General features: G+C 38.8%; 2 protein-coding genes and 1 long non-coding RNA gene across 6 annotated transcripts in view; all 3 read right to left on the bottom strand.

The window, feature by feature from the left end:
* Positions 1–21,405: 21,405 nt before the first annotated feature.
* Positions 21,406–35,363, bottom strand: LOC130439430 (pancreatic secretory granule membrane major glycoprotein GP2-like). Its single transcript, XM_056772049.1, has 13 exons — positions 35,306–35,363; positions 33,617–33,668; positions 28,396–28,633; positions 27,472–27,508; positions 26,532–26,958; positions 26,399–26,448; positions 25,704–25,808; positions 25,430–25,611; positions 25,128–25,285; positions 24,550–24,795; positions 24,267–24,429; positions 23,951–24,044; positions 21,406–21,509 (listed from the first exon to the last, which is right to left on the bottom strand). The coding sequence occupies exons 1-13, from the start codon at positions 35,361–35,363 to the stop codon at positions 21,406–21,408; spliced, it is 1,914 nt and encodes a 637-aa protein (XP_056628027.1).
* Positions 21,562–23,857, bottom strand: LOC130438602 (uncharacterized). Its single transcript, XR_008909353.1, has 4 exons — positions 23,640–23,857; positions 22,593–22,761; positions 22,234–22,364; positions 21,562–22,052 (listed from the first exon to the last, which is right to left on the bottom strand). It is a non-coding gene; the product is annotated as an uncharacterized LOC130438602 (long non-coding RNA).
* A 19,192-nt stretch (positions 35,364–54,555) lies between the features above and the next one.
* Positions 54,556–60,948, bottom strand: part of LOC130439059 (pancreatic secretory granule membrane major glycoprotein GP2-like) — a 13,352-nt gene continuing 6,959 nt past the window's right edge. The window contains exons 6-15 of one of the 4 annotated variants that reach the window (XM_056771470.1): positions 60,603–60,665; positions 57,780–58,181; positions 57,622–57,687; positions 56,975–57,079; positions 56,701–56,882; positions 56,293–56,450; positions 55,715–55,960; positions 55,432–55,594; positions 55,098–55,191; positions 54,556–55,002 (exon numbers count right to left, since the gene is read on the bottom strand). In XM_056771470.1, the coding sequence (XP_056627448.1) occupies positions 54,899–55,002; positions 55,098–55,191; positions 55,432–55,594; positions 55,715–55,960; positions 56,293–56,450; positions 56,701–56,882; positions 56,975–57,079; positions 57,622–57,687; positions 57,780–58,181; positions 60,603–60,665 (1,583 nt within the window). In that variant the 3' untranslated portion in view covers positions 54,556–54,898. The remainder of the gene's footprint in view (positions 55,003–55,097; positions 55,192–55,431; positions 55,595–55,714; positions 55,961–56,292; positions 56,451–56,700; positions 56,883–56,974; positions 57,080–57,621; positions 57,688–57,779; positions 58,182–60,602; positions 60,666–60,948) is intronic. The other 3 variants (XM_056771472.1, XM_056771471.1, XM_056771469.1) reach the window with 3 other exon arrangements.

Genomic DNA, 60,948 nt, shown 5'->3' with positions numbered 1-60,948 from the left:
TAAAAAATGAACTAGTCCCTGGATTTTTGCCCTATCGGAACCAAACCAACGCTGATGAGTTCTGTGGAGTGTGAATATGAATAATTATTAAAAAAAAGTTGAAATTTTCATCCCCCATCGCTAGAGGGCGCAAAAATGTCCAAAACGGAAGTAACATATTGAACTAAAATGGCCATAACTCCTGAACTGTTTGAGATATCTTCATGGGGCTTGGAACATATGTGTAGACCCTCAATCCGGGGTCAAGGTAAAAAAAATGTTGCGTTTGGCCACTAGGTGGCGCTATAATTTGAATGAGCTAGAAAATGGCCATAACTACGCAACAGTTTGCCCGATTGACTTATTATTTGGTATGGTGTGTCTTTGTCTCATTCTACATGAATATCTAAAAGGACATTGGCGTATCTTAAAAAACATGGCCGCCATTGGCCAATGAAGTTTGAGCACTTATTAGACCGGGTTAACGGAGGCCGAACAAAACGACGCTCGCTGGGCTTATTCGTCTCATGGTCTTTAAGGTCTGTAAGAAATGTGAACTCATTCGGCCACCGGGGGGCGAAATAACGCTTTAGGAGTGCTTAAACAATTGTGTATCACGTGACATTTGACATATACAGAAACTATTGGTATCATATGATAGTACTCTTCATTCTGAGCAACTTTGCCTCTGGAACAACTTCTATCGATCGAACGGTTCGTGAGTTATTGCTGATGATGTCAAAAACCTACTTTCGCGAACTAGTCGTTGGATTTTCGACCGATCGGAACCAAAACAATGCAGATGACTTCTTTGGGAAGTGTTTGTAAATAATTATTGAAAAAAAGGTAAAATTTCCTTTCACGGTCGCTTAGGGGCGCCAAAATAAAAAAATGGGTGGAGCCTATCACATTTAAATGGCCATAAATCCAGAACAGCTAAACATATCATCATATGCCTCGGGAAATATATGTAGACCATCACTCCGAGGTCACATACAAAATAACGTGGCGTTTGGACACTAGGTGGCGCTATAATAGTAAAAATGGCTAAATGTACATGTCTTTTGGTGGCCTAGACAACGGTGTGTCACGTGACATTTGACTAATACACAAACTATTGATATCAAACGATAGATCTCCTCATTCATAACAACTTTGCCTCTTGAACCATTGATGTCTATCAAATGGTTTGTGAGTTATTGGTGATGATGTAAAAAACCTACTTTTGCAAACTTGTTCAAGGATTTTCAAGCAATTTCAAAATTTCCACCACAGTACATTTCTCTGGACTCTCTAGGTCAATAATCATCAAAAACATGTTGAGTTTTTTTTGTTTTGTGACCATAACAGGGTCCTTTATTATATTAGCGTGAAACGAGTACGGTGAAGGTCGCTACTCCTTAATAATTAATCCAACTGACTTGCCATTAAGTACTATTATACATATTATGACACAAAACAAGCATGCAACATGTGATCCTTATCGGAAGAGGCATGCCTTCACAACAGTCAAAAAGGTGAAATATCATACATTTAAAATTACTGTTTTAAACTTGTCTTTAATAAGTACATCATTTGCCAATCAAATTGCTAATCAGCCAGTCACATAGCATAAACTCAATCCATTTTGGCTTCTAGACGTGGTAAACACACTTGCTGAAGTTCAAACCGAGCATCAAAATGGAGAAACAATTGGATATATGGTATGGGATATATTAGATAACACATACCACCTGAGGATTGTTGCCAACCATGTCCATGTTTTGATGGCTACTTCCAGCAGTAAAAAATGGACCATGTCAGAAAGCTCAAATGATCTCAAACTGGTTTCTTAAACATGATAATGAGCTCACTGTACTCCAATGGCCTTCAGAGTCACCAGACTCAACCAAATAAGCATCACTTAAATGGCAAGGTCTTCTGGAATATTGTTGCAGACCATGAATGTGAATCAATTATCTATTTAAATTGGTCGTATTTTTTTTATCAATTCTTCAGAACACAAAATAAGCTATTTTGAAGAATGTGCATTGTATTAAAAAAAAGACCTATATATGTGCAATAGAATGTTTTAGAGACACAGGAGTTGCTTTGTTTTGCTAATGGCTTCATTCTTTATCAATTGACAGCTGCCAAGCCACGCCCTTAGCAACCAAACAGATTATTTTTTGCAATCGTCTAGCCAGACCTACATCTCTGCAGTAGAATATTATAAAGACACGGGGCTTGGTTCGTTTGGCTTGTGGTTTGATGTGTTATTAATTGACAGGTATTAATTGACACCCATGGCAACCGAACAGGTTAGCTTAGCAACCGTTTAGCAAGATCTCTATCTCTGCAACAAATCATCATAGAGACATGAGAAATGGTTTATTGCACTCGTCCCTTAGGTATTATCGGTTTACGCCCGTTTTTGCATACGAGTGTACGCATGCATGGTCTGTATTAAAAGTTACCAACCATTTCTGTCATATTTCTTGGTGTGGAAGAGTGTCATTCATTGTGGATTTGTTACGGTGCCATTCCTGAGCCTAGTTGACAATGGCAAGGCCAATAGAGGCCTTAGACTGCTCGAACCCGCTAAATGCTGCTTGCAGCTTTAATTCTTATTATTATTCTGCCCTAAAACTGATGCTGCAGCCCAAACCGTAAGACCGACAGAGCTGAGACTTGGTCAGATGGTAGTAGTCCTTGTCGCTACTCAGATACACGGAGCCAGCCAAATCGGCCCATAGGTGGCGCTACAACGATGAAAAGCGCGTTTGCGCCTTATACTCCTAAACCATTGGTCGCACACCCAAGTGTCTTATATCAGTGTAATCACTGGCTCAAAACTTAAAAAACGTATATCTCCGATTTCATTTCCGGTATGCAAATTTTTTCGCTAATTTGCATTTTATGAAAAAAAAAAAAAATGAACTAGTCCCTGGATTTTTGCCCTATCGAAACCAAACCAACGTTGATGAATTCTGTGGACTGTGAATGTAAATAGTTATCGAAAAAAAGTTGAATTTTCCATTCACGGCCGCTAGGTGGCGCTAAAACGTCCAAACCGGAAGTGGCATATTTAGCTAAAATGGCCATAACTCGTGAACTGTTTGAGATATCTTCATGGGGCTTGGAACATATGTGTAGACCCTCAGTCCGGAGTCACAATAAAAAAAATGTGGCATTTTGGCCACTAGGTGGCGCTATAATTTGAATGAGCTAGAAAATGGCTATAACTACGCAACCCTTTGCCCGAATGACTTGATAATTGGTATGGTGTCTCTTTGTCTCATGCTTCATGAATATCTAAAAGGACATTGACGTATGTCAAAAAACATGGCCGCCATTGGCCAATGAATTTTGAGCGCTCATTACACCGGGTAAACGGAGGCCGATCAAAACGACACTCGCTGGGCTTATTCATCTCAAGGTCCTTAAGGTCTGTAAGAAATGTGAACTCATTTGGCCACCGGGGGGCGAAATAACGCTTTAGTAGTGCTTAAACATTTGTGTATCATGTGACACTTGACATATAACCAAACTATTTGTATTATATGATAGATCTCCTTATTCTAAACAACTTTGCCTCTAGAACAACTTCTGTCGATCAAATGGTTTGTGAGTTATCGCAGATATTGATAGAAACCTTTCTTCGCAAACTTGTCCCTGAGTTTTTGACCGATCAGACCCAAACCAATGTAGATGACTTGTGTTGAGTGTGAAGGTAAATAATTATCAAAAAAAGTTGAAATTTCCTTTCACGGTCGCTTAGGGGCCCCAAAATAAAAAAATGGGCGGAGCCTATCACATTTAAATGGCCTCAAATCAAGAACGGTTTAACATAACAGCAAGGGGCTCAGGAAATATCTGGAGACCATCACTAGGATTTCACATAAAAAAGAACGTGGCGTTTGGACACTAGGTGGCGCTATAATAATAAAAATGGCATAATGCACATGTCTTTTGGTAGCCTAGACAACTGTTCGTCACGTGACATTTGAGTAATACACAAACTATTGATATCAAACGATAGATCTCCTTATTCATAACAACTTTGCCTCTTGAACCATTGATGTCTATCAAATGGTTTGTGAGATATTGGTGATGATTTAAAAAACTACTTTTTCAAACTTGTTCAAGGACTTTCAAGCAATTTCAAAATTTCCACCTCAGTTCATTTCTTTGGACTCTCTAGGTCAATAATCATCAAAATCATGTTGAGTTTTTTTTGTTTTGTGACCATAACAGGGTCCTTTATTATATTAGCGTGAAACGAGTATGTTATATGTCGATACTCCTTAATAAATAATCCAACTTACTTGCCATTTAGTACTATTATACATATTATGACACTTAACAAGCATGCAAAATGTGATGCTCATAGGAAGAGACATTCATTTCGATGGCTTTCTTATAGAGTCACCAGATCACAATGCATGTAGCTTTGCTAAAGGAACGATAAATATGTGCAGGATAAAGGTGTGTAGTGTGCGTGTGTGTTTATGGATATCATTTCCCTCTGTATCATATGAGTTTGAATGCACTGTATAGTTCTGTATGTCTTGTGTGATCGAGAGTGTGCATGTGTGTGTAATGAAATGTGTCTCACAGGAAGACAGTGTTAGAAATATAATGTATTACACATTAAACGTTGCTCCATATTTACACATCTATAAATATAGCACATGTCTGCTTGCTTTTAAGATGAGTGTTGATATATATATATATAACAAAGCTTTATTAGATAAAACCAGTTTAATTGCATGTAAACCCAAATTGCTACTCAGCCAGTCACATGGCAGCAGCTCAATAAATTTAGGCATTTAGACATGGTAAACATGACTTCCTGAAGTTCAAAGCAAACATCAAAATGGGGTATATTGTATTATGTGAGGTGTTTGTATAAAATTAAGCATAATTTAAATGCCATGGCATTCTAGAATATTATGAATGTGAATCAATGTATCTATTTAAGATGCTCCTGGCCTAAAGCCTTAAAAAAAATGTATACACGTCTATCATAATGTATGGCAGGTGCCATGCCACATCCATAGCAACTAAACAGGTTAACTTAGCAACCATTAAGCTAGACCTATATCTCTGGAACAGAACATCGTAGAGACATGAGAATTGGTTAATTTCACTCGTCCCTTATCTGTTTAAACCTGCATATGAGTGTAAGCATGCGTGGTCTGTATTAACCGTTGCTGACCATTTCTTTCATTTTCTGGATATGGGTAAGTGTCATCCGTTGCGGATGTGTTATGGTGCGATTCCTGACCGTAGTCTGCGAAGGCAGTTGACCTTAGTCCCCTTAGACTGCTCGAACCCGATGATTACTGCTTGCAGTTATATTTAGGGTTCGAGCCCGAAGGGCTAGAAACCTATTGTATTTGTTAGTTTTATTAGGGTTTCGAGCACGAAGTGCTGAAAACCTATTGTTTTTGTAAGGATTTTTATTAGGGTTCGAGCCCGAAGGGCTAGAAACCTATTGTATTTGTTGGTTTTATTATTCTTCTTCTTATTATTATTCTGCCATAAAACTGATACTGCAGCCCAAACCGTAAGGCCGACAGAGCTGAGACTTGGTCAGATGGTAGTAGTCCTTGTCGCTACTCAGATACACGGAGCCAGCCATATCGACCCATAGGTGGCGCTATAGCAATACCAAACGCGTTTGCGCTTGTTACTCCGAAACCGTTTGTCGCACACCCAAGTGTCTTATATCAGTGTAATCACTGGCTCAAAACTTAAAAAACGTATATCTCCGATTTCATTTCCGCCATTATAGATTTTTCGCTAATTAGCATTTTATGAAAAAAAAAAAAAATGAACTAGTCCCTGGATTTTTGCCCTATTGGAACCAAACCAACGCTGATGAGTTCTGTGGAGTGTGAATATGAATAATTATTAAAAAAAAGTTCAATTTTCAATTCACGGTCGCTAGGTGGCGCTAAAACATCCAAACCGGAAGTAACATATTTAGCTAAAATGGCCATAACTCCTGAACTGTTTGAGATATCTTCATGGGGCTTGGAACATATGTGTAGACCCTCAGTCCGGGGTCACAATAAAAAAACAGTGGCGTTTGGCCACTAGATGGCGCTATAATTTGAATGAGCTAGAAAATGTCTATAACTACGCAACAGTTTGCCCGATTGACTTATTATTTGGTATGGTGTGTCTTTGTCTCATTCTACATAAATATCTAAATGGACATTGGCGTATATCAAAAAACATGGCCGCCATTGGTCGATGAAGTTTGAGCACTCATTACGCCGGGTTAACGGAGGCCGATCAAATCGCCACTCACTGGGCTTATTTGTCTCATGGTCCTGACGGTGTGTAAGAAACATGAACTTATTCGGCCACCGGGGGGCGTAATAGCGCTTTTGGAGTGCATGCACAACTGTGTATCACGTGATATTTGACATTTACCCAAACTATGGTTATAATATGATAGTACTCTTCATTCTGAGCAACTTTGCCTCTGGAACAACTTCTATTGATCAAACGGTTCGTGAGTTATCGCTGATGATGTCAAAAACCTACTTTCGCGAACTAGTTCCTGGTTTTTCAACCGATCGGAACCAAACCAATGCAGATGACTTCTGTGGAGTGTGAATGTAAATAATCATTGAAAAAAAGTTGCAATTTTTCTTTCACCGCTGCTTAGGGACGCCAAAACTTAAAATGGTCTGAGCCTATCACATTAAAATGGCCATAAATCCAGAACGGCTTAACATATCATCATGGGGCTCAGATGATATGTGTAGACCATCACTCCAAGGTCACCTACAAAAGAAGGTAGCGTTTGGATACTAGGTGGCGCTAAAACATTAAAAAAGGCAAAATGTACATGTATTTTGGTGGCCTGGACAACTTTGTGTCATGTGACATTTGACTAATACACAAACTATTGATATCAAACGATAGATCTCCTCATTCATAACAACTTTGCCTCTTGAACCATTGATGTCTATCAAATGGTTTGTGAGTTATTGGTGATGATGTATAAAACCTACTTTTGCAAACTTGTTCAAAGATTTTCAAGCAATTACAAAATTTCCACCACAGTACATTTCTCTGGACTCTCTAGGTCAATAATCATCAAAAACATGTTGAGTTTTTTTAGTTTTGTGACCATAACAGTGTCCTTTTTGATATTAGCGTGAATCGAGTACGGTGAAGGTCGCTAGTCCTTAATAAATGATCCAACTGACTTGCCATTTAGTACTATTATACATATTATGATACTTAACAATCATGCAAAATGTGATGCTCATAGGAATAGGCTTTCCTTCATAAGAGTCAAAAAGGTGAAATATCATTCATTTCAATGGCTTTCTTATAGAGTCACCAGATCACAATGCATGTAGCTTTGCTTAAGGAACGATAAATGTGTGCAGGATAAAGGTGTGTAGTGTGCATGTGTGTATGTTTCTGGGTATCATTTCCCTCTTTATCATAAGAGTGTGAATGCACTGTATAGTTCTGTGTGTCTTGTGTGATCGAGACTGTGCATGTGTGTGTAATGAAATATGTCTCACAGGAAGACAGTGTTAGAAATATAATGTATTACAGATTAAAAGTTGCTCCATATTTACACATCTATAAATATAGCACATGTCTGGCTGGTTTTAAGATGCTGTGTTGATATATATATATATACAACACACCTTTATTAGATAAAACCAGATTAATAGCATGTAAACCCAAATTGCTACTCAGCCAGTCACATGGCAGCAACTCAATGCATTTAGGCATTTAGACATGGTAAACATGACTTCCTGAAGTTCAAACCAAACATCAAAATTGAGAAGAAATGGGATATATCATGTGAGGTGTGTCTACCAAAGAAACATAATTTAAATGGCACGTCCTTCTAAAATATTATTGCAGACAAAGTCAATGTCCTACTGACCACAATGTATTCATGAATATGAATCAATGTATCCATTTAAAATTGTCCTAAATTTTAAATTCAATTTTAATTCTTCAAAACACAAAAGAGGCTATGTTGAAAAATATGCATTAAATTAACAAAAAAGACCAATATCTCTGCAATCGAATGTCATAGAGACAAAGAAGTTGCTTCGTTCTACTCATGGAAAAGTGTATTATAATATGACAGGTGACAAGCTATGCCCATAGCAACTAAACAGATTAGCTCTACAATCAGTTACACAGACGTGTATCTCTGCAGTTGAATATTGTAGAGACACAGGGGTTCGGTTAATTTCACTTGTGACTTAATGTAATATCAATTGGCAGGTGCCATACCACACCCATAGCAACTAAACTGTTAACTTAGCAACCATTAAGCTAGACCTCCATCTCTGCAATAGAGCATCGCAGAGTCACTGGAGTTGTTTCGCCACTTGTGGTTTGATGTGTTATTAATTGGCAGGTGCCATTCCACGCCAATAGCAACCAAACGGATTAGCTTAGCAACCTTTTAGCAAGATCTATATCTCTGCAACTGTATTAAATGTTTCTGACATTTTACTTGGTGCGCTAGAGTGTCGTCCGTCCTTGATCTGTTATGGTGCGATTCTTGAAACTGATCGGCGATGGCAGACGTACCTTAGATGCCTTAAATCGCTCGAACCCGCTAAATGCTGCTTGCAGCTTTAATTATTATTATTATTTTTCCGCCATAAAACCGGTCGCCCAGCCCAAACCGTAAGTCGTAGAAACTCGACACTTGGTCATTTGGTTGTATCTGTGCAGGCTACTCAGATACAGTGACCCAGCCAAATCGGCCCATAGGTGGCGCTACAGCGATGAAAAGCGTGTTTGCGCACGTTAACGCTCGTTACTCCTAAACCGTTTGTCGCACACCCAAGTGTTTTATATCATTGTAATCATTGGCTCAAAAGCTAAAAAACGTATATCCCCGATTTCATTTCCGGTATGCAAATTTTCCCGCTAATTTGCATTTTAGAAAAAAAAAAAAATATGAACTAGTCCCTGGATTTTTGCCCGATCGGAACCAAACCAACGCTGATAAATTCTGTGGAGTGTGAATGTAAACATTCATTGAAAAAAAGTCGAAATTTCGATTCAGGGTCGCTAGGGGGCATCAAAACGTCAAACCCGGAAGTAGCCTATTTCATTAAAATGGCTATACCTAGAGAACGGTTTGAGATATCTTCACGGGGCTTAGACCATATGTGTAGACCCTCAGTCCGGGGTCACAATAAAAAAATTGCGGCGTTTGGCCACTAGGTGGCGCTATAATAGCAAAGTACTCGAAAAGGGCTATAACTAAGCAACCGTTTGCCCGATCGACTAATTATTTGTTATGGTGTGTCTTTGTGTCATGAACCTTGACTGTGTAAAAGGACTTTGGCGTTTCTCAAAAATCATGTCTGCCAACGGTCAACGAAGTTTGAGCACTCATTAGACCGGGTTAACTGAGGCCGATCGAAACGACACTTGCTGGACTTGTTCGACTCATGGTCCTGAAGGTCTATAAGAAACGTGAACTTATTCGGCCACCGGGGGGCGAAATAACGCTTTTGGAGTGCATAAACAACTGTGTATCACGTGACATTTGACATATACAGAAACTATTGTATCATATGATAGCTCTTCTCATTCTGAACAACTTTGCTTCTAGACACGCTTCTGTCAATCAAACGGTTTTTGAGTTATCGCTGATGATGTCAAAACCTACTTTCGCGAACTAGTCCTTGGTTCTTCAACCAATCGGAACCAAACCAATGCAGATGACATCTGTGGAGTGTGAATGTAAATAATCATTGAAAAAAAGTTGAAATTTCCTTTCACCATTGCTTAGGGATGCCAAAACTTAAAATGGGCGGATCCTATCACATTAAAATGGCCATAAATCCAGAATGGCTTCACATATCATCATGCGGCTCGGAACATATGTGTAGACCATCACTCCAAGGTCACGTACAAAAGAAGGTAGCGTTTGGACACTAGGTGGCGCTAAAACAGTAAAAATGGCAAAATTGACGTGTATCTCATATCTTAAACAATTGTGTATCACATGACATTTGACACTTACACAAACTAATGATATCATTTAATAGTCCTCCTCTTCATTCTGAACAACTTTGCCTCTTGATCCATTGATGTCACACAAACGGTTCACGAGTTATCGGTGATGGTGTTTAAAACTGACTTTTGCTAACTAGTTCATTGATTTTTTTAAGCAATTTCTAAATTCTCTATTGCAGGTACATTATAATTGATCATAAAGATTATGAAATGACCATGCCAGTAAACATTCATAACATTTAGTTTGATAATTATTCAAGGGAATGTATTCAATTATACAACACATCTCTTAGATGGTGTGTGACTATGTTCCACATTATAAATCTGGTGGCGAAATGGCCAGGCTCTGTTCACGACTCAAGTATCGGAGAGTTATGCACATTATTTGGACGTGGCAAGTCAAATAGACTTTACAAACTAACTGGATTACTAATTTTGGGCCTAACAGAACTGCATTTTTCCATTATATAGGTGACTATGATGGAATCCTGCTAGGGGATAAAGGCTATGCCTGCAGGCAGTATTTTATGATACCATTACCTGACACCAACCAACTTTGAATTAGTTTATTTTGTTGTTTTATTGAGAGAAAACAGCTAGTCATGAGTGTGTAAGCATGCAACGCTTCTTTGAGCTGATACTGATAATTTCTATAATTTTTCTGTGTTGGTGGGAGTTTGATCCGTCGTGGGTTCGTTGGGGTCTGACCCCTTACACTGTTCGTGGATGCACTGCTCCATTGAATGGCATAAATACTCGAAACCCGCTTAAAGGCTGCTTGCAGCTTTAATTAGGGTTCGAGCCCGAAGGGCTAGAAACCTATTGTATTTGTTAAGATTTTTATTCTTCTTATTATTATTCTGCCATAAAACTGATACTGCAGCCCAAACCGTAAGACCGACAGAGCTGAGACTTGGTCAGATGGTAGTAGTCCTTGTCGCTACTCAGATACACGGAGCCAGCCATATCGGCCCATAGGGGGCGCTACAGCGATGAAAACAGCCTTTTTGTTCTTAGCCCCTAAACCGTTTGTCGCACACCCAAGTGTCTTATATCAGTGTAATCACTGGCTCAAAACTTAAAAAACGTATGACTCAGATTTCATTTCCGGTATGCAAATTTTTTCGCAAATTAGCATTTTATGAAAAAAATAAAAAATGAACTAGTCCCTGGATTTTTGCACTATTGGAACCAAACCAACGCTGATGAGTTCTGTGGAGTGTGAATATGAATAATTATTAAAAAAAAGTTGAATTTTCAATTCACGGTCGCTAGGTGGCGCTAAAACATCCAAACCGGAAGTAACATATTTAACTAAAATGGCCATAACTCCTGAACTGTTTGAGATATCTTCATGGGGCTTGGAACATATGTGTAGACCCTCAGTCCGGGGTCATAATAAAAAGACAGTGGCGTTTGGCCACTAGATGGCGCTATAATTTGAATGAGCTAGAAAATGGCTATAACTACGCAACAGTTTGCCTGATTGACTTATTATTTGGTATGGTGTGTCTTTGTCTCATTCTACATGAATATCTAAAAGGACATTGGCGTATCTTAAAAAACATGGCCGCCATTGGTCGATGAAGTTTGAGCACTCATTACACCGGGTTAACGGAGGCCGATCAAAACGCCACTCACTGGGCTTATTTGTCTCATGGTCCTGAAGGTCTGTAAGAAACATGAACTTATTCGGCCACCGGGGGAACAACTGTGTGTCACGTGATATTTGACATATACCCAAACTGTTTATATCATATGATAGGACTACTTTTTCTGAGCCACTTTGCCTCTTGAACCACTTCTGTCGATCGAACGGTTCGTGAGTTATTGCTGATGATGTCAAAAACCTAATTTCGCGAACTAGTCGTTGGTTTTTCAACCGATCGGAACCAAACCAATGCAGATGGCTTCTTCGGAGTGTGACTGTAAATAATCATTGAAAAAAAGTAGAAATTTCCTTTCACCATTGCTTAGGGACGCCAAAACTTAAAATGGGTGGAGCATATCACCTTTAAATGGGCATATATCCAGAACGGTTTAACATATCAGCAAGGGGCTCAGAAAATATGTGAAGACCACCACTACGATGTCACATACAAAATAACGTGGCGTTTGGACACTAGTTGGCGCAATAACAGTAAAAAGGGTTAAATGTACATGTCTTTTGGTGGCCTAGACAACTGTGTGTCATGTGACATTTGACTAATACACAAACTATTGATATCAAACGATAGAACTCCTCATTCATAACAACTTTGCCTCTTTAACCATTGACGTCTATCAAAAGGTTTGTGAGTTATTGGTGATGATAAATAAAACCTACTTTTGCAAACTAGTTTTAGGACTTTCAAGCAATTAAACAAATTCCACCACAGTACATTTCTTTGGACTCTCTAGGTCAATAATCATCAAAAACATGTTGAGTTTTTTTAGTTTTGTGACCATAACAGGGTCCTTTATTATATTAGCGTAAACCGAGTACGGTGAAGGTCGGTACTCCTTAATAAATAATCCAACTGAATTGCCATTAAGTACTATTACACATATTATGACACTGAACAAGCATGCAACATGTGATTCTTATCGGAAAAGGCATGCCTTCACAACAGTCAAAAAGGTGAAATATCATACATTTAAATTACTATTTTAAACTTGTCTTTAATAAATCCATCATTTGCTAATCAAATTGCTAATCAGCCAGTCACATAGCATAAACTCAATCCATTTTGGCATCTAGACGTGGTAAACACACTTGCTGAAGTTCAAACCGAGCATCAAAATTGAGAAACAATTGGATATATGGTATGGGATATATTAGATAACACATACCACCTGAGGATTGTTGCCAACCATGTCCATGTTTTGATGGCTACTTCCAGCAGTAAAAAATAGACCATGTCAGAAAGCTCAAATGATCTCAAACTGGTTTCTTGAACATGACAATGAGCTCACTGTACTCCAACGGCCTTCAGAGTCACCAGACTCAACCAAATAAGCATCAGTTAAATGGCAAGGTCTTCTGGAATATTGTTGCAGACCATGAATGTGAATCAATTATCTATTTAAATTGGTCTTATTTTTTTTATCAATTTTTCAGAACACAAAATGAGCTATTTTGAAGAATGTGCATTGTATTAACAAAAAAGACCTATATATGTGCAATAGAATGTTTTAGAGACACAGGAGTTGCTTTGTTTTGCTAATGGCTTCGTTCTTTATCAATTGACAGCTGTCAAGCCACACCCTTAGCAACCAAACAGATTATTTTTTGCAACCGTCTAGCCAGACCTACGTCTCTGCAGTAGAATATTATAGAGACACGGGGCTTGGTTCGTTTGACTTGTGGTTTGATGTGTTATTAATTGACAGGTGCTATTCCACACCCATGGCAACCGAACAGGTTAGCTTAGCAACCGTTTAGCAAGATCTATATCTCTGCAACAAATCATCGTAGAGACATGAGAATTGGTTCATTGCACTCGTCCCTTAGGTATTATTGGTTTACGCCCGTTTTTGCATACAAGTGTAAGCATGCATGGTCTGTATTAAAAGTTACCGACCGTTTCTGTCATATTTCTTGGTGTGGAAGAGTGTCATTCGTTGTGGATTTGTTACGGTGCCATTCCTGAGCCTAGTCGACATTGGCAAGGCCAATAGAGGCCTTAGACTGCTCGAACCCGCTAAATGCTGCTTGCAGCTTTAATTCTTATTATTATTCTGCCCTAAAACTGATGCTGCAGCCCAAACCGTAAGACCGACAGAGCTGAGACTTGGTCAGATGGTAGTAGTCCTTGTCGCTACTCAGATACACGGAGCCAGCCAAATCGGCCCATAGGTGGCGCTACAACGATGAAAAGCGCGTTTGCGCCTTATACTCCTAAACCATTGGTCGCACACCCAAGTGTCTTATATCAGTGTAATCACTGGTTCAAAACTTAAAAAACGTATATCTCCGATTTCATTTCCGGTATGCAAATTTTTTCGCTAATTTGCATTTTATGAAAAAAAAAAAAATGAACTAGTCCCTGGATTTTTGCCCTATCGAAACCAAACCAACGTTGATGAATTCTGTGGAGTGTGAATGTAAATAGTTATCGAAAAAAAGTTGAATTTTCCATTCACGGCCGCTAGGTGGCGCTAAAACGTCCAAACCGGAAGTGGCATATTTAGCTAAAATGGCCATAACTCGTGAACTGTTTGAGATATCTTCATGGGGCTTGGAACATATGTGTAGACCCTCAGTCCGGAGTCACAATAAAAAAAATGTGGCGTTTGGCCACTAGGTGGCGCTATAATTTGAATGAGCTAGAAAATGGCTATAACTACGCAACCCTTTGCCCGAATGAGTTGATAATTGGTATGGTGTCTCTTTGTCTCATGCTTCATGAATATCTAAAAGGACATTGACGTATGTCAAAAAACATGGCCGCCATTGGCCAATGAATTTTGAGCGCTCATTACACCGGGTAAACGGAGGCCGATCAAAACGACACTCGCTGGGCTTATTCATCTCAAGGTCCTTAAGGTCTGTAAGAAATGTGAACTCATTTGGCCATCGGGGGGCGAAATAACGCTTTAGTAGTGCTTAAACATTTGTGTATCATGTGACACTTGACATATTCCCAAACTAATTGTATCATATGATAGCTCTCCTTATTTTGAGCAACTTTGCCTCTTGAACCACTTCTGTCTATCAAACGGTTTGTGAGTTATCGCAGATGATGTCTAAAACCTACTTTCGCGAACTAGTCATTGGTTTTTCGACTTAATGGAACAAAAACAATGCAGATGACTTCTGTGGAAAGTGATTGTTAATAATTATCGAAAAAAAGCAGAAATTTCCTTTCACGGTCGCTTAGGGGCGCCAAAATTAAAAAATGGGCGGAGCCTATCAGATTAAAATGGCCATAAATCCAGAACGGCTTAACATATCATCATGGGGCTCGGGAAATATGTGTATACCATCACTCCAAGTCCACCTACAAAATAACGTGGCGTTTGCACACTAGGTGGCGCTATAACAGTAAAAATGGTAAAATTGTTGCGTATTTCATTGCTTAAGCAGTTGTGTATCACGTGACATTTGTCATTTACACAAACTAATATAATCATATGATAGTTCTCCTCATTCTGAACAACTCTGCCTCCTGATCCATTGATGTCAATCAAACGGTTCCCGAGTTATTGGTGATGATGTTAAAGACGTACTTTTGCATACTAATTTTAGGTCTTTCAAGCAATTTCAAAATTTTCACCACAGTACAATTCTCTGGACTCTCTAGATAAATAATTATCAAAGACATGTTGAACTTTTTCATTTGTGTGACCATAACAGCTCCTTTAATATTTTAACCTCAAAAGTCTACCTGAAAGCTCGCTACTCCTTAAGAAATAATCCAACTGACTTCTCATTAAGTACTATTATACATCTTATGACACTAAACAAGCATACAAAATGTGATGCTCATTGGAAGAGGCATGCCCTTCATAACAGTCAAAAAGGGTAAATGTCATTCATTTCAATGGCGTTTTTATAGTCAACAGATAACAATGCATGTAGTTCCATGCATTGTCCACTGTAGCGACGTATCGTGCACTGCAGTGTGTATTATATGTGCATACGTGCGTATGTGTTACATATTCTGTGTGTATGTATTTATGTTCTTTTCATTCGTCCCCTAGCTTTTATCGGTTCGCAGCTGTGGTTGCATGTGAATGTAAGCATGCGTGGTCTGTATTAACCGTTGACGACCATTTCTTTCATTTTTCTGTTTATGGGTAAGTGTCATCCGTTGCGGATGTGTTATGGTGCGATTCCTGACCGTTGTCAGCAAAAGCAGTCGACCTTAGACCTCTTAGACTGCTCGAACCCGATGATTGCTGCTTGCAGCTATATTTATAATTGCACTTTTTAGAATCACCTTTTCTTATTTTTTTTATTATGGTTAGATATTCAAAAAAAGTTATATTTCACAAATGGGTTAAACTATAAATATTGTTTTCAGACGTTTCTAACTAACCTTTACAGAAAAAGATAAGCAGGTTCATAAAATAGACTGATTTTTCCAAAAATTACATAGTTACAAATTATATGATCGGCAGGACAATTAAATTATTTGCTTAAATGACAGCATGCATGTATTTCTTCTTTACTTTGTACTTTTGCAGAAGTAGACACTAAAGTCACAAGCATAAACATCAGGGCACAGGAACTGTGTCAGTCAACATCGACTTATCAAGTCAGGATGTTCTCCCTCTAGAGAGTGATCCGAGCTAACACGCAGAGAAGAGCGCAGAACTGTGTAGCTGTCCCAAAAACCCTGCAGGAAAGAAATAAAGAGGTGAGGTGATGTATTATTCAAGAGGAAGAGAGTGGCATTGGTTAGCAGAGGAGAGTTAGAACAGGCAGGAGAAAGAGGAGGACGAGTGACTAGAGAAATAGATGAAATCAGGTACACTGCTACATGCTTCAATCCCTAAGTGGGCATAAACAAAACTGTATAATGTCATATCATTTGACAGATGATTTAATTAACATCATACATTATGTGATGTTTTGACATGTGATGCTGCAAACACACCCATCCTTCTATTAATTCAAAAAAAATTGTTGCTTTTAAATGGAAATATAAATGAATGCATAGCTGACGAATGTGATTTTAAACACCTTTAAACGATATAGGTCCTGTTGTCTGCAGGTACAGATAGGAAGACATTTAAATGTAACATTGACACAGTATTTCACAATTCTTCATTATGAGGTCCTAGTCATATTTACAGGAGGTCTTCGAGGACAACTGGAGGTATTTAACCCAATCAAGACAAATATCTTCAAAAATGCACTGATCCCCTTATACAAACACACTTACCAATGTCGAAATATATGAACCAGCACACTAACTTGATTCACGATCTGTTTTAATGTTTCGAGAGAAACACTTGAAGAGGAAGATTCAAGCCCAGAATTAAACCTTATCTCGAGGGTAAGCAGTCAGAGAATTTTGTGAAGATCGTGAAGATTTATAAAGCCAACATAAGTCAACTGTATTTCACTGGCAGGTGTCAGTATACAGGGGAAATGTTTGTTTGGGATCAAAGGCTTCAAAGAATCCTTTTGCTAATAAAGCTAATTATCAGTTCTACCCGACTTTCAGTCAAAACACCCAGGAGATTGGAATCATTTAACCTTTGAATGTATGGTGTCTACCATTTGAACCAACATTCAGCCAATCCTGTAATGGGTAACCTGTCCATGGATCATTACCTTTGACCCTTATACCCTTTTTTCTACATGGCTGTCTTCCTTATATGTAATAATGTTTTTTTATTTATGATAACATTATCTCAACATTGGCTGATAAAAGTGTTTTTCTATTAAAAAAAATCCCTGAAGTGTTGCAAAGCAAATTATAGTACTGAGAAAGATTCATGAATTTATACCATAATACAAGTTCAGGTCTTTTTAAAGCAGCTGTGGACCATACCTGTCAAGTTTTGGATTTGAAAATAAGGGAAATTTTTCAGCGCCCACCACCCCAACCAGGCTCCAGTATCCCTTACATTTTGAAACAGGTGTTATAGCCCAAATGAAAACAGAAAAGGGTATATATGAAGAGCATTTATTTAAAGGCTTATTTGCATATTTTCTGTTAATTTAACATTGCTTGTCTTTACAGTTTATTTTCATTCCACATTCTTTTTATTTCATATTGCTTTTCCTTTACAGTTTTTCTTTTTATTTCACATAACTTTTCTTTACTCTTTTAGTGAGTTATTGTACACATTTGTTGCAGACTTTGCATTCTTTAAGACTGTTTTGGAAGGAGTGTATTTGTGGGCTGGGCCAGAGTGGTTCATTTTACATGAGAGTAGAGCGCAAACAGTTCTGTTGTCTAATGTCATCCTATTCTCTGTAACAATCTTTCGTACCATGCTAAATACAAAACTTACAAAACGCGTGACTGTCCCCCACCCTGCTCCTCTTCAGAAAATTAAATTCGCTGTCCCATTGGTGGCGGTATTTACACGAGGGTTTTGTTTTTTTGGCAGGAGTGCCTTCCGTCACTGTTGTTACGTCCATTATCCGTCTCGGTTTCGTTTTTTTCCCGCGTTGTCACTCATCATCTGACCTCACACACTAACCTCGCGACAACTGCCACCTACAGTACTGTAGGCTACTGCAGATGGCAGTTATCGCGAGGCTAGTGACAGAGCTCAGATTGGAAATGTTTTTTTTTTTTTTTACTCCGGTGTTATTATTTTTTAATAACGCAGGTTAAAATACGGGAGATTTACGGGAAAATACTAATACGGGAGGACGGCTGGAAAGAAGGGTAAAATACGGCACTTTCCCGGCCAAAACGGGATACTTGACAGGTATGCTGTCGACCCCATTTTCATAACACACCATTTACTCTGCACATGGGCAGGTCACTGCTGAGTACCCTCAGTGTTTCTCAACAGTTTTAACTTTGCCTCCCCATTGTTTTGTCTCATACAATATTAGACATTTGACTTCGAGACCCCCTGATAGAGCAACAGTGGTTTATCCACTCTTTATTTATTCAAGAAATTCCCTCTTAAGCATAATAAATTAGACAAACACATAAACAAACTTGATAGACAGGTGTATATTTAATTAAACTCTATATTGCAGAAAAGTCAATCATTTTACTTTATTATAAATGTATAGCAGTAGGCACGAAAGAGAACTACAGAAATCTGGGAGGGGGCTTTAACAATGTCGAGTGATTTTCATGCCCCATTACAGTTAGACAATATTTAATGTGTAGAATTTTTAGCAAATATATTAAATGTTTTCCGTTGTTGTTTAATTCACAAGGGCAGGTCACTGCTGAGGAGAGGAAACAATATTGCCAGAAAACCTTCCTAATACCCCACATTAATAAAAAGGTGTCCGCTGGGAAGCTTAATACAAATAAACACTTACGAGCAACACAAAGATATAAAATTAGTGGTATGTATCAGTGAAGAAATGTTTTTTATTCGTTGTATTCGTTTTTATTGAATGTAATAGCTTTTAAAGAGAAGTGTGACAGTAGTGGGCCTAAAATTGTTATTTTGAAAGTTGTGGTATCTTTCCTGACCAATCCTTGATTGTCTTTTCTTTTTTGTTGAAGGAGTATGTTATTCTTTATATTATTTATTGTTGAATAACACATAAAATGTTATTGTTTTCACTAAATGAGTTGTACTGATAATATCCATCAGTCTTAGATCTCTATGTATGCAGGTTACCTTAGGCAGTTTTCTCTTGTTGGAAGATGTAGGCTACTGGAATATTATGCTGCCCAGTTTCTACACTCATTAAAGTAGACATAAAGTACAAAATTGTATAGCTCAGTATAGTCTCTAGAGGAGAATTTGGGACGGAATGCATTCTTTCAGTCATTCATCAGAATGTATATGCATGTAAGGCACTAAGTGTCGAGGAGTAGCTGACTACAAGTAGCTACGCTGCTAACTTAACTAAATTTTCATTACATTGATGGTAGCTCAACTACTTTTAAAACATTGTAGCTTTTCCAGTCGTTAATTTTCTCTTTTAAGAAAGCAGCAATGTAGCTCGACCAAAAGCTTCATCTATTCTGGCTTCAGAGCAGCATGTCATAACGTATCACAAGCTGAAATGGTTCATTATCCCCATCTACTGCAGCAACTATGTATTGCGGCTTTACGCTTCACCGAGAAGAGATCGTTTAGAACGTAGATGAGTGGGTGAATATTTAAAGTTCGAGACATCCATCATATTAAGTATTAAATATGAATCTTATATAATACAAATAATAAATAAACAATACAAGGGTAATGGAATTGTATTACATTGTTTTAAACTTCTCTATTTAAAACATTAGTCAATAACACATATTCAGGTGTATCACATCACATAAAAATACTGGGCTATATATACATTTTAGTATTAACTATAGTAAATAGTACTATATTACAGCTGTAGAATATTATGTTTATTATCACACTATATTTACATATACTACAGTATTCTGGATTATGTAGCTATAGTAAATGTATACACATTATAAATCTTGTAACATTTACTGTGGTAACTAAAAATGTTCCATTATGTATTACCACACATATTATTGTTTTAGTAGTCTTATCTGTACATGTATATTTTTATAAAGATGTGACATTTTTCTCTCCTTGGAACTGTTGTTATTTTTTCTTTCGTTATACTCATCATATTCATGTGTTTCCTGGCTTCTTTGAGGCCTTTCACGTTAAACATTAACATCTGAACTGAATTAGTATAGGACATTTATTTCCTTCACTGAAAACTTTGGAAACTGTAGACTTCATTTTGATTTAAGATAATGTAATATTTCTTTGCTTTGCATGAAGAAGGGGAATGGTGATTGTAAAACAAATGTTAAAACAAAGTAAAGAAAATACACAGTACATGTCTGCTGTAGCATTTTGGCTGAAGACTTTTGACTGAGGTTTTGTAAATCATTCACTGTTAGGATTAGAAAAGTGTGGATTTGTTTGTGGCGGACCTGTGCTGTCAAGCAATAACCTTTCTCAGCCATGCTTTTCTAGTCTTGTGTCAGGACCGTAACAGCCCCACGTGTTTTGTGCATATGCCCACCGTTTGTTGGGATGTGCAATGTGGTCTCCTGTCAAGTCTTGACAATGGCTACCAATCTTGACAATACCACTTTATTAGATATGATGAACCAACAAACTCTTGATAATGTAGAGGCCAAATACGATTTAGAGTAGTGGATTTGGTGCCACATGCTGGACAAAGTTATAAATGAAATCTGATTTCACCCTCAGTTTTTCTCAAAAGTTTTAACTTTGCCTCCCCTTTGTTTTATCTCATACAATATCAGATATTTGACTTCGAGACCCCCTGATAGAGCAAGAGTGGTTTATCCACTCTTTATTTATTCAACAAATTCCCTCTTAAGCATAATAAATTAGACAAACACATAAACAAACTTGATAGACAGGTGTATATTTAATTAAACTCTATATTGAAGAAAAGTCAATCATTTTACTTTATTATAAATGTATAGCAGTAGGCAAATTAACTCTATATTGAAGAAAAGTCTATGATTTTACATTATTATAAATGTATAGCAGTAAGCAAATAAACTCTATATTGAAGAAAAGTCTATGATTTTACTTTATTATAAATGTATAGCAGTAAGCAAATAACCCCTTTATTGCAGAGAAGTCTATGATTTTACTTTATTATAAATGTATAGCAGTAACCACAGAGAAAGAGAACCACAGAAATCTGGGAGGGGGATTTAACAATGTCGAGTGATTTTTTAGGCCCCATTACAGTTCGATAATATTTAATGTGTAGAATTTTTAGCAAATCTATTAAATGTTTTCCGTTGTTGTATAAATGCACTAGAAGATGTTATGGATGCTTAAGACAAAGAGAAAGAATGCCATCAAAGAACCACAAAGAGCGGATGCTCTAGACACCTCAACTCGGTCTGACACCCATGTATCTGTGAACAGATAAAGTAATTCAGTAATATTTAATATTGCTACACTGTAAAAAAAATCCTGTAAAATTTACAGTAAACTACTGGCAGCAGGGTTGCCAGCCAGTTACTGTAAATTGTACAGCCACAGTACTGTAATTTAATTTACAGCCATTTACTGTAATTGCAGAATACAGGAAAAACTGTAATTTTGAATAGCAACAGTATAATGCTGTATTTTTTACAGCAAATTGCTTGATTTTAATTTACTTTATTTAGAAGAAATACATAAATCACTGTATATCCAGTATGTTTTGCATACTGGATATACAGTGTTTATTTTTTTTTAATTGATACAAAAATACATTACAGACAAATTGTGTACGTTGTTGTATAATTTTATTCAGTAAGAACTTCATAGTATCCAACATGGCTCTTTAAACATTCATGTTTAAACAACACGTTAACCAACATTACCATCATGAAACAACATTGCAAAACAAGGCCCAAGTGAGTCTGTAAAACGGTCCACATCTTGATCCATCAGAGCACAACAAGTAGCTGGAACTATGGAAACGAAACAAGAGAATAATGTTAGATATTCAATTTATAGTCAGAGAAAAACAGAGGACAACATCTACAGTCAGAGAATAATAAAATGATGTAATTCAATGATGAGATCTGTGTGTGTGTGTGTGTGTGTATGTGTGTGTGTGTGTGTGTCTGTGTGTGTGTGTGTGCTTCTTACTTTTCATCGATTACACTGAATATTCATCATTGTGTTTAGAAGAGCGGCGACATGTGGGTTCACTGCAACCTGTTTCTTCTGTATCCTGGCATTTTAGATGACGCTGCTTGTTCCACTCTCTGGATTAATATCTACAAAGAGTCAGGAAAAACTAAATGTTATATATTAAATGTACAAAATATATTATATTAAAACACATGAATTAAATCATCAGCTTGCTAGTGTTAAATAGGGGAGACTTCTAAATAATTTGCCCAAAATTGCATCTCTCGTTGAGAAATATTGTTTTAAAGGTCTTAACAGGTATATAACATTAACATATCTATAAAAAGCAGGTAAGGAAGTTGTTCAATTAATACCTTTCATTGGACTCCAAGTACATGCTGCCCCATCCTGGTACTCAAGATTGAATATGTAACATGCTATGAACAGAGTGGGAAGGCCAGACATGAAGCTGTGCTGAGCACCGTCACACACAACCTAACCTTCAGTAGTCAGCATCCAGTGGCCTGCATAGCAAAGTGTGTCCTAAAACAAACAATTATACATGTGACAATAGTAATAGTTAATAGTGACTATACAATTATCTTTAAGCATTTTACATTTTAACTACATTTTAGTATAAGTGACTCTACAAACAAACTCTAAGCAAATTAAACAGAGTAACTTACACTTAAAACCGTACTTATACAGAAATGTAATCCAACTAACGTTAGGGATGTCACGGTCAAGAAATTGTCACAATAGTATTTTGTAACGGGTCTCACTCCCACCCTCCAACGGTCCTATTTGTGAGACAGGCCTGCTATACAATGAGGGTGTCGCTAACGTCTTTTGCTCAAGCTCTCAGCTGGCCTCCGATACATAAACTGTATATCTAGATGGTTACGTACATTAATCACTTTACCGGGCTATCCTCCGTGAACAACGACTTACCTCAAGCTATGGTGACTCATTTTAATTTGGTCTCTCGATTTAACGGATGACTGCATTTGCAAATTTGAATTACACCACAAAATAATCACGAGCGAGTGTGGTATCCCAACTGTCGAAGCATGTAACTTTTACCGAGTCTACGGCGTGCGCGATGTTCAACATTAAAAAAACAACCGTCAACTTACTAATACAATGAACTGTAGCTCGTCACATACCGCCTTCACTCCTGGTGTGAACAAAAACTCTAAATAACATGAACAACTTCTGTCCTCAGGTGCTATAGCGACGGAGAATGTTTGAAATCTTACCGCGACGGCGCTGCTGAAACCCCGCAAGACTCCTTCGGTCCCCGCGGATGGAGGTTGAATCCGGGGTTAGCAATATGAACCGCGAATTTAGATACCTCTATATAAAGTTACCAGTATGATAGTTACCAAATATGGAAAAAAAATACGTAATAAGTTACTTACCACAGGTGTGAATCATTCATTTTGCGCACTACCCCAATCTCGACTGTTGAAGATCATCCCGCCATTGTAGATTTGAAATTTACAGCAATATTCTGTACATTGAGTTAATCCGTCACGTGACCCCAGAATGCATTGCACTTTACAGCAATATTCTGTATTATTTAAAATACAGTCAGCTTCTGTAAAATAACGCTGTAGTTTTTACAGCAATTCGTTACAGTGTATGTAAGATATAAAGAAAAAAATCTTCATACATCCCAGAAAAACTGTAAACACTGTAAAACTATTGCATTAAAGGTAAAACTTTTAACCTATTGTCTTTAAAGACCGCTTCAGAGGACCAATAGATATGGACGAGCTGTCATAGTAGTCCACAGACCTGCGTCTTCTATAAGACGCACAGTGCTAAAAGAAAAAAATATAAGAAAGCTTGTTTGAATCTTACAAAATGTTTAAAGCTAAAACCAAAACTAGTTAATTCAGATAAATTTTCTTCAATCATCTATTTTTGAGTTTAATATTATATTGACCAGCACTGTTAAAACAGTGGAAGTCTGTTAAAGCAATTCTTTCAAGAAATAAAAAATAATGAGATGGACATGATCAGAAAGGGTTTCACAAACTCACCACTGAGCAGTCATTGTCCTGTAAAAGGCAAAGGTGAATGGAACAATGCAAGAAGATGGTGTCAGAGTTTTCAGTGAAGCTAAACATCCTGAAAGAGAACCTGCTTGATGTGGACACACCATTCTGCACCAGATCAATTGTGCCATCTTTTGAATTAGGGCACCTGAGAATATTTGAACATCAGTAGAATCTTGTAAATTATTGTAAATGTCTTATATAGCCCAATCATTGTCAAATTTTTACCCAAATCCCATCAATAAATATGAAATATAATAACTCTTACTCTCCAATAATCAGGTCCCATCGGACATGATAAAGAGGGTCATTCACAGGAGTTGCCCAACATGTGTCGATTAGCAATGCAAACTGTTGCCCATCAATTCCATCAACATTAACTTCCACAAAAACCAGCTGGTTCACCTCTATGTTCACACTGCCATTAAAGGGTTGAGAGAACTGCGGATCTTGATATGGAACCATCCTGACCCTATATGTGCCTTGACTTGCAGGAATCATCTTGTGCAAATAGCTGTTGAAATGTTCAGTGTTAAGATAACACAAACATAGTACTAAAACCATGACTTTTTTTGGTGGAGATTATACTTTGTTCCAAAATAAAGTAAGCAGTCTCCATAGATATCTGCTTTCTCATGCATTGTTCTGGTAGTCATGGAACCTCTCAAGTGATCTAGAGAGCTCCCAGAGCTGAGATACAACTTTATTTATAATCAAAATCTCCTTGTGGACACTTAGAATCAATGTATGCCATCTCCACTTTGTTTTGGACACATACTACTATTACTATTAATATTAATTGAAGAAAATAAGTGTCTAAAGTATGTCATCTGAAGTAAGTCTCACCTCTCCAGAGGGTTGATTTTTGCATTCATGGAAAATGCTTGCGTTTGAGAATATATACAGGAAAAAGTCATGTTCAGATAACTGTTCCTGCTGATGAGTTGAGTTGATTTCACATTCCCCAAAATAACATTCTCATAGATGAAGTGGGTGCCATTAGCCTGTAGAGTAGTGCCATAACAATAGGGATGTATTAGTATCACACGTGAATCTGAGGTTTGAGTATTATTACAAAGTCATTAAGTTTTGGAGGTTAAGGTTCAATCAGTGAAATAATAGATGCTAGACTTTAAAATAGAATTTACCACAAGATTTGTACCACACAAATTATTGCTATCAAACCGAAACTCCACTCTGCCATCCCTGACCGTTCCTTTGCAATAAGGATCACGGAGGTGCAAGACTTCACTAGAAAAACCATCTTCAAAAAGCTGACAACGGGACAAAGAGAAAAAGCCAGAACTGTTCTCACAAATTTCAAAGGAATCTGAAATAAAAGAAAAATTAAATGAAATTTCACAGAAAAGAAGAAAACAATTCAGGAAAGACAACATATTTTGATAAAGTTAATAATCCAACCGTAAGAGTCAGGATTAGATTTGGGATGGCTACACAAACAGCCGTAGATTCCGTCTTTCTCTCCACACCATTCTCCATCAGTACAATTGACCTCCGCACAGGGGTCTGTTATGGTTAACATTAATACCAGTTAAGTTTGATTTTGTGTAATACAGTATGTAAACTACATTGTAAAATAATCGCGTTAATAAAAGATTTTCTTTGGCAGCTGGGGCGCCAGAAATAAACAGTAAAATTACAGGTTTTCTTATAGCCTTTTTAGGTAATTTAAGTTTTAATTTGAGTTTTGACTTTATTTGACAAGTACATGAAAAATCTGAAAATAAATTAAAGTTTGTTACATTAATGTTAGGGTTCATTTTTGATTTTATTTTCTTCAACATTTTAAAATGATAGTACTTCAAATTAGCCACCCTTTGCTTTTACTTTTTCTTGAAGTCTCACGCTGCTTTTAAACCTGTTTTGAAGGAGTACGTGACTTTGAAAACATTATTTAAAAACAATTGTGTCGTAATTAACAAAATTAAATTGTATTAATTTGTAATTGCACAATTGTATTTTCAAACATTCAAAAATAAAGCATCTCCTCAGATCAAAAGGTTTTTAAGATCATGAAAAACATTTCAGACAAGTTAGCCTATGGATGGCAAGAAAAACTTGTTTGTGAGCAGTGCAAGATGAGTAGAATACTTTACCGATGGTTGTGGAAACAGATGTTGTTGACTCTGTTGTAGGTGAAGATGTTGTGACGTGTCTCACTTCTGAAATTAGTAACAATATTACATAACAATCTGTCACTCTTCAAAACTAACCTGAGTAACTGTGTATGTATAATTGTGCAGTAAATGTGTACCTGTGCAATACGCCGAGCAGAATGTCGGACTGACAAGCTCGTAGACAAAATAATCCCCTGGACAAGCTTTTACGTGTATGGAATGGGTGGAGTAACAAAAGCACTCATACCAATTAGAAGTGCAGACCTGCCGGTTGACCACTCCCTCTTCAGGCTGTGGGTGATGGCCATTGAGCCACAATGGTTGAGAAGTCCCACATGAGCCTGAAATTACACATGACTCCGGCATCTGAGCATCCTGTCCATATAAGAAAAGTCTATACCAGCCATTCCACTTGAGGTTATAGTCACACGTTCCGTAGTTATATTTATAATAGTAATTATAATTGCTGGAGGATCTCCAAACATCGTCCAGAGTGGTATAGCTGTCACAGGGGTCGACATTCGGACTGGTGAATGGAACTAAAACAGAAAATTTTAGGAATGGTTACAAAGAGTTAAGGGAAAAAATACAAAGTCATAGAAAACTTCTTATTGCAAGAAACTTTCTATTGTTTTAAACGTAAAATCAGGTGTGTCGCACACGTACTGAAAAGTGAACCCAAAACATTTTGATGGCCCCCAGGTGGCTGGCTGCAAAATGGTCATAAACCCTGCCACCTCAATGTAAACAAATAAGATAAAAATATAATACATATTTTGCCAAAGCTGTTTTTTGTCATTTTTTGTTCTTAATATGCGGATATATGTTCAAGAGTTCTTTTTCTAATAAGTTTAGTTTTAGTAGAAAAGGTATGGCGTTCTAGCACAATATGGCTGCTGTTGCATCATCCAGGTGGATGCTGCACACTGGTGGTGGTAAATGGAGATTCCCTCTTCGATGTACAGCGCCAGTACCCAGAAAAGCGCTATATAAATGTAATGAATTATTATTATTGTTATTAAAACAAGACTATTCTGTCTTTATTTACTCACCCTCAAATTGTTCATAACCTGGATTAATTTCTTTGATCTGAAGAAAACAGAGAAAGTTATTCAAAATATTTTTTGTAACCAAACAGTAACACCATTACCATAGTAGGAAAAATTACAATGGTATAGTCAAAAGAGCCCCAAAACTGTTTGATTGCCTACATTCTTCAAAATATCCTCTTTTGTGTTCAACAGAGCATAGAAATTTATAAAGATTTTTTTTCTACTATGGTAGTCAATGGTGGGCAAGAACTGTTTGGTTGCAAGCATTCTTCTAAATATTTTTCTCTGTGTTCATCAGAACAAATACATTTATACAGATTTGGAACAACTTGAGGGTGAGTAAATGGAGACAGAAAATGTTTGTCCTTTAAAAAATTCTTTAAGTAAATTTGATCCTTTGTTTATTTTATATTTTTATTAAAGCCTTTTGGAGCAGTACAACCAGAGCCCGTATAAAACAGAGTTACGACACTCACATAGACATTGGAAGAATGGAATGTGGAAGTAACTCGTGTCATGGAGTGACAAATAACTTGATGAAATAACGGTATGTTTATACATTTTAACGAATTTGGCGGACATATCATATATTCATAGATCTTATATTCGTAGATATTATATTCACATTACTCCCCCCATTATCCAACCATTTTAAAATACCATTTTAGAACTACCTATTAAACTACTAGCACAGTTCTGAGACAAATTATAAAGATTATGAAGATTATAAAGTTATACGTTTTAGAAATCTAAAATTATCGACCTTTATTTTTATTAATTTAAAGTGTCAAAAGTACTTTACCAGTGGTTGCGGGGGGAACAGATGTAGTGAGATCTCTAACCTCTGAAAAAAATGCATATAACTAAGAGTCATTTTTTAAGTATAAATCAACTAAAGTCATTGTAAAGTGTAAATGTTTCTACCTGTGCAGTACGCAGAACAGGAGGTTGGACTGACAAGCTCATAGACATAGTAACCCCCTGTACAAGCTTTAGCTCGAATGGAATAGGAGGAACCACAACATCCATTCCAATAAGAAGAACCGCAGACCTGCCGGGTGACCACACCTTCTTCAGGCTGTGGGTGATGGCCATTGAGCCACAGTGGTTGAGAAGTCCCACATGAGCCTGAACTAACACATGACTCAGGGATTTGAGCATCCTGTCCATAATAGAAAAGTCTGTACCAACCATTCCAGTTCATGTTATAGTCACAAGTCCCATAGTAATATAAGTTATTATAATTGCTGGTGGATCTCCAAAAATCATACAGACTGGTATAGATGTCACAGGGGTCAACATTTGGACTGGTGAAAGGAACTGTAACAGAAATTTTAACAGGATGTATGAAGTGGATATATATTTTTTGAAATTACAAAGTCAATAAAAACGACAGATTGCAAGATATTTTCAATTGAAGTCAAACCAGATGTGCTGCACATGTCTTGAAAAATTAACCCAAAACATTTTGATCGTCCCCAGGTGGCTGGCTGCAATAGGGGACATAAACCCTACCCCCTTTATCTAAACAAATTAGATATTTTTTTGTCATTTTCGTTTGTTCTTATTATGCTGATGTATGATCAAGTGTTTGTTTTCTTAAAAGTTTAGCTAAAGTAGAAAAAAGGTGGGGTTTGAGTAAATCATTCATGTTTTTTGGGAATATTGATAGGACTTTGATACCTCATGGCTCCACCTTATGATAATTACTGTTCAAACACTGGCTTATACAGTATGACATCATTGATGCAAGATTTCAGCGGATATTTATAGGACATTTTGGCTTCATTTTTCATCAGTGGAAGGAAGGCTCGGAAGGCTGCATCCTAAATCCCCTACTTCCATTCAATTTATACTCGGTCACATTCCAGATATCATCTATCATCTGTATTCCCATCTTTTAAGCTTTTTTATAATAGATCAAATGGTAAAAACCCGCACGTACATGTTTTAAAATATTTGTTTGTTAAGTGTTTCTTAATCAATTTAAGCGAAGACCAAATGTCTTCAGATAAATTTGATCCTTTGCTTAATTTTACATTTTTAAATAAAGCTTTTTGGAGCAGTACAACTATCATAGTTGTGAGATGATTTCTACAAATGAATGGAATAATAAACGCTTTTGGAAAGACATATTCTCCAGTTGTATATTATAGAGTACTTTACCAGTGGTTGTGATGGGCTCAGATGTGGACTCTGTGGTTGTTGTTGCCTCTGTTGTTGTAACTGAAGGTGTTGAGGGATCAAGGCTTCCAATTTCTAACATGAGGAAGAAAACACCATCAGTCGTTTCAAAAACAGGTATTGAGTGACTCTATTTAAACACAATGTAAAAAAAAATGTACAGCATGTTTACGAATAAATGCATACAAAATAAATAAACTGCAAATTTAAGTCTGGTGTGAAATATGTTTTTGTACAAAAAAAACAAATAGCATTTTTTTGTTGCAAAATGCTATTTTTTATGACACTTAATTTAGGGATGTCATAAAATCTACTATAGCATATTCACTAAATTATAACACAACAACGTTTATAAATCTAAACACAATAGCATACAATACTTTTGGAAAGCTGGTCCCAAAAATCTCACCATTGCTTAGTAGCAGCACTATATACAATGACATTAGAAACCCCATTTTGCACCTCAAGAGTTTGACTGAAGAAATAAAAACAACAGAAAATTTCTAAATGTTGATATACACTATGATAGGCATTCATAGATAGATGTCACAATTCCGCTATTCATAAATAAAAAAAATGATAATAATTGTTAACGACGTAATTTGTAATGTATTTAGTATTTTTTCAATGAGATCTACTAAACATGTATATAGTCTTATATAGGTTTATTTACCAATTATTGTCTTTTGCTGTTTTAAACAAAGATTTTTTCTTAAAAATGTGAGAATAAAATATCTCGTAATAATTAAAGATTTTTACAAAATTGACTAAATTTGAGCAGAAAATGTAGCTGTGTAAAGTGCGTTACTTACCTGAGATGAAATATTACTGCATTAGGTAGCTCAGGAAGCTTATCTTATCATCACAGCACTGATGCTGAAATATGAATTTGATCCTTCCTTTCTTTGATGCATACAGGCAGGACAGGTGTGTTTTCTGAATAAAAGCCAAGCAGTTTTCCTTTCGTTTTTTGCCAAATGAAACAACATTTTTTATAACAACTTTAAAAAAAGCCATTATCAAATGGAGGGTGGTTCATATTGTACCACAAAATATATGGAGATTTTTCTAGCTTAACCATTGCAATAAATCAATTGCTCTCTTTGAGGTGCATTGCTGTAGCAAACTAACAATCTTTTTGTTGAGATTTTGTTGAGGTTTTTGAAATTTGAGTTCAAAGTTGAGCTATGCTGAGATTAAACTTCAATACAGAATTTTCAATGATTTTTACATGATCTAAAATAATTGTACTGTATTTTTCGTATGAAAAATCATAAACATGCAGTCAACTGTTAGCTGCTGTTTTAAAAAGAAAAAAATATGTTTGAGTTTGCGAAGCGTGTTAAGTAACAGTACAACCCTGCCATAGTCATTTTAAGTAAGCAATTATGGAGCGAGAGACTGTGCTTTATTAAGAATAAGTCACGGCTGAAGGGGTTGCTTTCTGTCATAACAAAACCCTTCAGCCGTGACTTATTCATGATATTTCTCAATTGGAGTTTTGGGTTCTTCGCCACTGTTTGCATATGGTTTTGCACTATTTGCCTGGCCGGGGGGGGGCTGCTTTAGAATTCAGAAGTTTAACATAATAAATATTGCACATAGGAATTTATAGTCCGTTTAATATTTGACCTGTGGTTCTTTCTGCTTTATCTCAAATGTGTGCTTTCACTGAGTGTGTGTGCTACTGTGTTTGCATATTGTGTGTGTGGAGCACTTGTATGTTTGTCTTGTGTGTTTTCACTTTTTTCTTGTTTTTACAGGTGTATGACTTTAGTTGTTTTACTTGTAGTCAATGTGTATCATGTACAGCTGCTTTGTAACAATGAAAATTGTAAAAAGCGCTATTTAAATAAAGTTGAGTTGAGTTGAGTAGAGAATAACTTACCAGCCTCAAGTACCTTATTGCTTTTATAAAAAGTTACACATGATACAAATATTAAAGCCAAAAAATATATATCATTGCAACTTTCATGAAGTAAAATCACTTCATTCCTACCACTAAACAAAATATTCTCTGAGCACATTCGTCTGTGCATCATAGTGATGCGAATTGTTAGGTAAAATGGTCATAGATGTGCTTTATCATGAATAAAGCACAGTTATAGACCAATCAGAATCGAGGACTTTTATAATATAAAAACATATTTTTTGTCCTTAGTATCTATACACGTATTTGCGGCTTAATAGAGCCATACTTTGTTCCAACACACCTATATTGTCTTTCCTGAATAGCTTCAAAAAGATTACATTCGATATTCACAAAGGATCAATCCTCCAACACTAAAAACAATGACAAGATGAATTGAAAAATTGTGTATAGGCAGTATTGACAGATGGTTTTTATGACTATTTATTATCTACTGTATGTTAACCTACCATTCCTACCATTCCAACCTAACCTACCATTTTTCAACAATGTGAAAAAGGGAGGAAACCACACAAACACATTTCTTTGTCTAGTTCTATTGTCTTCTAAGGCGAGGTCTCTTTGAAACATTCAAGTCTCTGTTTCAAAAGGCAATGAGGCCAAACAGGATGATAAAAGAAAGGTTCACAAAGATTCTTTTGAACTAGACTGCTTTTGTTTCTTAAAACTCAAAATAATGGGTTGTTTTAAACCCAACATTGTGTCAAAAAACGCAACCATTGGGTTGCATTAAACCGGAAAATTTTCCCCAGACAATGTGTTGTGATAGATCCAACAATGGATATGGCTTCCAGATCTTATAAATCTTGTAGTCCAGTTTCACTACAGTAGATCTCTCCCTGTCAGGAACTTATTAAACCTGAAAATATCAACTCAGTTGTGTGTTCAAGTAAACCACCGGTAAAAACAGAGAGGAAACTCTTTAATCATGACAACAAAAAGTCTCTTTGAAAAGCTTGATTGCTCGGTCCATAATCTTCCCTCTTGTGCCCTTTAAATGGACAGGTCATTTTCTCTTTAATTTATTACTTTTTAAAGCAATTGTAAACTGATGAATAAAATTGTGGTTATTTTTTTATAAATTATCATTTTTTAATCGTTAATTGCAATAAGATGGTGTTTCTTCCCCCACATAATAAAATGTTTTATACCCAATAGTGTTTACTGCATAGGATACTGAGGAAAGTATCTGGAGGACTGTCCATTTCAATAACATTTCCTAAACTGGATAAACTCAGTAGCAGTTGCAGGAGTCCACATCATCTGAAAGACACACATCTGCTGAGGCTCGACAAAGAAGTTGTATAGAGGTGAGGAAAACATGATTTTGCTGTGCTATTTTATTGCATTTAATGTATTGTGAATTATTGATTTCTCTCCACAAAAGGTGCATCCATGTATAAACTTTTTAAAGTCTTTAAAGGTTGGAAATATGCAAAAAAGACAAAACTTCATCATCCTAGAAAATATGAAGAACACATAGATTTAGTTATAAAAAGATTGGAAAGTTAGAAACTATTTCTATATTGTTTACTGACCTAAAATCTCTTATTGCAGGTATGACACTGATAACTGCCTATAATCCATGGAGATTAAAAAAAATGCATGTGAGTCTAAGCATGTTTCTGTTGTTTTTTATTTAAGAATAATAAAGAAATGGTATTCCAAAAGTCACATGACGCCCAGTCTAAAGGTAGTGGTTTGGAGATCATCATCCTGATCATCATCAGCCTGGGGATTGGTGTCTTCAAACACAGCCCCATCATAAAGACTGAAGAATGTTGACTCATGCAGATTCACGTCATTTTGCTTTAGTGCTGGTGATAGGTGCACGTCACCTGCTTTAATATTCCACCGTTTAATCATAGCATAAGCCTGCATATCATTATTAACAGCGCTAAGAACATTACGATTAGAACACCTTTAACTTGATGACCACACCATGCGCGTGCGCGCATCTGACAGACGTCAACAAATCAGCAGGACAGTAGGCCTAGTGAATAGTAACGAAGTGGACAGTATGTTGAAAACAATGCTTGGTCATGGCTGAGCTGCAACATACAACCGACTATAAGCAACCACATATAGGAAAAATATATGCATGCAACTGATGACAATGAGAGACATGCTGACAAAAATATCAATGAATAAGCTATTATTAGGTTATTATTGTTTAGATATGCGGTTTTTATTTATTGATAAATGAAGAACAATTTACAAACAGTGATGTGCGAATAGAATGATTCGATACACCTAGCCATAAGCTAAATATAAATGCTTAAATCTAATCTTTCCATTTAGCACATACATGATGTAGCCTACCATAAGAGGTACCAGTCTTATGGCTTTCATATACATACAGTGCCTCACAGCCGTTGCATATTACCCAGCACTTGATTCATCCTTGTTAAAACCACTTCGCTAAAACGCTCCCACACGGTACTTTTCTTTCCTACCTTTTGTTTATATTTCTCCCTTTTTAAATTTCTCTCGGATCTGTTTTGCCCCCATATCTGCTTTAAGAAATAGACCGTCCTCTACCGCCACCACACGCGCATTTCTTTTAAATTACTGCAAATTAGCGCCTGCTTTAAAAAGGCGTTTTAAACACATTTGTATTTTTGAAGAAATTTTGTTAATATTGTATATGATATCATCCACCCGCAATTAATCAAAATGTATTTTTTTTAGTGGTGGGCCGTTATCGCGCGATAAAAAAAAATGTCGCCGTTAATCTATTCTCAAAGTTGGGTTGGGAGCTGGGTCTATACTACTCAAGCTATGATGACTTTCACCTTGATATTTTAGCGCGGATGTATACCAGCTTAACTGCACTGTACGGGGCGAGAACGAGATTTTTCAACTCGCGTGATTCGCGTCATTCGCGGAAGCAGAAGCAGCCTCATCATCTCATAACCAGGGCTTCATTCTCGCCGCCTCAACATCTCATAACCAGGGCTTCATTCGCGTCCTTAGCGCAGCCTCATCATCTCATAACCAGGGCTTCATTCTCGCCGCCTCATCATCTCATAACCAGGGCTTCATTCGCGCGATTCGCGCAGCAAGTAGGTCTATTGGCTCTTTGCATTAACATATAAATCACTCGCGCTTGACACGCCATTCGCGTTTGGTCTGAACACAACATAACGTTACTGTGAAATTACCGCATCAAACGTGACGTGCTAACATGGATGCAGCTATGAAGCCGCCGGGTTTGCTTCAGGGAATATTAATTTTTAAGAAGCTTCCCAATAGAAACATCGACAAGACTAAGGTTGTTTGCACCTTGTGCAATGCGGAATTGGTTAAAAAAACACTTTCAACAGGTAGTGGTCTAGCTTTAGTTGAAACCAGTAACTTTGTATTGAGATCTAATGTATTATGGCTCCTGTATGACATATCGCTTGTTGCTCCCTCACTCTTTGTAAGTCGCTTTGGATAAAAGCGTCTGCTAAATGACTAAATGTAAATGTACTGAAGGAGGTCTTCCAGTCTCAAGTACCACCTAAACGCAAATCATCCCTTAGCTAATGCGGAAGTAAACACAAGTTCATCTTATTGAACATAATTTAATTTTCATCACCAATTATCATAGTAGAACCGCTTTCTCAAGCAGTTTGTGATGCATTTTGGAAATAGGAGATGAGCCACTGGTCTAATGCGCCACCTGGCTTGAGAAACCCATTAATCTATGCCCACCACTAATTTTTTTATTACCCGAAACACCCGTCCCAAGGATCATACGCAGCGCCCGCGGATTTAACCGCCATCCGCGCATAACTATTACACACTGACATTCTATCATGGTCTATGGACCCCCTGAAGTTGCCTTGGCCACCCCAGGACTCCCCATCTGAAAAACTTTGATCTTTTTTTACTTTTACAAAAAATAAATGACCGTCTTAAATCTAGCTTCATTATCAATTCATTTTAAACTTTATTAGGCAATGCATGCATAACCTCTATAACAAAAAGGGCATACTCGTGAACTCTGGTTGCTTCTAAAACTGAGGTTTTATAACAAAACGGGAATACGCCTAGCAAGCTTGCTCATCTATAACAGAACATAGATTGATATATTTGATTATATATCAAACAAGAATTTAGAAACAATACAATTCTAAATTTTTATAGGTCAAGTTTTGTGATAATTGCCAGTGCCACCGAATTCACTTATTGGTAGAGCCCAACCGATATGGGTTTTTGGGGGGTGCCGACAACTATATGAGGGAGTATATCGAACCGGAAGTGATATGCAGTATATAGGCTTCATAATCAAAATCCCAGCTAACACAGTACGTTCTGACGAAGTCGCCAGTTCGTCTTCATTTGGTCACCGTGACATACCTTTGTGACCACGTTCTGAGGAGTCTTGGCAACGTTCCATTTCTTACCATAACACCATTTCTTGTTTATGTTCCAAAACGTCCTAGCCACGTCCTCAAATAACGTCATGAAGTAATCCCCTGTAGAACGTTGTAGCGACGTGATATACTTGTCCTCAGATAACAGGGACACTGGTAATTTGATTAATAAATCTGGTTATTTTTGCTAACGTTCCAGAAACGTCCTAGCCACGTAGTCAAATAACGTCGTGAATTAATCCCGTGTAGGAAGCGACGTGATGTACCTACTGGTCTTCAGATAACCTGGACGCTGGTCATTTTTCTTATGTTCCAGAAACGTCCGAGCCACGACATTAATTACTTTTTTATCAGTGAACTGCAAAATTCCTCAACTACACAATAAACATACATATTAAACTCTCATTTTCAGGAAAAACAACTCTTCATCAAAATTACACACTTCTTACATCTCCTGGTTAAAGTAAAGTTTACCGTTTTAGAGAATATGTGTAATCATAGTATACATCCAGCAGAGGCGCTTTTGAAAACCGTTCATTTGAAATTTGCTAAATCTATCAGGTGTTAAAACCTAACGCTTTTCGACCTACTATAAGTCAATGAGCGAAGTCGACTTAATCAGAAGTGAGAAATGCCAAAACGACGACAAAACTGGTGAGTTCTTGCTTATTTATTTTACAAAGTATTGCCTATTTCCAATATATATGACTTTGATGTGCTTGATAATGAATGCTTCTTTGCTAGTTAATGTGATTCGTATTATTCTGTTCATTAGAATATGACTACAGATTATATTAAATTAGATTTAACTTTGTTGTCACTATGCAAAGCAGGATACAATTAGTTTGCACTCTATGTACAGTTGGTTATATACATTTTGTTATGTACAGAGTTATTAAACAGGTGTTTAGTCTGTCCAAGATACAAATGCAAATAACAGGTCCAGTAAAGTATTGAAGCAGTGGTGCATGATTATAATATGGAACTGGATTTTGTGAAGAAGTGAAGAAAAACATAAATTGTGTGTTTTAAAATACGTTTACATATAGAATTGTCTTCAAAACATTTGGAAAGGTAGAACTATACTTCAATGTTTTATTTTAATGAATGTAATTTAGCATTTTTAACATTCTATTAAGTTTGAGAAAAATTTATTTCTGCTTTGTATTAGACATGTACAACACACTTATGAATGTCTACCAAACTAAATTTGCAGTCCAGAAAAATATAAGTATCTTTTGAGGATATTTTCAAGAACATCTAAGAGCTAACGAAGTCATTGTCTGATCAGAAAACATGTCTTTTGCGAGAAAACAAGTTCTGGGCAGAACTCTGCATAGTTTTGGGTGTACCAAATACATCCCCCAAATAGATATAAACTATATGAAAAATCTCCAAACGGAGGAAGATGAAAGGAAGATGCTCCAGAGGCTGAAGGTGCACAAGCTGAAGAATTTACTCAAGACCTGTCATCTACTCAAAAGGAAGATGGAAAAGAACATACTAAGAAGAAGGACTTCGTAAAAGATGAGGAATATTTGAAAGCAGGAGAGGGAAATAAAGAATCAGAAAAACCTAAAGAGTTTGGGCAGGAAAAATTAAAGAACTTGGACTCAATGGAGGTGAAGAGAGTGCTGAAAGAGAAAGATGGAGAGAAAGATGCACCAGAGGTTGAATGCGCAAAGGAGGAAGAAGTTTAACAGAAGATGACTACATTTAAAAAGGATGATGAAAAAGAAAACATGAGCGAGAAGGACTTCATACAGGAGGAGGAAGATTAAACAGTATACACTGCACATGAAATGAAAAAGGTCCAGCAGGAGGAAGATGTAAGTTATGAGATGATAGTATTTAGTTTTAAACTTATAAACATTTTCTGTATACTACCAGTATGCTGTTTTAGACAACTACCATCGTCGTTGAAACACAAATAAATTATTTATAATGAGAAATTATATGGAATTGTCTTATACTCATTCTTTTCTAGGTCCACAACAAAGATTCCAGGATGGAAGACCGTGACAGTTGGAGTGACACCGTTGATGATGTCAATCTTGACAAAGAAGATTAATTCTTTAAAGAGAGTTTTCCTGCACCACATTCTTTTTTTATTCCTCATACTGCCTGGAAAACACTAAGAAAAAAATATCACTTTAAGGGATTGCAGTTGACTAACATTATCTCTTCAGGCATTCGCACAGTCCATCCATATTGCAGTTTTGCTTCTACAGGCCACAGGGTTAAAATACAAGGATCAACCATGGACGCGCCTGGTGTTAAATGCTCTGGTTATTGTATGTTGACTTACTGCCCAGTAGAAGTTGAAGTTGTTGATCACAGTGAGAAAACAATTAAAGCACATGTGTCCTTCAGAGGTGACATGTCAGTGCACAATAAAAGAGAGCTCCACTTGCGACCTGTAAGAGCTGATCCCCAAAAGGAAATAAATCAGCAATTGCAAAAAAAAAACTACCAAGGGCACTCTACCTTCTGAACCTTAGGGAATCTGTGGTAGTATCTGGCTGTCGAGATAAGTTACCTTCGCCAGGTGTTTTGAAATCCATTTCCTGAAGACAAAGAATGAAGGACAGAAAACAAAAAAATTAAACTATCAATCTCCAGATCATGGTAACGAAAAAAGAGATGAACCGGATGAGGTAATCCAGAAAGTTATCCTTCATCCGAAGGGTGTGATGCTTTGGTCCAAGAAAAGCATTGATATATTCCACCAAAGATCTAAATGTGACATTGTCTATCTTGACGCAACAGGAAACATTGTGAAGAAAAGTACAGACAGCACAGGTCCTTTTTACATACTGTGTATGAGCTAGTGGTCAGAAATCCAAATAAGTTTCCTCTCCCTTTCCAGCAGCTACCTATGTGACATGTGACCACACAATCTCATCTATTGTGTAAACATTGTGATGTCCTTTGTTGTGTAATTTTTCTAGTACTAAGCTAAACACAGATTTATGCAATGATAATTTAAATGATCTCATCAACAGCCCTAAACTAGTAACAAATACTTACAACAGTGTTGTAAGGGAGTACTGTCTCTTTAAAGAGGAAGGGGAGTTGGAAATACCTATTCAAGTCAAATAATTCATATTAAGATAAATGTAATTTTTTGTTGTTTATCCCACAGAAATGGAGGAAACCGCTAAAAGCAAAAAGATAAAAGTCCTATGGATCACTTTGGCAAGATCACTCAGAAAGTAATCCAAGCCAGAAGATTGGTGAAAGAAGTAGTGATCAATGAAGGACAAATTTTAAGCATGCTGCACCCACAAACTTGGCTCAGTAGTGATAAAATGGATGCATCTTGTTTTTACATTTCTCAGCAGTTTCCTCATATAGATGGGTTTTAGTCCAACCTTCTCTATAAGGGTCTTTACCAAGGGGGAGTGGTTGGGACACCACAGAAACCATTTGTTCAAACATTGAACATAAATGACAACCACTGGATCACAGCAAGCAACCTTTCCTGTGGACCAAACGAGGTGTGCCTATATCTGCAGGACCTCACACAACCAAGAGGTGATGGTGCAGTGCAGCAACTGCAATAACTGGTACCACCCCAACTGTGTGTCTGTCCCACACACAGCTTTGGAGTTAGTATTGGTCCTGCCTTGGGTGTGCAATTATTACATAATGAAACAGTAAAATAACACAAGTATCACCACAGTGGTACTTGGGGAGATGTTACAATTAACATTAAGTTGAGCAATTTCATGCAACTACAGGAACAATGTGTAAATAGATCATAGGTTCCAAACCTTCTTCCTTTGGGACATCCGGCCTAATTGTTTGTATCAAACACAAAATGTGACAGCAAGTGTCACATTCAGTTTTGTCTCAAGGTGTGTGTATATATTAATGAACAGAATTTTCTTTCAGGATTCCAAAGGAATGTTTTCCATGCTTTTCATTTTTAAAGATGAACTTCAGTGAATAGCTGGCATTCTGGAACATGGCAAGTCTACATCTTCTATTAAGAGATTGGATTGTGACAAAGAATGTGCGTGTTTGTGCGTATGTTAGTTTGTTAGTCAGTTTTTCTCTATCTGTTTCTCTGTGTATATACATGTATTTGTGTAGTTAACAAAAGAAACATAGTGATGGCAACAAATCTGAAAACAAACTGTATTTTATCTGAGGTGAAGTAATCCAGAGTCATTTATTTCACAGAATCATGTTAAATACCTTTATGTTGAAATTTATTATGAGGGGTGGTGGTCAACTTAAAAAGAAGCCATTTAAAGCTATACTAAGTAATTCAAGGTAATTTAGGCCTTATGACTTTGCACAAATCGCTTGTTCCTTGTCTATTTTTCATTTATGTAATTTTTATTTATTTATTTAGTGTACTTCTCTGTAAGAACATCAGGTTTTTACCAGAAAGGCCACTTTCACTAAGTTTACAGGGTCTTTCTCAAGGGCACCACTAATCTAACATATATTCTTTATCACAATCTAGACTCTTAATAGAAGATGAAGACTTGCCATGATCAAGAATACCAGCTATTTGCAGAAGTTCATCTTTCAAAACGAACAGCATGGAATCGCCTGTTGCTCCCTAACTCTTTGTAAGTCGCTTTGGCTTTAAAAGCATCTACTAAATGACTTAATGTAATGGAATACAGTACTCATCAGTAGCTGTCAAACAAATGGAAGAAAAATTCAAAAATGTGATGTTCACTATAAAATATGCTGTGCTAAATTAAAACACATTCAGGTCAGACCGGACCGATTTTGGACCTTTTTAGAACTGTCAATTTAAGACACGTAAACCTTAAGACATAATTGCTTGCCTTGCACGATGTTACAAAACGCGAGTTTGATTATATTAAACACATGCTTATATATATGCTTACATTAAGCAGTTTAACATATAATAATAAACTTTTAGATTTTAGATTCTGATTCTCTAGCGTCTCCGGAACACCCATGCGAAGGATGTCTTAGCAGGCGACTGTCATGGTTCTGCCAATCTTGGTTGATTAATTCCTGGTCTTGAGGCAGAACCAAAACAGAATCCTCTGTTTCATGTGGGGAGAGTTGTTTTTTGACCTTGTGGCCTTCCATACTCTCCCCGAGTCTCGTCTGTGTTCCCGCCCTTTCCGTCTCATTAGCTTCCCCATAGTGTTTGATCTGTGTAACCTGGTCCCTAATTAATTATCCTGTGTTTGTTTCCCTATTTATACCTCTCATGTTTCATTGTCCTGTGCTGGTTCGTTGTATGTATGCTGTATGTCTTACCGGTCTCTTGCTTGTATCTTGCACCTTGTTCCAGTGTCTCAGTAAGTCAATTAGTCAGTGTTACTTGTAGCCTTGTCTTCTTGTTGTTTTCTTAGTCAAGTCTAGTCAGTGTTATTGTTATTTTTCCTTGTCAAAGTTTTAGTTAATTGGATTCTGTTTTCCCCCTCGTGGGTTTTGTTTTACTTTTTTGTCTTGTTTATTGTAAAATAAATCCTCGTTCACCCCTACCATCTCGTCCTGTGTCTGCCTGCAATTGGGTTCTTGCCTCCAGTTCATGACAGCGACCCCACGTGTCAGCACTCGATGCTCCGAGTTGGGCATCCCAGATACGGGCACCCTCCCTGAAACAATTTATTCTGTCCAATTCATTAAACTTGAAAACAGATATCCAGAAAACGCAGATCGAGAGGTCAGGGGAACTCGAGGTGGTGGTGGTCCTAGCTTCTTTCTAAGGGTCTTCGATTGGATGAGTATAATGAAAATGTTGTGCCTCGTGTCTTAGTGTCTCCCATTGATACGAATGTGTAGGAAGAGTGATACGTGATTGGGGATATAAATAACTTTTTTGGGACCCAGATCTTTGCCCTTTCGGAATGTCACCGGGTGGGGGGGTGACATACCAAGTTTGGGTGCGTGACGCAAAAGCCTGGGCAATTTAGGGCCCGGCAGCTGCTGGCTTAATACACTACATGATGCAACGGAACCTACCTCCTACCATGTAAGTGCCAGGCCATATGTACATGTAAAACTAACCTAAACTAAACTAACCGGAATCGGTCTGAGCCCAGAGCACACCCCCCGGGGTTCCTGCAGGATAGTGAGTTTGGGAGAGGAGCCAGGGTGGAGGAGGGATGCTTAATCTTAGGAGATGGAGCAGATAAGATGGTTTCCCTATTTATTAGCGAGCTCGCTAGGGCTGATTGTGTATACACTGTGATTGCTGATTAAAGACCAGCCGGCAAATGTATATGCTCCCGCTCCTCCCGAACTTTGTTAATTAAACATCATTTATAGAACGAGCAAGATCATTCTTATAAATAATATCTAATTATTAAATAAAGAAATAAATGCAGTGTCCCGGTGAGCAAGCAAACACTGCCCTGCTGTGGCGAGGAACTCAAACTCCAATGATTGAATAATGGAAAAAAAAACTCAGGAGAAACCTGGCTCAGCTTGGAGGGCCAGATCCCCTCTTACGGGTCATAGCTGCACTCAGTGACCCCGACCAAAAGCCACCTAGCAAATATCCACGAGGAAGAGGGAGAGCTCACCATCCGCAACCCAGAAAGTCCCACTCGCCGAAAACCGTGCAGATTCAACCCGGTCCTACTCCACGATCGACACCATAAAAAATTGGAACAACTGGAGAAAATAGTAATGGCATGTTGTAACTTTATGCCTCTGTTGTCCGACATTGACCACAGAACAAGGCCATAAAGGACCCACACAGTCCCAGCAATGAATCCCCCCCAACCACAACCAACAAGCCCCCTCACTCCCCACGAACACCCACCCAGGAACCTCCAATGGGGACCACTGAATAGAGCTATAACTTCAAACTGCTGACATGTGATGAATGCTAAGTATTGTAACTTCAGCATTAATGTGACAAGTGGTCCATCTTTGCTCTTGTTTGGGGATGTAGTGGTCTGAGCAGGGATGGTCCGATGGTCGTATTTCTCTTGGGTGGTGGTGGAATTGCCTTAGATGGAGCTGGGATAGTCAGTCAGTCTGCAGCTGTAGCTGGCGTAATGTCTAGGTGGGGATGGGCATATGTCGATCATCTGGACCTGCTGGAATTTCTTCCTACCTCGGGATGGGCATCCCGAGGTGGAGGCAGAAAAATAATAATTAGCGTAGCTGCTGTTCATTAACTATGCATTAAGTGAAAGCTTGGCTGAAAAGATGTGTCATTAATCTAGATTTAAATAGGGAGAGTGTGTCTGACCATCAAATAGTATCAGGAAGGCTATTCCAGAGTTTAGGAGCTACGTATGAGAAAGCTCGACCTCCTTTGGTGGATTTAGTTACTCTAGGTGTTATCAAAAATCCTGAGGGTTGTAACGTGATAAAAGCTCAGTTAAGTAAGTATGGGCTAGACCATTTAAGGCTTTGTAAGTAATTAAAATAATTTTAAAATCAATACAATACTTAATGGGTAGCCAGTGAAGCGATGATAAAACTGGGGTTATATGATCGTATTTTCTTGACCTAGTAAGAACTCTGGCAGGTGCATTCTGAACTAACTGTAGTTTGTTTATTGATTTTACAGGAAACCACTAAGTAGAGCATTACAATAGTCAAGTCTTGAGGTCACAAATGCATGAATAAGCTTTTCTGCGTCAGCAACACATAAAATATTTTGGTGCTATAAGTAATATTTCTCTTTTGCTAGAGTTTAAAAGAAGGAAATTACTAGTCATCCAATGTTTGATGTCTTCGATGCACTCTGCCAGTTTGGATAGCTTGAGGGAATCATCTGGTCTTGATGAGATATATAGCTGAGTATCATCTGCATACCAATGGAAGTTAATTCCATGTTTTCTTATAATGTTGCCAAGGAGCAGCATGTATATGGTGAAAAGTAAGGATCCTAAAACTGATCCCTGAGGTAATCCATAATTTACTTGCGTAAGATTTGACGATTTGCCATATAAATGGACATATTGATATCTGTCTGTTCAGTAAGATCTGAACCATTGTAGTGCCTGTCCCTGAATATGTCATTATTTTGTAAGAAGGTACACAATTGAGTTGACACTACTTTTTCTAGTATTTTCGACAAGTACAGGAGATTTGAAATCGGTCTATAGCTTCCAAGTTCGTTGGGGTCTAAGTTTGGTTTTTTGAAAAGAGGCTTAATTACAGCCATCTTAAAAGGTCTTGAGACATGGCCTAGATTAATTGACGAGTTGATAATGTTGTAAATGGGCTCAATTGCAACAGGTTGTAACTCTTTTAATAAAGTAGTCGTAATGGGGTCTAATAAGCATGTTGTCGGTTTGGATGTTGCAATAAGTTTAATTAAATCTTCCTGATTCATAGGAGGAAAACACTTTAGCTTTTCTTTTTGGGTGATGGTCGATACTAATTCTTCAGACACACTTGGAGGTTTGGTTTTAGCTATGTTGCCTCGTATTTTTAGATTTTCTCAGTAAAAAAATTCCTGAATTAATTGCTACCAAGGTGCGGCTGAATAGCCAGGTCAGGTGCAGTCTGTTTGTTTGATAGTTTAGCAATTATACTAAATAAAAACCTTGGATTGTTTTTGTTCGTTTCTATGAGGTTACGGAAGTGCTCAGCTTTTGCTCCTTTTAGTGCCTTTTTGTAACAGCTTGCACTCTCTTTCCATGCAATTTTAAAGACTTCTAATTGGGTTTGTTTCCATTTGCGCTCAAGTTTACGTGTTTCTCTTTTTAGGTGCTATGATCTTTTCATTAATCTTTTTTGACTTCATAGGTGCGACCGCTTCTAATGTATTAGAGAAAATAGTGCCCATGTTGCTGGTCATGTTATTTGTTGGCAAGGTTATTAAAGGAATCAGATCTGGCAAGTTCTTTAAGAAACTTTTTTTTAGTAGTTGAGGTGATTGTTCTACCCTGTCGATAACGAGATATACAACTGATTTCTGCAGTGCGCGGTGATCGGAAACGTTGTCGCTTTGAGATATAACATCGATATTGGTTAGATCGGCTCCGTGAGATATAATCAAGTCTAGTTTATGATTATGTCGATGAGTAGGTCTATTGATATATTGTGTTACACCACATGTCATGGCTCGAAAGAACAGTCAAGGATTCAATAGCAAGTGAACAAGTGTTTATTAACACCAATGGAACAGAGGTAGTGTAGGTCCAAAGACTGTAGGCAGAGTCAATAACTCGACTCGGCATCGCAGGACTCATGGGGCAGACAGCTTGCAGGAAACCAGAACACGATCCTCCGAACAAGGCAGAAGTCCAAACAGACTCCAGGAACTGGAGCGGGGAAAATAGACGGAGTGCCGACCCGAGAACCTCCACAACCATCTGACAAAGACAAGACGGAGTGACAAACAATATATAGGACTTTCGAAACAGCTGGCGCTGATCAGCTCATCAGCGGAACCCGAGCAGTGCTGATGAGCCGCACCCATTCAACCCACGTGCATCCACATAATGAGGGAGAGTCATTGAATCCATGAACCGTGACACCACAAGAGTCTAGTAGTTCTTTAAACGTCACAGCTAATGGATCGTTAGCAATATCTACGTGGATATTAAAATCTCCAACAATCAGTACTTTATCGACGTTAACCTTAACGAACGTTAACGAACTCTATCAGAAAATGATTGTAAGGCCCAGGGGGTCTATATACAGTATCCAATGTAAGAGAGACCAATGGTTTTTCACTTTTATTTGGAACAGTTATGTTCAACGCAAGCACTTCAAATGATTTAAATGTATGCATTGTTCTCCGAGTAACGGTAAGAAAGTCTCTAAAGATTGTTGCGACACCACCACCTCGACCAACCGGACGTGGCTCTTGAATATAACCATAGCTTGGTGGAGTAGACTCATTTAGACCGAAGTAATCATTTGGCTCAAGCCAGGTTTCAGTAAGGCAAAGTATATCAAAACTGTTGTCTGTGATCATTTCATTTACAATAACTGCCTTTGGATTTAGTGATCTAATATTAAGTAGCCCAAACTTTATGTGTTGGTTTTGCTCATTAAATATATTTTCTTTTGGTTTAATCATGATAAGATTTTTTCTCTGACTTTTAAATAAATTATTATTTGGTTTTATTCGGGGGACAGACACCGTCTCTATTCATTTGGAAGCAGTAACATTCTTAACAGGTGGGTGAGAGCAACACAGACTATGGTTAAAATTTGTACTTACTAGTCAAATGGTGCGTAGCGTCTTTGAGATGTTGTCAGACAGAATTTCCGCTCCAATGCTGCTGGGGTGCAGCCCGTCGGGGCGGAAGAGCCTTGGTTGCTCCCAGAACAGATCAAAATTATTTACAAAGAGCAGCTTCTGTTCAATACACCATGTCATTAACCAATTATTAAGCGTAAATAGTCTACTGAACTTTTCGTTCCCTCGTCGGTAAGTAGGAAGCGGCCCTGATACGATGATCCTGGCTGTGGGCGATGCGTTGCGAACAGTATCGAACAGACTCCTGAAGTCCCTCTTCAGGATCTCCGACTGCCGCATTCTCACATCATTGACCCCCGCATGCAGAACTACGGCTCCCACACTTGCATCCTCCTTCAGAATCGCAGTTACCTGCGCAGAGACATCGAGAACACGGGCGCCAGGAAAACAGTGAGTGCGCACCTTACCTTTTTTTGAAGGAGGCGCGTACGTTCCAGATGATTGAGTCTCCGATGACCACAGCGTTGGATTTCGTCTTGCAGAGTGCAGCATAGCGATTTCTCGTAGAAATCTCAAAGACCGGTGGGGGCGGTGGGGGAGAGTTCATCGCTCCGGTCCTGGATTTCGCCTCTCGCCGTGCGTGTGCAGGTGCAGGAGTGAAATTCATTTCGGCTCGTCGTGATCTTGAAGCCTGGGATCTGTGCATAGAAACACACGGAGTAGAAGTGATAGGATTATTACAATCACATCGAACACTTACCGCAGCTTTGCGAGCGTCAGCCCGGGATGTATCCAGCGCCATTTTTCGTTCTCGCAGACGTGTTTGCCTCTCGAGTAGATCGTGGATCTGCTTCTCCAATACTTCCAGTTCTGACTGAAGTGCGAAGAAAGATTCATCATCTGCACTCAAAGGTAACGTTAAACATATATCTGAATCATTAGCCATTAGTGGTGTCATAATGAGAACAGTGGATTAAGCAGTAGAGGCAATATTCAGAAAAATAAAGGCTGGGAATGCTAACAGCCTGAGTGCTAATAGCGAATGGTCATACAAAACAAATTTATCTGTGCGTTATATGATGATATTTGGTATGGGATACACTTAAGGATAGGTTTAACCCTCTGTGAGTTATCAATTTAGAACATAAATATTAAGAAATAACAGGAATAAACGATATATTTAGAAAAAGTTTGACGGAGCTCTGTCTCAAACCATGTTCTCTCAGCAAACAGGAAGTCAGTTGTATGTCAGTCAAATAACAAGACTAACCAAACAGGCAAAACAAAAACCCACGAGGTGGAAAACAGGACAGGATAAAAATATAAACTTTAACAAGGACAAGAACACTGACTAACTAGACTATAAAACAAACACTGGAAACAAACACTAAACTAACACTTTCTAGACACAGGGAACAGGAACATGGTAAGACGGCCGCATGAAATACTGACAACGAGCTATGATGAACAGGTACAAGTACAGCATACAGCTACTAGGGACACCAAACAGGCAAGGTAAGACGTACAATGCATGAGCACAGGACAATGAAACATGAGGACTCTGGGGGCAAACAAGATAACATTGGGGGAAGTCCAGAAGGGGCAGGGCTTGGCGCCGGTCGGAAGGCCGGCTGGACAGGGCTTGACGCCGGTAGGAAGGCCGGCTGGACAGGGCTTGACGCCGGTCCGAAGGCCGGCTGGACAGGGCTTGACGCCGGTCGGAAGGCCGGCTGGACAGGGCTTGACGACGGTCGGAAGGCCAGCAGGACAGGGCTGGATGCTGGCTGGGATGCCGAACTTGACAGTGGCTGGGCAGCGCGTTCTGGTGGCTGGGCAGCGCTCTCTGGTGGCTGGGCTGCGCTCTCAGGAGGCTCGGCAGCATTCTGTGCCGGTTGCTGGACCGGGCTTGGTGCCGGTTTCTGGGAAGAATCTGCGTCCGGGCTGGCCGCTCGGACCGTCACCTCCCCACAGCGCCCTCCCAAAAAATATATGGGGTTTGACACCTCCGGACTCGGGACCTCCGGACTCGGGACCTCCGGACTCGGGACCTCCGGACTCGGGACCTCCGGACTCGGGACCTCCGGACTCGGGACCTCAGGACTCGGGACCTCAGGACTCGGGACCTCCAGACTCGGGATCTCCAGAACTGTTGCCGGTTGCTGCACTGACCTGCAGGACAGCGACTTCGGCCTGGAATATCCTCCACGTGATTCAGCCGCGCCAGTGGGGGACCGAGGGAGTACTGGGTAGGAGGTTTCCAGCGACGTCGCCCCCGAGTCTCTAGCCACCCACTTATCTTGGACTCCACCAGAAGGACCGGCAGCCGTGGAGCTCGAGCCAGAGGGTACTGAGCCCCCCCGGGCAGCGGCGGCCAGGACGAGATCCTCCGCAGCACTCGACCGTGGGGTGAAAGTCCCATGTGGAACCTCACCCCCAGGATCGCTCCGGTTGATCACGTACCTGACCTGACCATGTCCGCAAACCCTAGGGGAGCCAGTACCCTCTTCTCCGATGGTGTGAGGTGCCGAGTGAGGCAGCAGTTGAAGATCGTCTTCAACTCCGCCTCACCAAACTCGGTCGCCACCGCCGAGAATGCCCTGGCGAACTCCTGGTCACTGTAATTCCCCTGGCGGAATCCAAGCAACAAGTGGGCCAGGCGAGACCGCAAGGACGACGTTGTACCGTCCATGCTGCCTACTGGGTTCGTTCTTGGCTCGTGCATTCTGTCATGAATCTCGGGGGAAGACATGGCATGGGAACCCAAATGCAGGCAGACACAGACGGTAGGAGTACAAAGGTATTTATTATACAAATAACAAGACCAAAGAAAACCGGCAAAACAAAAACCCACGAGGGGGAGAACAGGACAGGATAAAAATATAAACTTTAACAAGGACAAGAACACTGACTAACTAGACTATAAAACAAACACTGGAAACAAACACTTGACATGTGCTGCTTCTCTCATATAAGCGGTAGAGAGAAGACTCTGGGAGAAGGGTAAGAAAGCACATACATATATTCTATGTCTCCACGGGGTTTACAAAGCGTCTTATTTTTCCTTCACGATCGCCGATAAAACGCAGCAAACTTGAAGCGCCACTGCGTGACACCTTAAACACATTACAAAGGCAAGCTTAAACATTTTTATATGCCTGTGAACGTATCCGCTAACACAAGCTGGTGCATAACAAAAATGCAACAAAGTAAACCAAAAGAAAACTAGCGCTGCCCTCTAATCATTATAGAAGTGATGAAGTGAGTTAAACTGTACATTCCAACTAAATATGTAACATGTTTGCATGACTTAAGAAATGAAATACAATTTATGTCTTTTTGAAAGCTATTTCTCATTAACTACTGTCTAAAGCAAAGTGCAGGCAGCTAATTTCTTCAAAGAGGCATGCAACGAGCCAATAATGTTTGTTTCATTGGTTGAATGAACTGAATGAATACGCCCTACTTAACGAGTCTTTTGAGTCAAATGGAATTGAATGAACTGTAACATGGCGTTCATGGTCTAATGTTCTGTGTTCCAACAATTCATGTCTAAACTGATTCTTCCGGAAAAAAAGGTAAAGACCTGGTTTAAATTCGTTCTAAGGTGAAGTTAATTATATAAAAACAGTTGAATCTTTGTATGGAACATTTAATAACACCAAGTGAATGATTTACATTTAAGCATTTGGCAGACACTTTTACCCAGAGCAACTTACATTGCATTATCCTATACATTTGTTTCTAAGTATGTGGAATCCGTTGGGATCGAACCCATTACCTTGGTGTTGTTAATGCCACGCTCTTACAACTGAGCTACAGGAAGCTAAAACCACATAGATTTTAGTAGACTAAATATAATGTATATTTATTCGACTTAAAGGTTTTCATATTTCTTCGACTAAAACTAGACTAAAACTAAAATGAAGGGGTTGACTAAAACTCAATTGCATTTTCATCAAAAGACTATGAATAAAACTAAATCAAAATTGTGACACAGTGACGGCGTCCACAATACAGTGCGCTAATCTCTGTTTGGAGACAGCCCTCCCCTTCTGCCGATCTCTTAAAACTGACAAAGAGCTGCTCAGAGATCCTAAATCTCTGCGTGCGGTTCAAGTAGAGGTGCAATGCACGTAATAGATTCAACACAGATGGGGCCTACAAGTTCACCAGTTGGTCCCGAAAGGGAGTGGTGGGAACTTTGGGCATGTAGAAATCTAGGCAACCTGTGTAAGTCCCCTACCCTCTTGATGGAGGCGAGCGCCATCAGGAGAGCCGTCTTCATGGTGAGATGAGAAAGAGCGGCATCTCTGAGGGGCTCCAATTGGGGCCTCTGGAGACCCACCAGGACCACATCAAGGTCCCAAGAGGGTACGGAGCGTGGATTAGGCAATGGCGGCTACATACACTTTCAGTGTGGAAGGGGAGAGATTACTCTCAAGACTCTGTTGTAAAAAGTACAGCATGTTACCAGTACGGTGCAAATCATAGCACTTGATGGTCCTCTTCCCTGACCTTGCACAGAATGTGGAAATGTTGATCTATATGGTTAAACCACTGAACTGTTAAATCAAAGGTTGCTGGTTCGATCCCGGCAGCCACCACCAGTGTGTCCTTGAGCAAGACACTTTACTCCATGTTGCTCCAGGGGGATTGTCCCTGTAATAAGTGCACTGTAAGTCGCTTTGGATAAAAGCGTCTGCCAAATGACTAAATGTAAATGTAAATGGGGAACTTGGACTGGTAGTACCAAAGTGGGCAATGGGTGGTGTCGAGGGAGGTGAACAGGTCTGCCCGAGCCTGCCTGGACTGCACCCAAATGAGCTGGACTGCGCGATGCGTCGACTGACAATAGAGCCTTTCGGCTCTTTGGTTCATGTCGCCTGCAATATGTGTGGCTTGCAGGGAGCTTATTACCTGTTTACTCCACAGGAGGAGGCGTCGGGCGAGTCGTGTTACCTACCGTAAGTAAATTCCACCCTGGTGGTTGATATACGCTTCGGCAGTTGTGCATTCCGACCAGACCAGCATGAGCTTGTCCTGCACGAGAGAAGGTAGCCTCTTCAGTGCAAGTAGCACAGCCAACAACTCTAGGCAGTTCTTATGCCATCGCAGGCGGGGGCCCCTCCATGGCCCCGTCACTGCGTGCCGGTTGCATAAGGCACACCAACCCTGCAGGGAGGCGACTGTCGTCAGTGTGCCACGCTCTCCAGGGAACTACTCAACTCAACTTTATTTATATAGCGCTTTTTACAATTTTAATTGTTACAAAGCAGCTGTAAATGAGACACATTGAGTACAAGAAAAACAACTAAAGGCATATACCTGTAAAAACCAGAAAAAGGTGAAAACAACAAAAGACAGACATACAAATGCTCCACACACACAATATGCATACATACTTACACACATTGACATAGACGCACACACGCAAACACGCTCGCACACACGCACAGTGAAAGCACACATTTGGGATAAAGGAGAGAGAACCACAGGTCAAATATTAAACGGACTATAAATTCTTATATGCAATATTACTTATGTTTAACTTCTAAATTCTAAAGCAGCCCCCCCGGCAAGGCAAATAGTGCACAACAATATGCAAACGGTTGCGAGGAACTCAAAACTCCAATCTGGCAAAAGCTGCTGCCTCTGCACAAGATCAACAGTGCTTGCACAACAAGGATAAATAAAAAAAAAAAAAAACTTACGAATGAGGTAAATTATAGATTTAAGATTATCATTAACAATCTTATAGCATTTGAAGTGTTGTAGAAAAATCGTGTCAAGTTGCCGCGTCCTTTATCCAGCTCTATCATCTCAGCTCTTGTCAGGTCACCGTGGTTATATGCTCATACTTTTTTGTACGTGTAAGAACTCGAGCTGCCGCATTTTGAACCAGTTGCAGTTTTTGAAATAGGCCTGCAGGGCAACCACCTAAAAGTGCATTACAGTAATCTAGTCTTGATGTCATGAATCCATGAATTAATTTCTCTGCATCTGAGAGTGACAGCATATGACGTAGTTTAGATATATTCTTTAAGTGGAAAAATGCAATTTTACAGGTGTTGGCGACATGGCTCTCAAATGACAGATTACTATCGAATACAACGCCAAGATTCTTAGCTGACGACGAGGATTTTATGGAGCATCCGTCAATAGTTAAGCAGTATTCTTGGTTGTTACGTATGGCGGTTTTTGGTCCAGTAAGTAACACTTCTGTTTTGTCCGAGTTCAGTAGTAAAAAATTGTTACTCATCCAGTTTTTTAAATCAACAATGCATTCCTTTATTCGATGGAACTGCTGGGTTTCATATAAGGTTATAAGGTTATAATATAAAAAAAATATATATATTATATAAATATAAGGTTGAGTATCATCAGCATAACAGTGAAAGCTAACTCCGTGTCGCTTTATTATATCTCCTAGAGGTAACATATATAATGCGAAGAGCAGAGGCCCTAAGACTGAGCCTTGTGGTACACCGTACTGTACTTGCGATTTGTGGGACACGTCATTGTTTATTGCTACAAATTGAAAAGGGTCGGATAAATAAGACTTAAACCATTTCAATGCTATTCCATTAATGCCCACGTACTTTTCAAGTCTGTGTAGGAGTATGCTGTGGTCAATGGTGTCAAATGCAACACTAAGGTCTAGCAGCACCAATAACGAAATACAGCCACGGTCAGACGCTAAAAGCAGATCATTTGTTAACTCTGATCAAAGCAGTCTGTACTGTGACATGATCGAAATCCAGACTGGAATTCTTCATTAATGTCATTCCTTTGGAGGAACTAGACTTTGTAGCCAGTGTTGGAGCGGTCTCATGTGCATCAACCCTAGGGGTATCATCCCCGCCGAGGATGCCATGTGTCCCAGGAGCCTCTGAAATTGTTTCAAGGGGACCGCTGGCAGCTTGAAAGGGTTTAAGTGGTTCAACACTGACTGTGCGCGCTACGTAGTCAGTCGCTCTGTCATGGAGACAGAGTCGAGTTCCATACCGAGAAAAAAGATGCTCTGCACAGGGGAGAGCTTGCTCTTTTCCCGGATGACCTGTAGTCCCAAGCGATCTGGGTGCCGGAGCACCAGGTCCCTGTGTGTACACAACAGATCTTGCGAGTGTGCCAAGAAAAGCCAGTCATCGAGATAGACCACCCGCACACCCTTCTCCCTGCGGACCTTCGTGAGGATTTGTAGGGACAGGGACATATTGGTCTCCTCCTCGACATCCTTTTCTGGGGGTCCGCCTGGTTTGGAGGTACTGGAGCCAGGACCACCACCGAAGTCCCGGGAGCAGATGCCGCAAGGGTTCTTGAAGATCGATGGGAGGCCGAGTTGCTGAGGGTAGGATGTGGCTGATTGCCTCCGTTTGCTTCCTCACTGCCGAGAACTGCTGGGAGAAGTCCTCTACAGTGAAGCAAAACACTTTCGGCATCACGCATCTGCGCAAGGTGCATGGTCTTGCGTACTTCTTGCCAACAGCAGGTTTTTAAGAAAAAGTAATGGGAGCCTGTGCCCCAATAGAGCTTACGTCTAGCAATGCCCCTGGATTCTTTACTGATAACACGCCGGATTCACAAAACTGTTCTTAAGAGAAAATATAATAACTTTCTTAAGAATATTCTTAAGTGCAATTCTAAAGTACTTTAATCTTCATTTCTTCTAAGAATAAAAAGGGCAGTATTTGTCGATGATTATACTATAATAGTAATTTGTAAACCTTGTTTGTGTAAGCATGTAATGTCTTACAGTAAACGGCATTAAAGAGTATTATAAGTATACTTCTTTAGCCTATATACTGTATTACAACATCATAATATTTGTGTATGTAAACATTTTGAAATGTATGTAAAAACACTGTGGATTATCTAATAATGAAGGCTAAATATTGGTAAAGTAAAGCAGTTACTGATCACCATTATTTCAATATGAAATTCATAATTGAAAAGGAAACTCCACCAAATAAATGTAAAAAAACTAATTAATAATAAATAACCCTTTTATTATTCAAGAAAACTGCGTATTTCAACTCATTATATGTACAACAATAAAGCCATTCTCATTGATAGATTTTCAGTTTCTGTTGTCAGTTCAGGATGCAACATTATTAAAAAAACTCACCATAAAAAGCTGTGATTCGGCTATATGTTCTTTCACACAGCCTCATGATAACCATGTGCTTATTCTTCGACAAACTGTGTTCATATTTATATATCCAGACAGTCTATAATAGTGACAGGTTGTTGTAAATGCCGTTTTGTACTCATTTTATTCATGAGTCACCTGTCGTACAGTGCTGCTTCTTCCTGCCACTCAATATAGAGAGTGACACCAAGAGGAGGGATCCCTGCGCCGGGAAAGGGAGACCTCTCGCTCATAGGAAAGCACTGGCGACATTGTCCCACTTAATGAAAGCTAAGGTTTATCCAAGAAGTCGCTCATGTGTGTGGGCCAGAGAAGTACACAGTAGAATGAATAAAGCGGAAACGCTGTTATGTGAAATTTTCATCCCTTGGTTGGGACCCAAGAGAGCATGGGCCCCTTGGCCTGTGGCCACGATGCCCATAATTCACTCTTGGCTCTGATAAATAATACACACACATAAACTTGTATCTGATTGATAAGTGTCTATTTAATTACCACTATATACATTATTTATAACTTTACTTGTAAAAATGCATAGCAGTTAGCATGAAGAGAACTAGAGAAATGTGGGAAGGGGATTGAACAATGTCAAGTGATTTTCTATTACAATTAGGAATATTTAAAGTCTAGAATTTTAAGCAGATCTATTGTATGTTTTCTATAGTTGTTTAAATGTACTATAAGAGGTTATGGATGCTAAAGACAAAGATAAACAATGCCATCAAAAAACCACAAACAGCTGAGGCTCTAGACATCACAACTCGGTCTGTCACCCATGTATCTGCAACAGATAAGGTAATGCAGGTATATTTAATATTGATATATAATAAAAAATATATACAGAAAAAATATGAATTAATCTTAAAAACATTTAACCTGTTGTCTTTAATGACGGATTCAGAGGACCCATAGATATGGATGAGCTGTCATAGAATTCCACAAACCTGCGTCTTCTAGAAGACACACAGTGCTAAAAAAAAAAGAAAAGCTTGAAAAAGAAAGCTTATACAAATCTTTCTAAATATTTTAAATTAAAACCAATACTAGTTTATTCAGATCAATCTTCTTCAATAATCGTTTTTGGAGTTTAACAAATTATTGGCCAGCACTGTAAAAAAATGTAAGTCCGTGACAACCTATTTAAGCAATTCTTTCAAGAAAAAAAAAAATCATAAGATTGACATGAGTAGAAAGAGTTTTAAAAACTCACCGCTGAGCAGTCATTGTCCTTCAAAAGGCAGAGGTGAATGGAACAATGCAAGAAGATGGTTTCAGAGGTTTCAGTGAAGGTAAACATCCTGAAAGAGAACCTGCTTGATGTGGACACACCATTCTGCACCAGATCAACTGTGTCATCTTTTGAATTAGGGCACCTGAGAATATTTGAACATCAATAGAATCTTGTAAATTATTGTAAATGTCTTATATAGCCCAATCATTGTCAAATTCTTACCCAAATCCCATCAATAAATATGAAATATAATAACTCTTACTCTCCAATAATCAGGTCCCATCGGACATGATAAAGAGGGTCATTCACAGGAGTTGCCCAACATGTGTCGATTAGCAATGCAAACTGTTGCCCATCAATTCCATCAACATTAACTTCCACAAAAACCAGGTGGTTCACCTCTATGTTCACACTGCCATTAAAGGGTTGAGAGAACTGCGGATCTTGATATGGAACCATCCTGACCCTATATGTGCCTTGACCAGATGGAATCATCTTGTGCAAATAGCTGTTGAAATGTTCAGTGTTAAGATTACACAAATGTAGTACAAAAACCATAAAACTTTTTTTGTGGAATTGAAGGTTTGTTCCAAAACCAAGAAAAGTTCTCCATAGATAGTTCTTTCTCATGCATTGTTCTGGTAGTCATTGATCCTCACAAGTGATCTAGAGAGCTCCCAGAGCTGAGATACAACTTTATTTATAATCAAAATTTCCCTCCTTGTGGACACGACAGCAAAACAGCAATCACTGTATGTGGTCTAAAGCTTTTTTCAACACATAGCACTATTACTGTCAATATTAATTGTATAAAATAAGAAAGCAGTATGTAAGTCTCACCTCTCCAGAGGGTTGATTTTTGCATTCATGGAAAAGGTTTGTGTTTGAGAATATATACAGGAAAAAGTCAAATTCAGATAACTCATCCTGCTGCTGAGTTGAGTTGATTTCACATTCCCCAAAATAACATTCTCATAGATGAAGTGGGTGCCATTAGCCTGTAGAGTAGTGCCATAACAATAGGACGATTTATTATCACACGTGGATCACAAAAATGGGTGTTTTGGTGTTCTCTTGAAATCTTACAGCTGATGTTTGGCTATGTGGCTAACCTTGTATTTTAAATAAAAGTGTAAATAGTATATGTATTTACATAAAAACTGGGGTTTGTTTATTAATACAAAGCCATTTAGTTTTGAAGGTTCAATCAGTGAAATAATACATGTTAGACTGTAAAATAGAACTTACCACAAGATTTGTACCACACAAATTATTGTTATCAAAACGAAACTCCACTCTGCCATTCCTGACCGTTCCTTTGCAATAAGGATCACGGAGGTGCATGACTTCTGTAGAATAACCATCTTCAAAAAGCTGACAACGGGACAGTGAGAAAATGCCAGAACTGCTCTCACAAATTTCAAAGGAATCTGAAATAAAATAAAAATTAAATTAAATTTCACAGAAAAGAAGAAAACAATTCAGGAAAGACAATATATTTAGAAAAAGTTAATTATCCAACCGTAAGAGTCAGGATTAGATTTGGGATGGCTACAAAAACAGCCGTAGATTCCGTCTTTCTCTCCACACCATTCTCCATCAGTACAATTGACCTCCGCACAGGGGTCTGTTATGGTTAACATGTACAGGAATAGTTCATAGAACAGTATGTACACTTAACTGTAAAAAAATCCTGTTAATTAAATTACATTTTCTTGCAGCTAGGGTGCCAGAAATAAATTGTAAAATAACAGGTTTTCTTTACGGTCCTTTCCTGTAATTTTAGTTTTTGACTGTATTTTAAAAATACGTGAAAGTCTGAAAAACAAATTACAGTTTGTAACATTAAATCTGTAAACAAAATAAATAATGTTTTTTTTTTCAGTTCAAATGGTTACTTTTTGATTTTATTCTTCCATATTTAAGAATATTAGTACTTCAAAAAGCCATCCTTTGCATTTACTTTTCCTTGAAGTCTCACCTGCTTTTAAACCTGTTTTGAAGGAGTACGTGAATTTGACAACATTATTTCAAACTTTTTTTTGTGTTGCATTATCAAAATATATAAATACAGCATCTCCTCAGATGAAAAACATTTCAGACAAGTTAGCCTATGGATGGCAAGAAAAACTTGTTTGTGAGCAGTGCAAGATGAGTAGAATACTTTACCGATGGTTGTGGACACAGATGTTGTTGACTCTGTTGTAGGTGAAGATGTTGTGACGTGTCTCACTTCTGAAATTAGTAACAATATTACATAACAATCTGTCACTCTTCAAAACTAACCTGAGTAACTGTGTATGTATAATTGTGCAGTAAATGTGTACCTGTGCAATACGCCGAGCAGAATGTCGGACTGACAAGCTCGTAGACAAAATAATCCCCTGGACAAGCTTTTACGTGTATGGAATGGGTGGAGTAACAAAAGCACTCATACCAACTAGAAGTGCAGACCTGCCGGTTGACCACTCCCTCTTCAGGCTGTGGGTGATGGCCATTGAGCCACAATGGTTGAGAAGTCCCACATGAGCCTGAAATTACACATGACTCCGGCATCTGAGCATCCTGTCCATATAAGAAAAGTCTATACCAGCCATTCCACTTGAGGTTATAGTCACACGTTCCGTAGCTATATTTATAATAGTAATTATAATTGCTGGAGGATCTCCAAACATCGTCCAGAGTGGTATAGCTGTCACAGGGGTCGACATATGGACTGGTGAATGGAACTAAAACAGAAAATTTTAGGAATGGTTACAAAAAGCTAAGGGATAAAAAACAAAGTAAAAGAAAACTACATATTGCAAGACATTTTCAATTGAACTAAAACCAGGTGTGTTGCACACGTTCAGAAAAGTGAATCCAAAACATTTTGATCACCCCCATGTGGGTGCCTGCAATATGTAGCATAAACCCTGCCACCTCAACATAAACAATTGAACTAAAAAGATAAAACATATTTTGCAAAAGCAGTTTTTGTTTATTTTTAGATCTTAATATGCGGATGTATGTTCAAGTATTCGTTTTCTAATCTTCGTTCATCAATTCCAGTCCAGATTAATTTAAAGAAACAGATGGGGTTCGCCCTTGAGAACCTATCAACTCTGACTACTATAGAAGAGGTCAATGAAATTTGGCGAATGAAATTTGCATATCGGTCTCCGCCCCCGGATACTTGGTATAAAAGGAAGACGGCGTGCAGCATTCATTTACCTTTTGTTCTTCAGAGCCATCGCTCATGACTAAAGAACTTAAACCAAAAGCTTTAAGACAAAGACCGGATCTACGACGTGGAGCAGCGGATCGTCCCTATCCTGCAGCGACCTTCACCTGGGCGTCTCGGCGGTTCCAGAGGTGTTCAGAGATTTTTCAAAAAAAGTCCTTTCAAGGACTGAGCATTTCTCCATGTCCCGCTGTTCTCTTGTGTGCGGCACCCTCATCGAGGAGGGGGACGGACAAGATAGCTGCATCAGGTGTCTGGGCGTCCAGCACGATCCTGAGTTGGCTACCCTCCTCTGTGTCGGAGACCATCACCCAGGCTAGGGCCCCATCTACTAGGCGGTTATATGCCTTTAGATGGCGCCTCTATCGTTCTGGTGTCTCTCTTAACGAGAAGACCCACTGAGGTGCTCAATCGGGATCGTGTTGTCCTTCATAAGAGACTGGAGACTAACATCTCCCCTCCACACTGAATGTGTATGTAGTCGCTATCGCCACTCGTCACGTCTCTAGGGCAGCACGACCTGGTCACCAGGTTGTCAAACTCTCAGGTGGTCACCCTCACTTGGACCGCACGCAGAGTTTCAGCTCTCACCAGCTCTTTGTCTGTTTAGGAGGACAGCAGTAGGGGAAAGCTGTCTCCAAACAGAGACTGGCGCACTGGATCGTGGATGCCGCTACGGCGGCATACCGATCACAAGCAGAGGCGCCTCTCTGGCAGACATTTGTAGAGCTACGGGTTGGGCTAAGTCCAACGCCTTCGCAATGTTTTACAACTTTTCGTAAACCCAGTGTCAGCCCATGTCCTGCGTGGCAACACGTAGGACTGGCATCCGACAGGACGTATGCCTGCAAAAGCCCCCTTCCCACCCTCCAGCAGGCTGGGTCAGTGTGTTATCTACCTCTCTTCTTACCCTACCACATGGCTAAGAACAAGTTTCCCATCCACCTCCCTTCTTACCTAACCACTGCTTAAGAACAGGCATTCCATCCATCACTAAGCAAGCACCCCCTGGGGGTCGGCTGGGCAGAGCAGCCTTCCCCCTTAGGCCGGGAGAACATATGAACTATCACAGATAGCTCTAACCGGACCTAGTGCTACCGGACCTCTGTAACACCCCCTCCGAGGGGTGTTCCGTAAGATGTATCCTCATGAGTTGGTTCCAACTCCTGGTTACCCATGACCATCCCCAGGTGGACCTCCACCTCGTGGTTAACTACTCAGTCCGCAGGTTCCATGCGATCTCCCCCAAGGGCGAGACCATATCTATATCCACTATATTCCTCGTCCTGGGTAAGGAGGTGGCCTCTCCAGCGCAACCCTAATTAAGGAAATCACGCTCGATCCGGATGGCCTCTCGCCAGTAGAGAGCTAAGGCTTCCGTCCGTGAAACGTTACCGGTCAGGGCTGTACCCATCTCTCTCCAAGAAAGCACTGGTACCCCCGACCATCACACTGGAAGGTTACAGTCCCGCAAAATCCTCGTGCTGACACGCCCAGGCCTGCTACCGTCGCTTCGCTAGAGATCGTGACACGATACAGCGTTGTGGTGTTTTCCATAGGAACCCCATCTGTCGGCTCGACACAACTTCGAGAGACCGACAAGAAAGGGAACTTCTTGGTTACGTCTGTAACCTCATTTCCCTAAAGGAGGGAACGAGACGTTGTGTCCCTTATGCCACAACACGTATCGTCCTCTGCTGTAGCCGTGAGAGGCTCTCAGGCTCTTCAGAGCAAAAGGTAAATAAATGCTGCACGCCGTCTTCCTTTTATACCGGAAATCCGGGGGCAGAGACCGGCATGCAAATTTCATTCGCCAAATTTCATTGGCCTCTTCTATAGTAGTCAGAGTTGATTGGTTCTCAAAGCCGAACCCCATCTGTCGGCTCTGAGGGAACTGAGGTTACAGGCGTAATCAGGACGTTTTTACCGGTGGTTGTGAAGGATGAAGTGAACTCTGTTGTAGGTGATAAAGTGGTTGTTTGGTCAGCCCCTGAAAAAAGTGTATATAACCATCCGTCATTTTCAAGTGTAAACCAAGGAAATACTTGAACTTACATTATCACATATCACATTGTTAATGCTTCTTTATTATTATTATTTTTTAAACCCATGTCTATAAGCCTTTAAGGAAATGTAACCGTTTATTCATTTTTACATTTTAAGTTCTTAAGAACTACACCTATCATAGTTGTAAGATGAATGATAAAGATGTATGAAAATAATAATAAATTTGATAAAAAAAAAATATCTAGCTTTATTATTATTTATTAATT

The sequence above is a fragment of the Triplophysa dalaica genome, chromosome 17 (assembly GCF_015846415.1).
Source record: "Triplophysa dalaica isolate WHDGS20190420 chromosome 17, ASM1584641v1, whole genome shotgun sequence".
In the NCBI taxonomy this organism is placed as follows: Eukaryota; Metazoa; Chordata; class Actinopteri; order Cypriniformes; family Nemacheilidae; genus Triplophysa; species Triplophysa dalaica.
The sequence above is the reverse complement of the archived record's forward strand: the minus strand, read 5'-3'. Positions and strand labels throughout refer to the sequence as shown.

What these genes read in the sequence shown, in the direction of transcription:
- LOC130439430 (XM_056772049.1), bottom strand. Translation starts at nt 35,363, where the DNA reads ATGCGCGGATGGCGGTTAAATCCGCGGGCGCTGCGTATGATCCTTGGG. An exon ending in CATTTACTGCACAATTATAC is followed by an intron (nt 26,449 to 26,531) that starts ATACACAGTTAC and finishes GAGACACGTCAC; the next exon opens with AACATCTTCACCTACAACAG. An exon ending in TGTGTGGTACAAATCTTGTG is followed by an intron (nt 25,286 to 25,429) that starts GTAAATTCTATT and finishes ACTACTCTACAG; the next exon opens with GCTAATGGCACCCACTTCAT.